At 47.8% G+C, this 72,089-nt stretch overlaps 1 protein-coding gene and 1 pseudogene across 2 annotated transcripts; one reads left to right on the top strand and one right to left on the bottom strand.

Moving 5' to 3' along the window:
* The first annotated feature begins 24,969 nt into the window (after positions 1-24,969).
* Positions 24,970-50,857, top strand: LOC147119457 (uncharacterized; annotated as a pseudogene). The gene is made up of 6 exons (XR_015078030.1): positions 24,970-25,059; positions 31,473-32,517; positions 33,180-33,184; positions 33,882-34,071; positions 34,219-34,461; positions 47,397-50,857. The product of XR_015078030.1 is annotated as an uncharacterized LOC147119457 (transcript).
* Positions 43,026-44,701, bottom strand: LOC147119458 (uncharacterized). Its single transcript, XM_085985044.1, has one exon. The coding sequence runs from the start codon at positions 43,700-43,702 to the stop codon at positions 43,028-43,030; it is 675 nt and encodes a 224-aa protein (XP_085841170.1). The 5' UTR covers positions 43,703-44,701; the 3' UTR covers positions 43,026-43,027.
* Positions 50,858-72,089: the final 21,232 nt, after the last annotated feature.

The raw sequence follows: 72,089 nt of genomic DNA, 5'->3' as shown, positions 1-72,089 counted from the left end.
GGTAACTACAGGCCGATCAGTCTAACATCAGTCCATTGTAAGACTGGGGAGAGGAACCAGGTAACTACAGGCCGATCAGTCTAACATCACTCCATTGTAAGAGTGCGGAGAGAAACCAGGTAACTACAGCCGATCAGTCTAACATCACTCCATTATACGAGTGTGGAGAGAAACCAGGTAACTGCAGGCCGATCAGTCTAACGTCACTACATTATAAGAGTGTGGAGAGAAACCAGGTAACTACAGGCCGATCAGTCTAACGTCACACCATTATAAGAGTGGGGAGAGAAACCAGGTAACTACAGGCCGATCAGTCTACCAACACTCCATTATAAGAGTGTGCAGATAAACCAGGTAACTACAGGCCAATCAGTCTATCATCACTCCATTATAAGAGTGGGGAGAGAAGCCAGGTAACGACAGGCCGATCAATCTAACATCACTCCATTATAAGAGTGTGGAGAGAAACCAGGTAACTACAAGCCGATCAGTTTAACGTCACTCCATTATAAGAGTGTGGAGGGAAACCAGGCAACTACAAGCTGATCAGTCTAACGTCACTACATTATAAGAGTGTAGAGAGAAACCAGGTAACTACAGGCCGATCAGTCTAACATCAGTCCATTGTAAGACTGGGGAGAGGAACCAGGTAACTACAGGCCGATCAGTCTAACATCACTCCATTATAAGAGTGGGGAGAGAAACCAGGTAACTACAAGCCGATCAGTCTAACGTCACTCCATTATAAGAGTGGGGAGAGAAACCAGGTAACTACAGGCCGATCAGTCTAACTTCACTCAATTATAAGAGTGGGGAGAGAAACCAGGTAACTACAGGCCGATCAGTCTAACATCACTCCATTATAAGAGTGTGGAGAGAAACCAGGTAACTGCAGGTGGATCAGTCTAACGTCACTCCATTTTAATTGTGGGGAGAGAAACCAGTTAACTACAGGTCAATCAGTCTAACATCACTCCATTATAAGAGTGTGGAGAGAAACCAGGTAACTACAGGCCGATAAGTCTAATGTCACTCAATTATAAGAGTGGGGAGAGAAACCAGGTAACTACAGGCCGATCAGTCTAACATCACTCCATTATAAGTGTGGGGATAGAGAGCAGGTAATGACAGGCCGATCAGTCTAACATCACTCCATTCTAAGAGTGGGGAGGGAAACCAGGTAACTACAGGCCGATCAGTCGAACATCACTCCATTATAACAGTGGGGAGAGAAACCATGTAACTACAGGCCGATCAGTCTAACGTCACTCCATTAAAAGTGTGGGGAGAGAAACCAGGTAACTACAGGCCGATCAATCTAACGTCACTTAATTATAAGAGTGGGGAGAGAAACCAAGTAACTACAGGCTGATCAGCCTACCGTCACTCAATTATAAGAGTGGGGAGAGAAAACAGGTAACTACAGGCCGATCAGTCTAATGTCACTCCATTATAAGAGTGGGGAGAGAAACCAGGTAACTACAGGCCGATCAGTCTAACGTCACTCCATTATAAGAGTGGGGAGAGAAACCAAGTAACTACAGGCTGATCAGTCTAACGTCACTCAACTATAAGAGTGGGGAGAGAAACCAGGTAACTACAGGCCGATCAGTCTAACGTCACTCCATTATAAGAGTGGGGAGAGAAACCAGGTAACCACAGGCCGGTCAGTCTAACGTCACTCCATTATAAGAGTGGGGAGAGAAACCAGGTAACTACAGGCCGATCAGTCTAACATCACTCCATTATAAGAGTGGGGAGAGAAACCAGGTAACTACAGGCTGATCAGTCTAACATCACTCCATTATAGGTGTGGGGAGAGAAACCAGGTAACTACAGTCCGATCAGTCTAACGTCACTCCATTATAAGAGTGTGGAGATAAACCAGGTAACGACAGGCCAATCAGTCTATCATCACTCCATTGTAAGAGTGGGGAGAGAAACCAGGTAACTACAGGCTGATCAGTCTAACGTCACTCCATTATAGGTGTGGGGAGAGAAACGGGTAACTACAGGCCGATCAGTCTAACATCACTCCATTATAAGATTGTGGAGAGAAACCAGGTAACTACAGGCCGATCAGTCTAACATCACTCCATTATAAGTGTGGGGAGAGAAACCAGGTAACTACAGGCCGATCAGTCTAACATCACTCCATTATAAGTGTGTCGAGAGAAACCAGGTAACTACAGGCCGATCAGTCTAACGTCACTCCATTATACGAGTGTGGAGAGAAACCAGGTAACTACAGGCCGATCAGTCTAACGTCACTCCATTATAACAGTGGGGAGAGAAACCATGTAACTACAGGCCGATCAGTCTAACGTCACTCCATTATAAGTGTTTGGAGAGAAAACAGGTAACTACAGGCCGATCAGTCTAACGTTACTCCATTATAAGAATGCGGAGAGAAACCAGGTAACGACAGGCCGATCAGTCTAACATCACTCCATTATAAGAGCGGGGAGAGAAACCAGGTAACTACAGGCCGATCAGTCTAACATCACTCCATTATAAGTGTTGGGAGAGAAACCAGGTAACTACAGGCCGATCAGTCTAACGTCACTCCATTATAAGACTGTGGAGAGAAACCAGGTAACTACAGGCTGATCAGTCTAACATCACTCCATTATAAGAGTGCGGAGAGAAACCAGGTAACTGCAGGTGGATCAGTCTAACGTCACACCATTTTAAGAGTGGGGAGAGAAACCAGGTAACTACAGGTCAATCAGTCTAACATCACTCCATTATAAGAGTGTGGAGAGAAACCAGGTAACTACAGGCCGATCAGTCTAACATCACTCCATTATAAGAGTGGGGAGAGAAACCAGGTAACTACAGGCCGATCAGTCTAACGTCACTCCATTATAAGTCTGGGGAGAGAAACCAGGTAACCACAGGCCAGTCAGTCTAACATCACTCCATTATAAGTGTGGGGAGAGAAACCAGGTAACTACAGGCCGATCAGTCTAACATCACTCCATTATAAGAGTGGGGAGAGAAACCAGGTAACTACAGGCCGATCAGTCTAACATCACTCCATTATAAGAGTGCGGAGAGAAACCAGGTAACTACAGGCCGATCAGTCTAACATCACTCCATTATAAGAGTGGGGAGAGAAACCAGGTAACTACAGGCCGACCAGTCTAACATCACTCCATTCTAAGAGTGGGGAGAGAAACCAGGTAACTACAGGCTGATCAGTCTAACATCACTCCATTATAACAGTGGGGAGAGAAACCATGTAACTACAGGCCGATCAGTCTAACGTCACTCCATTATAAGTGTGTGGAGAGAAACCAGGAAACTACAGGCCGATCAGTCTAACGTTACTCCATTATAAGAATGCGGAGAGAAACCAGGTAATGACAGGCCGATCAGTCTAACATCACTCCATTATAAGAGTGGGGAGAGAAACCAGGTAACTACAGGCCGATCAGTCTAACATCACTCCATTATAAGTGTGGGGAGAGAAACCAGGTAACTACAGGCCGATCAGTCTACCGTCACTTAATTATAAGAGTGGGGAGAGAAACCAGGTAACTGCAGGCCGATCAGTCTACCATCACTCAATTATAAGAGTGGGGAGAGAAACCGTGGCCTAGAAATTCAGTGGGCCTTGCGCCCACTTAGCGCCTAAAGAGGTCTTTTGCGCCGGCGGGGTGGTAGCGCTGAAATTGAGTGCAGCGGTATTGGCGGCGGTAGCCGTTAGCGCTGCGCCGGGACCGATGACGTCATCGGTGTGCGCGGTGGCCCGTAACGCCCCGAAACCGCGCCGATCCCCATATTTATTTGCGCCCGCCTCCTCCGAAGCGGGCGCAAACAGTGAACAGAAAACGGGGCCTTCCTGCTGCCATAGTGGGGCGCTTTAAAGCTGAAGGTGCGGCCGGCCGCTTTTTCGGCGGCCGCCTGCCCGCACCTCCTTCCCCGGCCTCCTCCACCCACCCCCCCGCGGCATTGCCGGCTGGTTTCCGTGGAGCCCGGCACTTCTCCGTTGTGCCGGGCTCTTTTGGCGGCACTCGCGATCGGGGCTCCGGCCGTTGCAGGCACCTCCCCCTTAAGAGAAGGGGGAGGCCTGCAGTACCGCAGCCTGCCGCACCGCATCGGGTGGCGCTGCGGCAACTAGCGCGCCGATATTCAGTTGCAGCGCCCCAAACGGAGGCGGGCACACCCTGGTATAGCGCCCGCTTCCGAACTGGGGCGCAGAAGACGAATATACGGCGTGCGCTAATGCCTCCCCGCCCAGCGCTAACTTTTGGGCGCGAGCGAGCTGCCCGCGCCCAAGTGAATTTCTAGGCCCAGGTAACTACAGGCCGATCAGTCTAATGTCACTCCATTATAAGAGTGGGGAGAGAAACCAGGTAACTACAGCCGATCAGTCTAACATCACTCCATTATAAGAGTGTGGAGAGAAACCAGGTAACTACAGGCCGATCAGTCTAACATCACTCCATTATAAGAGTGGGGAGAGAAACCAGGTAACTACAGGCCGATCAGTCTAACGTCACTCCATTATAAGAGTGGGGAGAGAAACCAGGTAACTGCAGGCTGATCAGTCTAACATCACTCCATTATAAGAGTGGGGAGAGAAACCAGGTAACTGCAGGCGGATCAGTCTAACGTCACTCAATTATAAGAGTGGGGCGAGAAACCAGGTAACTACAGGCCGATCAGTCTAACGTCACTACATTATAACAGTGGGGAGAGAAACCAGGTAACTACAGGCCGATCAGTCTAACGTCACTACATTATAAGAGTGTGGAGAGAAACCAGGTAACTTCAGGCCGATCAGTCTAACGTCACTACATTATAAGAGTGTGGAGAGAAACCAGGTAACTACAGGCCGATCAGTCTAACGTCACACCATTATAAGAGTGGGGAGAGAAACCAGGTAACTACAGGCCGATCAGTCTACCAACACTCCATTATAAGAGTGTGGAGATAAACCAGATAACTACAGGCCAATCAGTCTATCATCACTCCATTATAAGAGTGTGGAGAGAAACCAGGTAACTACAAGCCGATCAGTCTAACGTCACTCCATTATAAGAGTGTGGAGGGAAACCAGGTAACTACAAGCTGATCAGTCTAACGTCACTACATTATAAGAGTGTAGAGAGAAACCAGGTAACTACAGGCCGATCAGTCTAACATCAGTCCATTGTAAGACTGGGGAGAGGAACCAGGTAACTACAGGCCGATCAGTCTAACATCAGTCCATTGTAAGACTGGGGAGAGGAACCAGGTAACTACAGGCCGATCAGTCTAACATCACTCCATTATAAGAGTGGGGAGAGAAACCAGGTAACTACAGGCCGATCAGTCTAACATCACTCCATTGTAAGAGTGCGGAGAGAAACCAGGTAACTACAGCCGATCAGTCTAACGTCACTCCCTATAAGAGTGGGGTGAGAAACCAGGCAACTACAGGCCGATCAGTCTAACATCACTCCATTATAAGAGTGTGGAGAGAAACCAGGTAACTACAGGCCGATCAGTCTAACGTCACTCCATTATAAGAGTGTGGAGAGAAACCAGGTAACTGCAGGCCGATCAGTCTAACGTCACTACATTATAAGAGTGTGGAGAGAAACCAGGTAACTACAGGCCGATCAGTCTAACGTCACACCATTATAAGAGTGGGGAGAGAAACCAGGTAACTACAGGCCGATCAGTCTACCAACACTCCATTATAAGAGTGTGCAGATAAACCAGGTAACTACAGGCCAATCAGTCTATCATCACTCCATTATAAGAGTGGGGAGAGAAGCCAGGTAACGACAGGCCGATCAATCTAACATCACTCCATTATAAGAGTGTGGAGAGAAACCAGGTAACTACAAGCCGATCAGTTTAACGTCACTCCATTATAAGAGTGTGGAGGGAAACCAGGCAACTACAAGCTGATCAGTCTAACGTCACTACATTATAAGAGTGTAGAGAGAAACCAGGTAACTACAGGCCGATCAGTCTAACATCAGTCCATTGTAAGACTGGGGAGAGGAACCAGGTAACTACAGGCCGATCAGTCTAACATCACTCCATTATAAGAGTGGGGAGAGAAACCAGGTAACTACAGGCCGATCAGTCTAACTTCACTCAATTATAAGAGTGGGGAGAGAAACCAGGTAACTACAGGCCGATCAGTCTAACATCACTCCATTATAAGAGTGTGGAGAGAAACCAGGTAACTGCAGGTGGATCAGTCTAACGTCACTCCATTTTAATTGTGGGGAGAGAAACCAGTTAACTACAGGTCAATCAGTCTAACATCACTCCATTATAAGAGTGGGGAGAGAAACCAGGTAACTACAGGCCGATCAGTCTAACATCACTCCATTATAAGAGTGCGGAGAGAAACCAGGTAACTACAGGCCGATCAGTCTAACATCACTCCATTATAAGAGTGGGGAGAGAAACCAGGTAACTACAGGCCGACCAGTCTAACATCACTCCATTCTAAGAGTGGGGAGAGAAACCAGGTAACTACAGGCTGATCAGTCTAACATCACTCCATTATAACAGTGGGGAGAGAAACCATGTAACTACAGGCCGATCAGTCTAACGTCACTCCATTATAAGTGTGTGGAGAGAAACCAGGAAACTACAGGCCGATCAGTCTAACGTTACTCCATTATAAGAATGCGGAGAGAAACCAGGTAATGACAGGCCGATCAGTCTAACATCACTCCATTATAAGAGTGGGGAGAGAAACCAGGTAACTACAGGCCGATCAGTCTAACATCACTCCATTATAAGTGTGGGGAGAGAAACCAGGTAACTACAGGCCGATCAGTCTACCGTCACTTAATTATAAGAGTGGGGAGAGAAACCAGGTAACTGCAGGCCGATCAGTCTACCATCACTCAATTATAAGAGTGGGGAGAGAAACCGTGGCCTAGAAATTCAGTGGGCCTTGCGCCCACTTAGCGCCTAAAGAGGTCTTTTGCGCCGGCGGGGTGGTAGCGCTGAAATTGAGTGCAGCGGTATTGGCGGCGGTAGCCGTTAGCGCTGCGCCGGGACCGATGACGTCATCGGTGTGCGCGGTGGCCCGTAACGCCCCGAAACCGCGCCGATCCCCATATTTATTTGCGCCCGCCTCCTCCGAAGCGGGCGCAAACAGTGAACAGAAAACGGGGCCTTCCTGCTGCCATAGTGGGGCGCTTTAAAGCTGAAGGTGCGGCCGGCCGCTTTTTCGGCGGCCGCCTGCCCGCACCTCCTTCCCCGGCCTCCTCCACCCACCCCCCCGCGGCATTGCCGGCTGGTTTCCGTGGAGCCCGGCACTTCTCCGTTGTGCCGGGCTCTTTTGGCGGCACTCGCGATCGGGGCTCCGGCCGTTGCAGGCACCTCCCCCTTAAGAGAAGGGGGAGGCCTGCAGTACCGCAGCCTGCCGCACCGCATCGGGTGGCGCTGCGGCAACTAGCGCGCCGATATTCAGTTGCAGCGCCCCAAACGGAGGCGGGCACACCCTGGTATAGCGCCCGCTTCCGAACTGGGGCGCAGAAGACGAATATACGGCGTGCGCTAATGCCTCCCCGCCCAGCGCTAACTTTTGGGCGCGAGCGAGCTGCCCGCGCCCAAGTGAATTTCTAGGCCCAGGTAACTACAGGCCGATCAGTCTAATGTCACTCCATTATAAGAGTGGGGAGAGAAACCAGGTAACTACAGCCGATCAGTCTAACATCACTCCATTATAAGAGTGTGGAGAGAAACCAGGTAACTACAGGCCGATCAGTCTAACATCACTCCATTATAAGAGTGGGGAGAGAAACCAGGTAACTACAGGCCGATCAGTCTAACGTCACTCCATTATAAGAGTGGGGAGAGAAACCAGGTAACTGCAGGCTGATCAGTCTAACATCACTCCATTATAAGAGTGGGGAGAGAAACCAGGTAACTGCAGGCGGATCAGTCTAACGTCACTCAATTATAAGAGTGGGGCGAGAAACCAGGTAACTACAGGCCGATCAGTCTAACGTCACTACATTATAACAGTGGGGAGAGAAACCAGGTAACTACAGGCCGATCAGTCTAACGTCACTACATTATAAGAGTGTGGAGAGAAACCAGGTAACTTCAGGCCGATCAGTCTAACGTCACTACATTATAAGAGTGTGGAGAGAAACCAGGTAACTACAGGCCGATCAGTCTAACGTCACACCATTATAAGAGTGGGGAGAGAAACCAGGTAACTACAGGCCGATCAGTCTACCAACACTCCATTATAAGAGTGTGGAGATAAACCAGATAACTACAGGCCAATCAGTCTATCATCACTCCATTATAAGAGTGTGGAGAGAAACCAGGTAACTACAAGCCGATCAGTCTAACGTCACTCCATTATAAGAGTGTGGAGGGAAACCAGGTAACTACAAGCTGATCAGTCTAACGTCACTACATTATAAGAGTGTAGAGAGAAACCAGGTAACTACAGGCCGATCAGTCTAACATCAGTCCATTGTAAGACTGGGGAGAGGAACCAGGTAACTACAGGCCGATCAGTCTAACATCAGTCCATTGTAAGACTGGGGAGAGGAACCAGGTAACTACAGGCCGATCAGTCTAACATCACTCCATTATAAGAGTGGGGAGAGAAACCAGGTAACTACAGGCCGATCAGTCTAACATCACTCCATTGTAAGAGTGCGGAGAGAAACCAGGTAACTACAGCCGATCAGTCTAACGTCACTCCCTATAAGAGTGGGGTGAGAAACCAGGCAACTACAGGCCGATCAGTCTAACATCACTCCATTATAAGAGTGTGGAGAGAAACCAGGTAACTACAGGCCGATCAGTCTAACGTCACTCCATTATAAGAGTGTGGAGAGAAACCAGGTAACTGCAGGCCGATCAGTCTAACGTCACTACATTATAAGAGTGTGGAGAGAAACCAGGTAACTACAGGCCGATCAGTCTAACGTCACACCATTATAAGAGTGGGGAGAGAAACCAGGTAACTACAGGCCGATCAGTCTACCAACACTCCATTATAAGAGTGTGCAGATAAACCAGGTAACTACAGGCCAATCAGTCTATCATCACTCCATTATAAGAGTGGGGAGAGAAGCCAGGTAACGACAGGCCGATCAATCTAACATCACTCCATTATAAGAGTGTGGAGAGAAACCAGGTAACTACAAGCCGATCAGTTTAACGTCACTCCATTATAAGAGTGTGGAGGGAAACCAGGCAACTACAAGCTGATCAGTCTAACGTCACTACATTATAAGAGTGTAGAGAGAAACCAGGTAACTACAGGCCGATCAGTCTAACATCAGTCCATTGTAAGACTGGGGAGAGGAACCAGGTAACTACAGGCCGATCAGTCTAACATCACTCCATTATAAGAGTGGGGAGAGAAACCAGGTAACTACAGGCCGATCAGTCTAACTTCACTCAATTATAAGAGTGGGGAGAGAAACCAGGTAACTACAGGCCGATCAGTCTAACATCACTCCATTATAAGAGTGTGGAGAGAAACCAGGTAACTGCAGGTGGATCAGTCTAACGTCACTCCATTTTAATTGTGGGGAGAGAAACCAGTTAACTACAGGTCAATCAGTCTAACATCACTCCATTATAAGAGTGTGGAGAGAAACCAGGTAACTACAGGCCGATAAGTCTAATGTCACTCAATTATAAGAGTGGGGAGAGAAACCAGGTAACTACAGGCCGATCAGTCTAACATCACTCCATTATAAGTGTGGGGAGAGAGACCAGGTAATGACAGGCCGATCAGTCTAACATCACTCCATTGTAAGAGTGGGGAGAGAAACCAGGTAACTACAGGCCAATCAGTCTAACGTCACTCCATTATAAGAGTGGGGTGAGAAACCAGGTAACTACAGGACGATCAGTCTAATGTCACTCCATTATAAGAGTGTGGAGAGAAACCAGGTAACTACAGGCCGATCAGTCTAACGTCACTCCATTATAAGAGTGGGGAGAGAAACCAGGTAACTACAGGCCGATCAATCTAACATCACTCCATTATAAGAGTGGGGAGAGAAACGAGGTAACTACAGGCCGATCAGTCTAACATCACTGCATTATGAGTGTGGAGAGAAACCAGGTAACTACAGGCCGATCAGTCTAACATCACTCCATTATAAGAGTGTGGAGAGAAACCAGGTAACTACAGGCCGATCAGTCTAACATCACTCCATTATAAGAGTGTGGAGAGAAACCAGGTAACTACAGGCCGATCAGTCTAACATCACTCCATTATAAGTGTGGGGAGAGAAACCAGGTAACTACAGGCCGATCAGTCTAACATCACTCCATTATAAGTGTGTCGAGAGAAACCAGGTAACTACAGGCCGATCAGTCTAACGTCACTCCATTATAACAGTGGGGAGAGAAACCATGTAACTACAGGCCGATCAGTCTAACGTCACTCCATTATAAGTGTTTGGAGAGAAAACAGGTAACTACAGGCCGATCAGTCTAACGTTACTCCATTATAAGAATGCGGAGAGAAACCAGGTAACGACAGGCCGATCAGTCTAACATCACTCCATTATAAGAGCGGGGAGAGAAACCAGGTAACTACAGGCCGATCAGTCTAACATCACTCCATTATAAGTGTTGGGAGAGAAACCAGGTAACTACAGGCCGATCAGTCTAACGTCACTCCATTATAAGACTGTGGAGAGAAACCAGGTAACTACAGGCTGATCAGTCTAACATCACTCCATTATAAGAGTGCGGAGAGAAACCAGGTAACTGCAGGTGGATCAGTCTAACGTCACACCATTTTAAGAGTGGGGAGAGAAACCAGGTAACTACAGGTCAATCAGTCTAACATCACTCCATTATAAGAGTGTGGAGAGAAACCAGGTAACTACAGGCCGATCAGTCTAACATCACTCCATTATAAGAGTGGGGAGAGAAACCAGGTAACTACAGGCCGATCAGTCTAACGTCACTCCATTATAAGTCTGGGGAGAGAAACCAGGTAACCACAGGCCAGTCAGTCTAACATCACTCCATTATAAGTGTGGGGAGAGAAACCAGGTAACTACAGGCCGATCAGTCTAACATCACTCCATTATAAGAGTGGGGAGAGAAACCAGGTAACTACAGGCCGATCAGTCTAACATCACTCCATTATAAGAGTGCGGAGAGAAACCAGGTAACTACAGGCCGATCAGTCTAACATCACTCCATTATAAGAGTGGGGAGAGAAACCAGGTAACTACAGGCCGACCAGTCTAACATCACTCCATTCTAAGAGTGGGGAGAGAAACCAGGTAACTACAGGCTGATCAGTCTAACATCACTCCATTATAACAGTGGGGAGAGAAACCATGTAACTACAGGCCGATCAGTCTAACGTCACTCCATTATAAGTGTGTGGAGAGAAACCAGGAAACTACAGGCCGATCAGTCTAACGTTACTCCATTATAAGAATGCGGAGAGAAACCAGGTAATGACAGGCCGATCAGTCTAACATCACTCCATTATAAGAGTGGGGAGAGAAACCAGGTAACTACAGGCCGATCAGTCTAACATCACTCCATTATAAGTGTGGGGAGAGAAACCAGGTAACTACAGGCCGATCAGTCTACCGTCACTTAATTATAAGAGTGGGGAGAGAAACCAGGTAACTGCAGGCCGATCAGTCTACCATCACTCAATTATAAGAGTGGGGAGAGAAACCGTGGCCTAGAAATTCAGTGGGCCTTGCGCCCACTTAGCGCCTAAAGAGGTCTTTTGCGCCGGTGGGGTGGTAGCGCTGAAATTGAGTGCAGCGGTATTGGCGGCGGTAGCCGTTAGCGCTGCGCCGGGACCGATGACGTCATCGGTGTGCGCGGTGGCCCGTAACGCCCCGAAACCGCGCCGATCCCCATATTTATTTGCGCCCGCCTCCTCCGAAGCGGGCGCAAACAGTGAACAGAAAACGGGGCCTTCCTGCTGCCATAGTGGGGCGCTTTAAAGCTGAAGGTGCGGCCGGCCGCTTTTTCGGCGGCCGCCTGCCCGCACCTCCTTCCCCGGCCTCCTCCACCCACCCCCCCGCGGCATTGCCGGCTGGTTTCCGTGGAGCCCGGCACTTCTCCGTTGTGCCGGGCTCTTTTGGCGGCACTCGCGATCGGGGCTCCGGCCGTTGCAGGCACCTCCCCCTTAAGAGAAGGGGGAGGCCTGCAGTACCGCAGCCTGCCGCACCGCATCGGGTGGCGCTGCGGCAACTAGCGCGCCGATATTCAGTTGCAGCGCCCCAAACGGAGGCGGGCACACCCTGGTATAGCGCCCGCTTCCGAACTGGGGCGCAGAAGACGAATATACGGCGTGCGCTAATGCCTCCCCGCCCAGCGCTAACTTTTGGGCGCGAGCGAGCTGCCCGCGCCCAAGTGAATTTCTAGGCCCAGGTAACTACAGGCCGATCAGTCTAATGTCACTCCATTATAAGAGTGGGGAGAGAAACCAGGTAACTACAGCCGATCAGTCTAACATCACTCCATTATAAGAGTGTGGAGAGAAACCAGGTAACTACAGGCCGATCAGTCTAACATCACTCCATTATAAGAGTGGGGAGAGAAACCAGGTAACTACAGGCCGATCAGTCTAACGTCACTCCATTATAAGAGTGGGGAGAGAAACCAGGTAACTGCAGGCTGATCAGTCTAACATCACTCCATTATAAGAGTGGGGAGAGAAACCAGGTAACTGCAGGCGGATCAGTCTAACGTCACTCAATTATAAGAGTGGGGCGAGAAACCAGGTAACTACAGGCCGATCAGTCTAACGTCACTACATTATAACAGTGGGGAGAGAAACCAGGTAACTACAGGCCGATCAGTCTAACGTCACTACATTATAAGAGTGTGGAGAGAAACCAGGTAACTTCAGGCCGATCAGTCTAACGTCACTACATTATAAGAGTGTGGAGAGAAACCAGGTAACTACAGGCCGATCAGTCTAACGTCACACCATTATAAGAGTGGGGAGAGAAACCAGGTAACTACAGGCCGATCAGTCTACCAACACTCCATTATAAGAGTGTGGAGATAAACCAGATAACTACAGGCCAATCAGTCTATCATCACTCCATTATAAGAGTGTGGAGAGAAACCAGGTAACTACAAGCCGATCAGTCTAACGTCACTCCATTATAAGAGTGTGGAGGGAAACCAGGTAACTACAAGCTGATCAGTCTAACGTCACTACATTATAAGAGTGTAGAGAGAAACCAGGTAACTACAGGCCGATCAGTCTAACATCAGTCCATTGTAAGACTGGGGAGAGGAACCAGGTAACTACAGGCCGATCAGTCTAACATCAGTCCATTGTAAGACTGGGGAGAGGAACCAGGTAACTACAGGCCGATCAGTCTAACATCACTCCATTATAAGAGTGGGGAGAGAAACCAGGTAACTACAGGCCGATCAGTCTAACATCACTCCATTGTAAGAGTGCGGAGAGAAACCAGGTAACTACAGCCGATCAGTCTAACGTCACTCCCTATAAGAGTGGGGTGAGAAACCAGGCAACTACAGGCCGATCAGTCTAACATCACTCCATTATAAGAGTGTGGAGAGAAACCAGGTAACTACAGGCCGATCAGTCTAACGTCACTCCATTATAAGAGTGTGGAGAGAAACCAGGTAACTGCAGGCCGATCAGTCTAACGTCACTACATTATAAGAGTGTGGAGAGAAACCAGGTAACTACAGGCCGATCAGTCTAACGTCACACCATTATAAGAGTGGGGAGAGAAACCAGGTAACTACAGGCCGATCAGTCTACCAACACTCCATTATAAGAGTGTGCAGATAAACCAGGTAACTACAGGCCAATCAGTCTATCATCACTCCATTATAAGAGTGGGGAGAGAAGCCAGGTAACGACAGGCCGATCAATCTAACATCACTCCATTATAAGAGTGTGGAGAGAAACCAGGCAACTACAAGCTGATCAGTCTAACGTCACTACATTATAAGAGTGTAGAGAGAAACCAGGTAACTACAGGCCGATCAGTCTAACATCAGTCCATTGTAAGACTGGGGAGAGGAACCAGGTAACTACAGGCCGATCAGTCTAACATCACTCCATTATAAGAGTGGGGAGAGAAACCAGGTAACTACAGGCCGATCAGTCTAACTTCACTCAATTATAAGAGTGGGGAGAGAAACCAGGTAACTACAGGCCGATCAGTCTAACATCACTCCATTATAAGAGTGTGGAGAGAAACCAGGTAACTGCAGGTGGATCAGTCTAACGTCACTCCATTTTAATTGTGGGGAGAGAAACCAGTTAACTACAGGTCAATCAGTCTAACATCACTCCATTATAAGAGTGTGGAGAGAAACCAGGTAACTACAGGCCGATAAGTCTAATGTCACTCAATTATAAGAGTGGGGAGAGAAACCAGGTAACTACAGGCCGATCAGTCTAACATCACTCCATTATAAGTGTGGGGAGAGAGACCAGGTAATGACAGGCCGATCAGTCTAACATCACTCCATTGTAAGAGTGGGGAGAGAAACCAGGTAACTACAGGCCAATCAGTCTAACGTCACTCCATTATAAGAGTGGGGTGAGAAACCAGGTAACTACAGGACGATCAGTCTAATGTCACTCCATTATAAGAGTGTGGAGAGAAACCAGGTAACTACAGGCCGATCAGTCTAACGTCACTCCATTATAAGAGTGGGGAGAGAAACCAGGTAACTACAGGCCGATCAATCTAACATCACTCCATTATAAGAGTGGGGAGAGAAACGAGGTAACTACAGGCCGATCAGTCTAACATCACTGCATTATGAGTGTGGAGAGAAACCAGGTAACTACAGGCCGATCAGTCTAACATCACTCCATTATAAGAGTGGAGAGAGAAACCAGGTAGCTACAGGTCGATCAGTCGAACGTCACTCCATTATAAGAGTGTGGAGAGAAACCAGGTAACTACAGGCCGATCAGTCTAACGTTACTCCATTATAAGAGTGGGGAGAGAAACCAGGTAACTACAGGACGATCAGTCTAATGTCACTCCATTATAAGAGTGGGGAGAGAAACCAGGTAACTACAGGCCGATCAGTCTAACATCACTCCATTATAAGAGTGGGGAGAGAAACCAGGTAACTACAGGCCGATCAGTGTAACATCACTCCATTATAAGAGTGCGGAGAGAAACCAGGTAACTACAGGCCTATCAGTCTAACATCACTCCATTATAAGAGTGGGGAGAGAAACCAGGTAACTACAGGCCAATCAGTCTAACGTCACTCCATTATAAGAGTGGGGAGAGAAACCAGGTAACTACAGGCCGATCAGTCTCACATCACTCCATTATAAGAGTGTGGCGGGAAACCAGGCAACTACAGGCCGATCAGTCTAACATCACTCCATTATAAGAGTGTGGAGAGAAACCAGGTAACTACAGGCCGATCAGTCTAACGTCACTCCATTATAAGAGTGTGGAGAGAAACCAGGCAACTACAGGCCGATCAGTCTAACTTCACTCAATTATAAGAGTGGGGAGAGAAACCAGGTAACTGCAGGCCGATCAGTCTAACGTCACTACATTATAAGAGTGTGGAGAGAAACCAGGTAACTACAGGCCGATCAGTCTAACGTCACACCATTATAAGAGTGGGGAGAGAAACCAGGTAACTACAGGCCGATCAGTCTACCAACACTCCATTATAAGAGTGTGCAGATAAACCAGGTAACTACAGGCCAATCAGTCTATCATCACTCCATTATAAGAGTGGGGAGAGAAGCCAGGTAACGACAGGCCGATCAATCTAACATCACTCCATTATAAGAGTGTGGAGAGAAACCAGGCAACTACAAGCTGATCAGTCTAACGTCACTACATTATAAGAGTGTAGAGAGAAACCAGGTAACTACAGGCCGATCAGTCTAACATCAGTCCATTGTAAGACTGGGGAGAGGAACCAGGTAACTACAGGCCGATCAGTCTAACATCACTCCATTATAAGAGTGGGGAGAGAAACCAGGTAACTACAGGCCGATCAGTCTAACTTCACTCAATTATAAGAGTGGGGAGAGAAACCAGGTAACTACAGGCCGATCAGTCTAACATCACTCCATTATAAGAGTGTGGAGAGAAACCAGGTAACTGCAGGTGGATCAGTCTAACGTCACTCCATTTTAATTGTGGGGAGAGAAACCAGTTAACTACAGGTCAATCAGTCTAACATCACTCCATTATAAGAGTGTGGAGAGAAACCAGGTAACTACAGGCCGATAAGTCTAATGTCACTCAATTATAAGAGTGGGGAGAGAAACCAGGTAACTACAGGCCGATCAGTCTAACATCACTCCATTATAAGTGTGGGGAGAGAGACCAGGTAATGACAGGCCGATCAGTCTAACATCACTCCATTGTAAGAGTGGGGAGAGAAACCAGGTAACTACAGGCCAATCAGTCTAACGTCACTCCATTATAAGAGTGGGGTGAGAAACCAGGTAACTACAGGACGATCAGTCTAATGTCACTCCATTATAAGAGTGTGGAGAGAAACCAGGTAACTACAGGCCGATCAGTCTAACGTCACTCCATTATAAGAGTGGGGAGAGAAACCAGGTAACTACAGGCCGATCAATCTAACATCACTCCATTATAAGAGTGGGGAGAGAAACGAGGTAACTACAGGCCGATCAGTCTAACATCACTGCATTATGAGTGTGGAGAGAAACCAGGTAACTACAGGCCGATCAGTCTAACATCACTCCATTATAAGAGTGGAGAGAGAAACCAGGTAGCTACAGGTCGATCAGTCGAACGTCACTCCATTATAAGAGTGTGGAGAGAAACCAGGTAACTACAGGCCGATCAGTCTAACGTTACTCCATTATAAGAGTGGGGAGAGAAACCAGGTAACTACAGGACGATCAGTCTAATGTCACTCCATTATAAGAGTGGGGAGAGAAACCAGGTAACTACAGGCCGATCAGTCTAACATCACTGCATTATGAGTGTGGAGAGAAACCAGGTAACTACAGGCCTATCAGTCTAACATCACTCCATTATAAGAGTGGGGAGAGAAACCAGGTAACTACAGGCCAATCAGTCTAACGTCACTCCATTATAAGAGTGGGGAGAGAAACCAGGTAACTACAGGACGATCAGTCTAATGTCACTCCATTATAAGAGTGTGGAGAGAAACCAGGTAACTACAGGCCGATCAGTCTAACGTCACTCCATTATAAGAGTGGGGAGAGAAACCAGGTAACTACAGGCCGATCAATCTAACATCACTCCATTATAAGAGTGGGGAGAGAAACGAGGTAACTACAGGCCGATCAGTCTAACATCACTCCATTATAAGAGTGGGGAGAGAAACCAGGTAACTACAGGCCGATCAGTCTAACATCACTGCATTATGAGTGTGGAGAGAAACCAGGTAACTACAGGCCGATCAGTCTAACATCACTCCATTATAAGAGTGGAGAGAGAAACCAGGTAACTACAGGTCGATCAGTCGAACGTCACTCCATTATAAGAGTGTGGAGAGAAACCAGGTAACTACAGGCCGATCAGTCTAACGTTACTCCATTATAAGAGTGGGGAGAGAAACCAGGTAACTACAGGACGATCAGTCTAACATCACTGCATTATGAGTGTGGAGAGAAACCAGGTAACTACAGGCCTATCAGTCTAACATCACTCCATTATAAGAGTGGGGAGAGAAACCAGGTAACTACAGGCCAATCAGTCTAACGTCACTCCATTATAAGAGTGGGGAGAGAAACCAGGTAACTACAGGACGATCAGTCTAACATCACTCCATTATAAGAGTGTGGCGGGAAACCAGGTAACTACAGGCAGATCAGTCTAACGTTACTCCATTATAAGAGTGCGGAGAGAAACCAGGTAACTACAGGACGATCAGTCTAACATCACTCCATTATAAGAGTGTGGCGGGAAACCAGGTAACTACAGGCAGATCAGTCTAATGTCAGTTTGGGGAAGTTACTAGGATCTGTCATTGGGGATAGAGTGACTGGGCACTTGAAGAAATATGAGCTGAGCAGAGAGGGCCAACATGGCTTTGTTAAAAGTAAGTCATATCTGAGTAATCTAGTTGAATTTAGTGTGGAAGTAATTTAAGATAATTGGCAAAGAATCCAAGGGGCAAATGAGGAGCATTTTTTTTTTAGGCAACAAGGTGTGAAGACCTGGAATTCACTGCCTGAAAGGCTGGTGGAAGCAGATTCAATAGTAACTTTCAAAAGGGAATTGGATAAATACTTGAAAAGCAGAAATCTGTTGGGCTACCAATAGGATAGCTGTTACAAAGAGCTGGCACAGAAACGATGGGCTGAATGGCCTCTGCTGTATGATTCTATTATTCTAAGTCATTAATAACATATGTGCTGTCCTCCCTACGTGTATGTGTCTGTACGCAGTTAGACAGCCAGCCAAACTCCTTTCAATAATGACATGGGAGTCAGGATGTAGCATCCAAGCTCCGGTGTTTATTAATGCCACACTTGCATGAGGTCAATGAAACAATACAAATCAATTGCATTGGGTTGGAGTAAAACTGAGAAAGACAAAAGAAAGAAATGCAACTTGTTACATACATGAGATACAACTAACATCTAAACATGAATATGTAATGAAACCATTCAACTCACAGGCAATGCTTTCGAAGGCGTAACAATGTAAGATTACAGCAGATTAACTTGCAGCACGCTCCATGCTGATGTGACCTCTTTGGTTGCTATCACTATACTACTTCCTGTTGAGTGACCCTACTGGCCATTTCCATTTACTGCCACCTACTGGCGGCAACAAAACGAAACTCCTGCAATTATAAGGCAGAACACTCCCCGCCTGGCGTCTATTAGATGCCACGACTTATAAAACATTCAGAACTGTGGAATCAATAACACTCAGTCCTCCTTAGGTAAGAGGAGTACGACCTCTGAGATGGGTCTGAAGAACTTTTTGACCGTCCCTTGAACAGTGGCCTTCACATCTAGTTCTGGGCTGACGAGCTTGAATGGTTCTTGTGCCGTATGGTCAGCTTGGTCAGGTTTGTGTAAGAAAGCTGGCCCGGTAAACCACATTGTACTGGAGAGCTGGGCGGCAGGCACTGACCTGGTGGCAAGGTCAGCTGGATTCAGCTCTGTGGGCACATAGTGCCACTGGTCGGGGCATGTTGATTGTCTTATTCGCTGAACTCTGTTGTGTACATATATGAAGAACCTCTTTGACTCATTGGAGATGTAACCGAGCACAACTTTGCTGTCACAGTAGAATTTCACTGCATCAAGCTTGAAATCTATCTCATCCAGGATGAGATCCGCCATCTCCACCGCTAATACTGCAGCGCATAACTCCAGGCGTGGTATGGTGGGCTCTGGCCGGGGTGTCAACTTCGCCTTTCCCAGGACAAATCCTACATTGCTTTGGCCCTCATCATCCAGGGATCTCAGGTAGGCTACCGCGCCAATAGCTTTCTCAGACGCATCTGAGAATACACACAACTCGGTGCGTTTGGATTTGGAGAGTGTGTCTGGTGAGTAGGTGCGTGGGATATGAAGATTTTTTAGATTTTTGAGAGAATTTCTCCATGTCTCCCATTCTGTTAACCTGCCTTCGGGGAGTGGAGAGTCCCAGTCGCTCGTGTCTGTGCAGAGTTCTCGTAGTAGGGCTCTTCCCTGAATAGTCACAGGCGCCACCATGCCGAGAGGGTCAAAGAGCGAGTTGACCGTTGACAGCACTCCACGGCGTGTAAATGGCTTGTCACCTACAGACACTGCAAAGGTGAAGGTGTCAGATTCAATTTCCCAATGTAAACCAAGGCTTAGCTGGGCTGGCATTGTTTCGTCACTGAGGTCTAAGTCTTTAATGCCCTTGGCGAGATCCTCAGCTGGGAAGGTCTTCATCACTGCTACACTGTTTGAGGCAATTTTGTGCAGCCTCAGGTTGGACTGTGCTAATGAAGCTTGAGTTCGCTTCAGCAGGTTGATGGCTTCTGCTTCTGAAGGTAAGGATACGAGGCCGTCATCAACATAAAAATGTCTCTCCACAAACTGTCTTGTGTCTTTTCCATGCTCATGTTCTCCCTCTTTGGCTACACTTCTGAGCCCATAGATGGAGGCTGCAGAGAAGGGGCTGTTACCAAAAACGTGGACCCGCATCCTGTATTCAGTGATGTCCTTTGACATGTTGTTGTCGCGATACCAGAAGAACCTCAGATAGTTCCTATGGTCCTCTCTCACAAAGCAATAGAACATCTGTTGGATGTCTGCGGTTACTGCTACGAGCTCTTTCCTAAAGTGAATCAGCACGCCAAGGAGGGTGTTGTTTAGGTCTGGACCCGTGCGCAGAACGTTGTTGAGTGAGATGCCACAGTGCTGAGCGCTGGAGTCAAAAACTACTCTTATTTGACTAGGTTTCTGGGGGCGATAAACTCCAAAAATCGGGAGATACCAGCACTCTTCTCCTTCTTTGAGTGGAGGTGCTAATTCAGCATGGTTACTCTCGAAAACCTTTTCCATGAAGGCAATGAACTGTTCCTTAATTTCGGGCTTTCTATCTAATGTATGCCGCAGTGATGCGAGGTGTGACAGTGCCTGATCGTGATTGTTAGGCAGAAGAAGCCAGGGTACCTTGAAGGGGAGCGGCGCAACCCAGCTGTTCGCCTCATCTTTGTGAAATTCTTTCTCCATAATATTCATGAAAGCTTCGTCTTCGAAGGAGAGAGCACCTTTGTTGTCATCTTTTGTCTTTTCAAACACGGTGTGCCCCAGTTTGTCGACAGCTCTGGTGTTAGCCGAGCACCCCCATGCTGTGTGAGAGAAATCACCTTGTTGCTCCCCGCTGTAGCTCGCTCTCTCTTTCAGGTGGATGTGACTTGGGCAGGGAGTGAGGAAAGAGGGTCGTCTGCTTTCTAGCATGTTGGTCTTAAAGGTGCTTACGTTGGGCTTGTGAGCTTGGTCTAGGCACACTTCTCCCACGAGCACCCAGCCTAAGTCGAGTCTTTGGGCAAAGGGGGCATCGTGTGGTCCGTTAACTTGCTCTCTCACCTTATGCACCCTCACCACATCTCTCCCGAGCAGGAGGAGAATCTGGGACTTTGGATCCAATGCTGGGATGCGTGATGCTATGGGCTTTAGGTGGGCATGGTGAAGTGCTGTCTCAGGCGTTGGTATCTCCGATCGGTTGTTCGGGATTTCACTGCACTCTATCAGTGGCGGTAAGTCTATGCTCACCCCTTCACTCACTGCCTCGGCACAGAACCCATCTGCTTTCCTTCCTGCCATCTCCAAGAGTCCGGCACAGGTTCTCAGTGAGTAAGGGACTGGGCTACTCTCGACGCCAAATATGTCAAAAAAGTCTGACCGTGCGAGTGACCTGAGCGGTCGCGCTGTCCTTGTGGGTAGACTCTTACAAGGCATATTTTGGAACACGATCGTCCTGTGAGGCCTTGGCCACACACCTCAGTGCATATGGAGCTCACCGTTGGTGCAGTGGTAAGGGTTCCCTTTCTCTCGTCTCCGGGCTCAGAGTCTTTGATGGTCGGCTTTTCCGTTGTAGGGGTAGGACCTGGGTGCATAGCTGTGCTGTGGCGGTCACTCTCACACTCCCTGCATCTCAACGCCATCCTACAGTCTCTTGCAGTGTGGGAAACGGAGGCGCAACACCTAAAACATATCCCATTATCTTTGAGGTAGGCTCTGCGTTCATCTATGGTCTTGTTTCTGAAGCCGCTACATTTTGTGAGCAGATGAGGCTTATGATGGATGGGGCAGTGTTTTCCGGGATCGTCTTCATTCTTTGCTGCATCTATGCTGATGTCGGTCTTTGCAGTGACATCCGTCTTATGCACAGATATAGGCATTCTTGTGCCTACGTACTTTGACATGGGCTTCTCATACTTTGAGGGTCCACTACAGTAGCTGGACAGGGCAAAGCTTGGATCATTTCTAATTCTGGCCTCTCTGCAGATAAAGTTCACAAAGAAGGAAAATGGGGGAAACCACACGTGGTTGTCTTCTTTGAATTTTGAGCCTACGTTGATCCATTTTTCTTGGAGAGGGTGGGGCAACTTCTCCACTATTGGGTTGATGCCGCGAGCAGTATCTAAATAGGAGAGCCCAGGTAAGTATCCGTCTGTTTTGGCTGCCAGTAACTCCATTAAAAGGTCTCCGAGTTCTCTAATCTTAAGGTAGTCTCTGTTACCTATTTTAGGAAAGTTTTCCAGCTTACTGAAGAGGGCCTTCTCTATCACCTCAGGAGCGCAGTAACACTCCCTGAGTCTTGCCCAGACGATTCTAAGGGCTGTGCTTGGGTCATTTGTGTACACAAACCGGATCCTACGGGCATGTTCTGATGATTCTTTGCCCAGCCATGATGACAATAAATCCAACTCCTCACTAGCACTCAGGCTCAAGCCGCCAGTGGCATTAAGGAAGGATGACTGCCATGCTCTAAAACTCTCTGGCTTGTCGTCAAATTTTGTGAGACCTGTCCTTACAAGTTCTCTACGTGCCAAATATTGGGCAATGCCCATCATATTAGGAGTCTGTGCTTGGGTTGCCAGAGTATGATCGCATCGGAAGGGCTGCGATTGGATGGGAGACTGCCATGCCGGGTGACCTATTCTAACCTTTGAAAAGGGTTCTTTTTTGATGTGTGGAATTTTGGCATAAGTACCTTCCAAGTGGTTGGGAGCGGCGGATTGAGGCGCAGGTTTCTTCGGGAGCGCTGCAAACTCTCCTTCGTGTGACCAGTCGTCAATAACAAGGAAGGGGTCGTCATCAGTGAAGCGTGAATGATCCACCTGAGTGACCTCATGTTGGGCTGGTGATGGCGATTCCGTGTTCTCGTCCAATGGTTCAAAGTTTGGGAAGGAGGAGATGTCTGTGCGTGTCCTAGCCTGCTCCTGGACATAGTCGCTTGTCCGCCTCTCAGTGCTTTGAGGTGATGCAGGACGAGCAATGCTGCGGTGCTCTCCCACCTCTGCTTCTAGTGCCGCTTCCCATATCTCCACCTCAGCAGTAGCGGCAGCTGCTTCTTTCTCAATGTGTAGTGCCTCCAGCGTGGTGTCCAATGTAGCAGCCTCTGCTTGTAGTCGGACCTTCTCTTTCTCCAATGTAGCAGCCTCTGCTTGTAGTCGGACCTTCTCTTTCTTCACAGCCAGTTCATGTTTAGCAAAGGTCACGCGAGCCTGTGCCGCTTTAGCTTTAGCCCAGGCTCTAGCTGCTGCTACACTGGCTGTTGATGATCTAGATGAGCGTGTACTTCTTGAGCTGGTCACAGATCTCTGCTCGTCTTGGAAGCTCTTGCCATCCATGAATGCACCGTGCCGCACTGCGAATGTTGCTTGTTGCACCAGCTGATGACTTGCCTTTTTACCGTACTGTCCTCCCTACGTGTATGTGTCTGTACGCAGTTAGACAGCCAGCCAAACTCCTTTCAATAACGACATGGGAGTCAGGATGTAGCATCCAAGCTCCGGTGTTTATTAATGCCACACTTGCATGAGGTCAATGAAACAATACAAATCAGTTGCATTGGGTTGGAGTAAAACTGAGAAAGACAAAAGAAAGAAATGCACCTTGTTACATACATGAGATATAACTAACATCTAAACATGAATATGTAATGAAACCATTCAACTCACAGGCAATGCTTTCGAAGGCATAACAATGTAAGATTACAGTGGATTAACTTGCAGCACGCTCCATGCTGATGTGACCTCTTTGTTTGCTATCACTATACTACTTCCTGTTGAGTGACCCTACTGGCCATTTCCATTTACTGACACCGACTGGCGGCAACAAAACGAAACTCCTGCAATTATAAGACAGAACAACATAGATAAGGGAGTGTCAATGGGTGTAGTCTATAGGGACTTCCAGAAGGCTTTCTATAAGGTTTCACACAAAATATTATTGGCAAAAATGAGAGTGCTCATAATTGGAGGCAACCTTTTGATCGGTAAGAAGTTGGTCAGGAGGGAGGGGACAGAGAGTGGGATGAAAAGTACGTACTCAGGTTGGCTCGATGTGACAAGTGGTGTCCCCCAGGGATCTGTTGTAGAGCCTCAACTTATCACCATATTTATTAATGGCTTGGATGAAGAAACAGAGTTGTATATCCAAGTTTGCAGATGACACTAAATTAGGGGGGACAGTTAGTGCAGATGGAAGCATGAAGTTACAAAGACATATTAAGGACAGCATGACAAACACTGACCCTGAGGGACACCACTGTTTACATCCCTCCAGTCTGAACACCCATTAACCACTACTCTGTTTTCTGCCCTTTACCCAACTTCCTATCCACGCTGCCCCACTCCCTTTAACACTGTGAGCCTTAATTTGATCAACAAGCCTCCTGTCCGGCACCTTATCAAACACCTTTTGACAATCCATCGACACAACATCCACTGCACTTCCTCCCTCATTACACTGTGTTATTTCCTGAAATAATCCCTGCTGTCTCTCCTGAATGAATCCATTTCACTACTAAATGTTGCAATGTTTGCTCCACACCACAGGGTTTCATCTGTTTAAAGCCACAACAGAAAGATCCAGTTTTCTCCTGGAGTTTGAGAGAAATGAGCTTTGAAAATGATGCAGAGTTTCAGCCAATGAGGGAGCTCCGGGCCGAGCCCCGCCCACTGGGTGCCGCAAGCCCCGCCCCTCACACACTCTGATTGGTTGGAGGACCCGCCGCCCGCTGGGTCCTCCAGCCCCGCACCGCGCTTCGTCATTTTCTGGTGAATGAAACATTTTTAAAACCTGATCCAGTGTGTTGTGAGACAAAGAGCCTTGTGTCCAATAAGGGGAATAAAGGCCCACAGCCTCCCCTGACCCCGAGCCCTGAACAAGGGACTGGAGAAATTCGCTGCCCTGCGGATCAGACAATCAGCCGGCGCTAGTCCCGCCCCTCGGACTCTCCGATTGGTTGGAGGACCCGCCCCGCTCGCTCGCTATTGGTCAGAAGCTCCCGTCAATCAGGCCGTGGGCCCGGGTCACGTGCCCCTCACTGACTTTACCCAGAAAGCCTCGCGCGGTCGCCGGGCGGAGCTGCAGGTCGGCGGGACCGGAAAATTAATAAACTACGGGTAGGCCGCGCTGCAGGGTTTATAAAGTTAGAGAACGGTCTCAGGCCCTAATGAAATCCAGCGGCCCGGTTTGTGTTCAGCCGGACGGCAGCTGTGAGGCTTTTTCTTGGCGACAGTCTCGGGTTACGCGCCGCCATTTTGGCCGGGTCCGCCCCGGTAATCCCTTAACCATGACCTTTCCCCCACTTGGGGGACGATCTGCCGGGAGCTCTGCTTCCTCTTGCTCATCTCTACCTGCCTGTCGTTCTCTTACTTCCTCTCTCATATCCTTAAGTTGTTTGCTTAATTTCATTACATATCTTTTTATCTGATCCCGTAGTGGGCCCACATCGGACCCCCGGTGATTATACCTTGGGGCAGTCGCATCGCCCGACTGGTCATAAGTTCATACGGAGTTAAGCCTGTCGGCCGGTTAGGGGTTGCCCTTTGCTTCATTAGGATATAGCAGGTAATAGTTCAGCCCAAGCCTGCCCAGTTTCTTGCATAGCTTTTGACAGGGCTGTCTTTATTGTCCGATTCATCCGTTCTACCATTCCCGAACTCTGCCGGTGGTAGGGGATGTGAAATTTTTGTTTAATGCCCAATATAGTGCATAGTACTTTCATCACCTGCCCAGTGAAGTGGGTTCCCTGATCGGAGTCTATTTGAGTGGGGATGCCCCATCGGGGAATCACCACCTCAGCTAAAATTCGGGCTACTGTGTTTGCAGTGCAGTTTCAGGTGGCGAATGCTTCCACCCACCGGGTGAACAAATCTATTATCACTAAACAATATTTTCTTCCTCGAGAGCTTGGTAGTGGCCCCGTGAAATCAATTTGGATATTCTCCCATGGCCCTAGCGGCCGTGGTTGATGAGCCATTCTTATTTTAATGGCCTTTCCTGGATTATGTTGGTAACATGTAATGCATTGCTGACAATATTTAGCAATGTCCCATTCTTTCTTCTCCACGTCCCGTACATCCCTGTGCAATTTTACTATATTAATGTCCTCTTCGTTATTATACTACTCACTGCTTCTTCCCTGGCTTCTGTTTTATCAACATAATTAATCCCCAGTTGGGCTGAGAGAATCCTAGTGCATCTTGTATCTGCGTTTTAAATTGGTCATACGCAGTTTGTCGGGCATCCCGATCTGCATTATTGGCGGGACACCATGTCCCGTCCTTTGTCCCATCTGGCAGGGTATTCCATTTGTCTCGGGGACATTTAGCCCGTACCAGTTGGTGAACATCATTTTGATGCATGTCGTGGGTGTCATACATTTCCTGAAAATGTTTCCAAAATTCAATATTTTAACTCCGAGCCTTCAGGGTGCCCAGAGATTTCAAGATGTCTTGTTTTTCTAGGGGACTGAATGCTTTATATCTGTTTATTATTCCCTACCTGTGCTCCTTGTGTCACCGTCAAAGGTGCGGCGGCAAGGACTTCTTCCTCTCCACTATCATTATCATCCTCCCCTTCCTCTGTTCTATTATACGGGGGAGCGGTAGGTATACCTGATTGGGGGCCGAAGAGCCCCTTATCATTCCGACCCTTCTAAATTTCTCTCAACTTTTTATTTCTGCTCTGGCTGTTTTTAATTCCTCTATTTTTGGTTTCAAATTGAGGGTACACTGTAAAAGCTGTCGTACTATTATTACACTGGCCTTTTGGGTACGTTTAGTTTTCTCTTTTTGCCACCAAGTCTTTTGGACGGCGGGGCCCTAGAAACATAGAAGATAGGAGCAGGAGTAGGCCATTCGGCCCCTCGAGTCTGCTCCGCCATTCAATGAGATCATTGCTGATCGTCCGAATTCAGTACCTTGTTCCTGCCTTCTCTCCATATCCCTTGATCCCTTTAGCCTTAAGAAATATATCCAACTCCTTCTTGAATATATTTAATGAATTGGCCTCTACTGCCTTCTTTGGTAGAGAGTTCCACAGGTTCACCACTCTCTGGCTGAAGAAATTCCTCCTCATCCCTGTCCTAAATGGCTTACCCCTTATCCTTAGACTGTGACCCCTGGTTCTGGACTCCCCGACCATCGGGAACATCCTTCCAGCATCTAGTCTGTCTAGTCCTGTTAGAATTTTATAAGTTTCGATGAGATCCCCTCTCATTCTTCTAAACTCCAGCGAGTACAAGCCCAATCGACTCAATCTCTCCTCATACGTTATTCCTGCCATCCCAGGTATCAGCCTGGTGAATCTTCGCTGCACTCCTTTCATGGCAAGAACATATTTCCTCAGATAAGGTGACCAAAACTGCACACAATACTCCAGATGTGGTCTCACCAAGGCCCTGTCCAACTGCAACAAGACAGCCTTGTTCCTGTACTCAAACCCCCTCGCTACGAAGGCCAACATAACATTTGCCTTCTTAACTGCCTGCTGCACCTGCATGCTTACTTTCAGTGACTGGTGCACAAGGACGCCCAGGTATCGTTGCACTTCCCCTTCTCCCAATCTATTGCCATTCAGATAATAATCTGCCTTCCTGTTTTTGACACCAATGTGGATAACCTCACATTTATCCACATTATACTGCATCTGCCATGATTCTGCCCAATCACCCAACCTGTCCAAATCATACTGGAGTTTCTCGGTATCCTCCTCACAGCACACACGCCCACCCAGCTTTGTGTCATCTGCAGACTTGGAGATATTACATCTAGTTCCCTCATCCAGATCATTAATATATATTGTGAATAGCTGGGGTCCAAGGACTGATCCTTGCGGTACCCCACTAGTCACTGCCTGCCACTCGGAAAAAGAGCCGTTTATTCCAACTCTTTGATTTCTGTCTGCCAACCAGTTCTCTATCCAAGTCAATACCTTGCCCCCAATCCCATGTGCCTTAATTTTACATGCTAATCTCTTATGCGGGACCTTATCGAAAGCCTTTTGAAAATCCAAATACACCACATCCACTGGTTCTCCCTTATCTATTTTACCAGTTACATCCTCAAAAAATTCCAGTAGAATAGTCAAACACGATTTACCTTTTGTAAATCCATGTTGACTTTGTCCGATCCGGTCACTTTTTTCCCCAAGTGCTCTGCTATTCCATCCTTTATAATGGACTCTAGCATTTTCCCCACTACCGATGTCGGGCTTACCGGTCTGTAATTCCCTGTTTTCTCTCTACCACCCTTTTTGAACAGTGGGGTAACATTAGCTACCCACCCATCCATGGGTACTGTTCCAGAGTCTATCGAATTTTGGAAGATGACCAGCAATGCATCTACTATTTCTAGGGCCACTTCCTTAAGTACCCTAGGATGTAGATTATCAGGCCCTGGGGATTTATCGGCCCTCACTCCCATCAATTTCCCTAACACCATTTCCCTACAAATACTGATTTCTATCAGTTCCTGCCTGTCATTAGACCCTATGTTCCCCGACATCTTTGGGAGGTTATTTGTGTCCTCCTTTGTGAAGACAGAACCAAAGTATGTATTTAATTGGTCTGCCATTTCTTTGTTCCCCATTATAAATTCCCCTGATTCTGACTGCAAGGGACCTACGCTTGTCTTCACCAATCTTTTTCTCTTCACATATCTATAAAAGCTTTTACAGTCAGTTTTTATGTTCTGTGCAAGCTTATCTCATACTCTATTTTCCCCCTCTTAATTATCCCTTTGTCCTCCTTTGTTGAATCTTAAACTGCTCCCAATCCTCAGGTTTACTGCTTTTTCTGGCCAATTTATATGTCCTCTCCTTGGATCTTATGCTAGCCCTAATTTCCCTTGTTAGCCACGGTTGAGTCACCTTTTTTGTTTTATTTTTATGCCAAATTCGGATGAACAAATTCTGTAGTTCATCCATGCGATCTTTCAATGTTTGCCATTGCCCATCCACCGTCAACCCTTTGAGTGTCATTCCCCAATCAATCCTACCCAACTCGCGCCTCATACCATCGTAGTCCCCTTTATTTAAATTCAGCACCCTAGTCTCTGAGTCAACTATTTCACTCTCCATCTTAATGAATGTCCTGATTTGGATCCCATCCGTCTTTTAACATTTTGTCGATTAAGCCCTTCCGGTCGGCTGCATAGAATTTAGTAAGGGTTCCTTCTTCACCCCAGTCTAATTCTTTCCCCGATGCCATTCTGTGGTCTGACCTTTTCCGGCTTTACATACAACTTCTACTTGAGCTATGTCCGTTCGGCCTCTCCACGCGACTTATATCCTATCCCAAAATGTATCTACACAATACCTAACATAGAAGATAGGAGCAGGAGTAGGCCATTCGGCCCCTCGAGCCTGCTCCGCCATTCAATGAGATCATGGCTGATCATCCAAATTCAGTACCCTGTTCCTGCCTTCTCTCCATATCCCTTGATCCGTTTAGCCTTAAGAAATATATCCAACTCCTTCTTGAATACATTTAATGAATTGGCCTCCACTTCCTTCTGTGGTACAGAGTTCCACAGGTTCACCACTCTCTGGGTGAAAGAATTCCTCCTCATCTTTGTCCTAAATGGCTTACCCCTTATCCTTAGACTGTGACCCCTGGTTCTGGACTCCCCAACCATCGGGAACATCCTTCCAGCATCTAGTCTATCTAGTCCTAACGAAGACTTAATGTCAAAAATTCGCACAATTGATCTTAGTCTGACCGTCTTTTATCGCAACGACAATGTCCCTTCCAATACTAATATTTACGCGTAATATATCAAGATCATACTCACTACACGTCCGTTCTTTTACCGCTTTACAGACTTGTCACGATTCGAATACTCGATCCGCAGACAGACGGGTGACCGCCTGGATCACGTAATTTCCGGGTGGTATTCCAAATCTACTCACCCCCTTGTGTCCTCTTGGCCATCGTCCGTCTACGTTCCGACGTATCCTGCCGACTACGCCAAATTGTTTTGGTGAAATTAAATTAATTAAATCCGCACACTAGTCTGTAAATGGTAAATAGCCAAGCAGTTTATTTAAAACACAGAAAACACAAAATTATTCAACAGTACGATACAAACAGTCCGCGGAGGTACCTAAGGGCTGATCAGTGAGTACAGCTTAGAGTTCCTGCAACTCGTTTCTGGCTGACTCTCCGAACGCTTACAGCTTTCCGTATTTATGTCTTAAAACCACAATGATTCATACTTTCACGTGACATCACATGTTTTCGCGTCACTTGTTACTCAAGTTATTTCTTGCCACATTTTCCTAACAGTCTAGGTGGTGGTTGAACTGTCAGTTGCCCACCTGGTGACTTCCCTAATCTCCCAACGGCTAGTTTCAGTCAAGCGACTCCTTTTGACCTATTGTTGTCAAGTCGCTACCTCTTTTCTGTGTCTCAGCACGTATCCTTCTGCATTTTCTATTTTTGTCCCTTTTCGTGGTTGCGTGCTGGGCTGTGTGCAAAGCCTATATGTTTTTAACTTGCTGTTGTCAGGCGGAAATGCCTTGACTACTTATTCTTACCCATAATGCTATGCTTCTACTAAGTGTGATTTCTAAAAATCCACTTCAGATCCGTTTATCCCTACTCTCTGTCCGTTAACCAATCCTCTATCCATGCTACTATATTACCTCCAACCCCATGAGCCCTAATTTTGTGTAATAGCCTTTTATGTGGCACCTTATCGAATGCTTTTTGGAAATCCAAATAAACTACATCCACTGGTTCCCCTTTATCTACCCTGCTAGATACATCCTAAAAAAACTCTGATAAATTTGCCAAACACGATTTCCCTTTCATAAAACCATGTTGACTCTGCCTAATCATGTTATGATTTTCTAAGTGCTCTGATACCACTTCCTTAACAATGGATTCCAGCATTTTCCCGACGCCTGATGTCAGGCTAACTGGCCTGTAGTTCCCTGCTTTTTCTCCCTCCTTTCTTGAATAGCGGGGTTACATTTGCGACCTTACAATATGCTGGGACCATTCTAGAATATATTGCCAATAGCATATGTTGCCAATCCCCAGTTTCCCGTTGAGAAGGTGATGGTGGGCCTTCTTCTTGAACTGCTGCAGTCCGTGTGGTGAATGATTTACAGGATTTTCACCCAGTGATGATGAAGGAATGGCGATATATGTCCAAGTCAGGATGGTGTATTACCTAGAGGGGAACTTGGAGGTGGTGGTGTTCCCATGCACCTGCTACCCTGGTCCTTCTAGGTGGTGGAGGTCGTGGATTTGGGAGGTTCTGTCAAAGATCTTGTCGAGTTGCAGATGTATAAAATCCACCACCTCTCCTCCCATAGAGGCCAGATTCTTGCGTAGGCCCAGACCGAGTGGCAGATTCCCTTCCATGAAGGACCAGTGACCCAGTTGGGTTTTTCCGACAATCCAGCAGCTTTCATGGTCACTTTTTCTAGTGCCGGCCCCACAAATGACCAGATTCATTAACCTGCCTCTTTTTGTGGGTTCTCTCTCACGCTCCTTTTCTCCTGTTTTAAATTCATTTTACAGGGTGTTAGAAGGGGAGGATTTGAAGATGGGAAGCTCAAACCAAACATCACATCAAGGTCTGACAGTCACTCGATTGATCAGGACCTGAATATCATCGGCCTTTCAACATGGATTTAACAATTGGGGAGAAACCGTACACGTGTTCTGTGTGTGGTCGAAGCTTCAGCCGATCATCTGGCCTGTCGAGACACAAGCAGAGTCACACCGGGGAGAAACCGTGTAAATGTCGGGCCTGTGGGAAAGGATTCAGTTATCCGTTTGAGCTGGAAATTCATTGGCGCATTCACACCGGGGAGAGGCCATTCACGTGCTCCATGTGTGAGAAGGGTTTCACCGAATCTTCCAGCCTCCAGAAGCACCAGCGGATTCACACCGGGGAGAGGCCGTTCACCTGCTCCGTGTGTGGGAAGGGATTCACTCAGTCATCCCAGCTTCTGAGACATCAGCGAGTTCACACTGGGGAGAGGCGTTTCACCTGCACCGTGTGTGGAAAGGGCTTCGCTGAGTCATCCAGCCTGCGAACACACCAACAAGTTCACACCGGGGAGAGGCCGTTCACCTGCACTGTGTGTGGGAAGGGATTCATTAAGTCATCCCACCTCCTGACACACCAGCGTTTTCACACTGGGGAGAGACCATTCAGTTGCACTTACTGTGGGAAGAGTTTCAGACAGTCATCCCATCTCATTGCACACCAGCTAATTCACACTGGGGAGAGGCCGTTCACCTGTTCCGTGTGTGGGAAGGGATTCACTAAATCATCTGACCTTCTGAGACACCAGCGAGTTCACACTGGGGAGAGGCCGTTCACCTGCTCCGTGTGTGGGAAGGGATTTACTCGTGCATTCAGCCTCACTGCACATCAACTTGTTCACTCTGGTAAGAGACCGTTTAAATGCTCTGACTGTGAGAAGAGCTTTAAAAGCAGAAATTATCTGATGAGACACCAGCGAGTTCACACTGGGGAGAGACAGTTCACCCGCTCAGTGTGTGGGAAGGGATTCACTCAGTCATTCAACCTGCTGACACACCAGCGAGTTCACATGTGATGGCATTGGTTGGACTCTGTTGTTATCCTGGCCACTGTCTGAGGCGGAACCAGACTGTTCGCCACCTCGGCCTCCTATTGACCCTAAACTGAGCTTCTGACCCATATCCGCTCCATCACCTACATCGCCTCCTTCCACCTCTGTAACATCGCCCATCTCCTCTCCTGCTTCAGCCTATATGCTGTTGAAACCCTCACCAATGCCTTTGTTATCTCCAGAGGTGACGACTCAATAAGTTCCCCGGCTGGCCTCCCACCTTGCTCCCTCTGTAAACTTGAGCTCATCCAAAACGCTGCTGTCCGTTAAAGGGACCCCGCAGACCCCCCCCCCAAAAAAAATTAGGGGGAACATTGCCCACAACCCTCCGAGATCTCTCCACTCCTCCAATTCTGGCCTCTTGGGTGTCCCCGATTTTAATCACTCCACCAGTGCTTGCTGTATCTTCACCTGCCTAAGCTGGATTCCCTCCCTAAACATCTCCGTCTCTCTACTTCTCTCTCCTCCTTTTATAGGCACCTTAAAACAGGTGACCACGCGTTTGGTCACCTGTCCTAATAAGTATCTCCTCGTGTGGCTTGGTGTCAAAGTTTGTTCGTTAACACCCCTGTGAAGCACCGTGGGTTGTTTTACTACATTAAAGGTGCTATATAAATACAAGTGGTTGTTGCTGCTGTTACTCACATCCGGGACTGAACCATGTTCATTCTGTTGGGGTTTGTTTCAGCTGATGTTAATAACCCTATAACTGGGCTGCAGTTTAAAATTCTGGATATCTGTCAAATAAATCAGTTTTGTTTCAAACACATAGTGTGACGTATATTTGATTTCTTTAAGATAAGAGGAGGCTGCCTGATGTCCTGTTACCGACTGTTCCATTTTTGGGCCTTTTTTCCTTTCTAACTCAAGATTGATTCGGTTTTCATACCTTCGGTTACCCTCACGGACAAGTCGGTCCCAAAATCAGGCCCGGCCCGGAGAAAACACTCAACATTATCCACTTCACAAACACCCGTGGTGGGCCTCAGGTCCTGAACAAGAGCCTCCGGGCCGGGCGTTTGCCCCGAGCGGGGCGGCAGCTGCGGGGCTTTCTCCCGGTGACAGGCCCGGGGTAACGGCCGCCATCTTGAGAGGCTCAGGGGGCAGCAGGGTGCATGCGCAGCCCCCTTGGCCAGGATCCAGGAGGAGAGAATCTTGTCGATTTCTATCCTGGACTCAGTGATGGCTTTTGTAAACTCCTTTTACAGGCTGTGAGAAGGGCAGCATTTACAGACCGCAAACTCAAACCAAACATCACATCAAGATCTGACAGAGTCACTCCATTCATCAGGACCTGAATATCATCGGCCTCTGAATGTGGAAGGAGAAATGTTTGTCTGTTCTGTCTGTGGGAAAAGATTTCAAACATCAGTGTGACTGGAAAAGCACCGAGACACACACACCCGAGTGAGAGTGTTCCAGTGCACTGACTGTGGAAAGAGCTTTAACCAGTTACACAGCCTGAAAAAACATCGCACCATTCACAGCGGGGAGAAACCGTACACGTGTTCTGTGTGTGGACGAGGCATCAACTGATCGTCCAACCTGGAGAGACACAAGGACACCCGCATCACGGAGAAACCGTGGAAATGTGGGGACTGTGGGAAGGGATTCAATTACCTGTCTGAGCTGGAAACTCATCGCGCAGTCACACGGGTGAGAGGCTGTTCACCTGCCCCGTGTGGAAAGGGATTCACTCAGTTATCCAACCTCCTGACACACCAATGAGTTCACACTGGGGAGAGACCGTTTAAATGTTCTGACTGTGGTAAGAAGTATAAAAGAAAAAATGAGCTGCTGAACCACCAACACACTCACACTGGGGAGAGGCCGTTCACCTGCTCCGTGTGTCGGAAGGGATTCACTCAGTCATCTACCCTGCTGAAACACCAGCGAGTTTACAAGTGACTGCAGAGGTTGGATTCTGCTGTTATTGCTGCTGTTAATCACATCCAGGACTGAACCATGTTCACTCTGACAGTTGGAGTGTGTTTCTGCTGATGTTAGCAACCCCTATTACTGGGCAGGAGATTAATATTCTGTATAAATATTGAATAAATCAGCTTTGTTTCAAACACAGTGTGTCAAATACTTGATTTCTCCATAATAAGAGAAGACTGATGTTCTGTTACCGACGGATCCATTTTTGGTCCTTTTCTTACTCTGGATTATTTCAGTTCTCATCTAGTTCGCCTTCTACCACATCAAACCCCAAGCTTGTTCCATTTATGTACACAGCTTGTGGGTGTCATAGACTGAACTGCAATGTCTCACTTACACTCATCTGAAATTCCTTTGAACCACCCTTTATAGAAATATCTTACATAAGATTTGAAATCTGTTACTTGCTGTATCATTTGACACTTTTTGGAACCGATTCAGTAAAACTCCTCCACACATACTGCATGTGACAGCTTTTGAAATGTTCTGATCTTTGTCATTTTCATTGCTGATTTTGATGGTCTCGCTGATTTAATCTCTTGTTACTAACATAGCTTGCACTATTTGTTTAATCGAGATAATTGTTTCAAATACTTCCTTTATCAGGTCTTTAGCTTCTCCATTGATCCCTGTCAATAATCCTTGGTCAGGGGCTGGGGTTATGATGTAGGTTTAGGGGTTAGTGGTTGGGGCTAGTGGTTATTGGTTAGGATTGGGGTTAGTGGTTGGTGTAAAGTCTGTGGGTTGTTTAGTTAATTAATACACAGACTACCAGAGTAACTTAAAACAGGACTTTACTATTCGAAGGTCAGGGCGAATCTGCCAAATAAATCCTGACACAGCACTTATATACCGGTGTGGTCACCGTCGGTATTACAGTATACAGAAGCCAACAAAAAGTAGTGCCACACCTAAAATAGTTCTCTTAAAGGTGAACGGTTACATACAATGGTTTTCTTAAAGGTAGACGGATACATACACTACAATCCTCCCTTTTTAGCTTACAACATACTTAGTCCCCCATTAAACATAACATATATTCAACTTCATGTAAAACAATTCACAGGTATAATCTATGCGGGAAACAGTTTACAGATTCAGTCTCTGCGGGAACAGTTCACAGATTCAGTCTCTGGTCTTGACTCGGTCCGAACAACATCTCTGTGGTGTAGCCGGTTCACATTGCTAGCGTGACCCATCCAATAGTCTTTCCCTTGACTTAACAGCTTGAACTTCCGTCCTGCTGAACCAGCAGTGCTGACTTTTACAAACAGCTGGACTGCCTTGGTAATTTTTCCTACTTGCCAACTGATTTGGCTCCCTTCGTAGGGCCCACGTACATGATCTGGTAGAAGTGATAATGATTTAGATGGTTATCACCTTCTGCTTCATCTTTCTTTTCTGCTTCTTGGAGACTCTCGGGGCTCCCTTATCAGCTGCCAGCTGTAGCGCCACCATCTCCCTATGTTCCTTAGACTTTAAGTGCTTCATCCTGATTTCTGCACTTTGGGAGTTTTCATCACAAGCTGGGCAGACCAAGTCCTCGTAATATTCCGTGTCACTCAACAGGTCATGGTAATATTCGGTGTCGTCCTGAACTAGTCTAGCGAGAGGGCCTGCTACTTCTTCCTTACCCAACTGGACGTTAGCCGACTGTTGTTCCCTCCCTAGACATCTTTCCTGAAGAGACTTCTTCATGCGTTCATATTCATCCCGCTCTTCCTGGGTTTCCTGCAAATCCTTCACTAATGACCTCATTTGTGATTTCAACACTTCCCCTTCCATCGGGGATTGATTGATCGGGCTATTCAATCCTTCTACTGGAGCAGCTGTTTCAACATTCTGTTGTTCACATAGACGTGATTCAGCGTACTTTTGGCATCCCAGTAAAATCTGTGTTGCAACCTCAGCTATTTCCATAACTTTTGAGAGCTCCGAACTCCTTCCCTTTGAAGATTGAAGCTCGTGTTCAGATTGTTCCCATTGCAGAGTCTTGTCCCTCAGCATATGAAGGAGTTGGCTGACCGTTAACTCTTCCACAGGAACACTGTGGATCAGAGTCTTCTCCATTTCATCCACCTTTTCCTCCAATGCTTTCACCTTCTTTTCCTCTTGTACTTTGGCTTTCAGCACTCGGAGAAGTTGCGCCTTGATGCTCTCTAGCTCATGTTCAGGGGCCATTCTTACAGTCTCTGTGTTTCTTACAGTTTCCTTTTCTTCCACTGAAAGGATTCCCAGTTGAATCTGTTCTTCAAGTTGTTGAACCTCGGTCATTGCCGCCTCATATTTGTCTTGGGTTTCCTTCAATATTTTTATGAGTTCTTGGACATCTTGTCTTTCATGTTCTGCCATGTCTTTCACCTCTAATTTCTCATCTATGGATGGAACTTCTACCGATGAGTCTGTCTTGGCCTTGAGCTCATCAAGAATTTCCTGCAGCCTTTGGACTTCTTGCTCATGTTCAACCTTTAGTTGCTCATATGCTTCTACTGAAACTAGCTTTTCGGAGGTTGCCGAGTTAATCCCCTCCAGGATTGTAGCCTGGGCTTGTTCATACTGTTCCTTCAACTTCTCAAACTCTGCTTGTAAGGAGTCGTAGAGAAGAACGGGAATAAAATCCTGGCTTCCTGAAGATTCCTCTTCATTTGCTCCTTCCTGCAAATATTCTAACTCCTGAACAGCATAAGGGAGATGTGATCGGTAATTGGTCACAATGGCTCTATGGTCGCTCTCTGCTTGAGCTAGCTGCTTCTGTTGTCTTTCCAGATTCTCCCATTCGGTGTCATAGAACTTTTTCATTGTTTTCATCTCTTGTTCGAGACGGTAACTCACTTGTTCTACTTGCTGTCGTAATTTGAAATAAAGTTGAGTCCGAGCTCGGTGTTCGTCAGTCATGGATATGTCCGTAAACTGAACAGACTCAGAATTCTCTGTCAAACTATGTTGTCGTTGTTCGGTGGAGTTCTGTTCTGCAACTTTGTTCTTCTCTGGAGCATAAGCCTTTATGCATGCCTTCGTTCTTCCAATCTTAGTCGGCAAGTCCATTTTAGCCTTGTCTTTCATATTTGGGTTGGTCTTATCGTCATCCGTTTCAGAATCTGAGCTGATTGTCTGCACCGAGTCCTCACTCGTTATGGCTTTTAGATAGTGCCATTCCATGTCTATTTTCTTGATCCACTCCCGTCCCAGAAGTGGTGGTCCTCCCTCAGGTAGTACGTATAAGTTCATTCTTGGGTGTTCTTTACCCCCATCTCTCACCTTGACTCTTATCTTCCCCATGGGGTATACTTTATGCCCCGTGTATGTCTGCAATACGAACTTGGTATCTCTTAAGGGTATATGTGAGAATAGCCGGTGGTAATCCCTTCGATTTATGACTGATAGAGCTGATCCAGTGTCCAACTCCATTTTCACTTGGACTCCAGCTATTTTTAGCATGACCCAGATAGTTTGTAGGTCAGCTTCCTTACTCACATTGTGAATTCTCAGACTGCCCAGCTCCTGGCCGTTTGGGTCTGAGTCCGAATTCTGTTCGTCTGAACTCTTCTCAGCCACCTTGTGTACCTTGTTGTACTTTTCCTGTGATGGCTTCCTTTGGTTGTTGGTCTTCTTCCCTGACCGGCATACCTTAGCTATGTGACCCAGTTTGCCACATTTCCTACATTCCTGGTTCTTAAACCAGCATTGGTTCTGGTCGTGTGTTGTCTTCCCACAACGATAGCATTTTGTTGTACTCGAGGTAATTTGATCCACACTGAGTGCCGCTGCATTTCCGCAGTTCCCTTCGCTGCGGCTTCGTGCGATGCTGCAATAAGGACAGCCCTGCAAGTGTAAGGTCGTTCTCTTCGAGTAGTCGCTTTTGCGTTCCTTCCTTTGACAACCCGCACACGAACTTGTCTCGCAATGCCTCTGTCAGATTCCCTCCAAACTGGCAGTGTTTCGCTAGTCTATGCAGTTCGACCAAGTATTCTGCGTTGCTTTCGTCTTTCCTTTGCGTTCTCACATAGAATTTGAATCGTTCCGCCAACATCAACGGTGTGGGGTTCAAGTGATCCTTCAGAACAGTCACAATATCATCGAAAGTCTGATCCGCCGGTTTAGCTGGTGCTAGTAGATGCTTCAAGAGCCCGTATGTCTTCGCGCCCATCGAGTTTAGCAAGGTTATAGCTTTGTCATCTTCTATTTTATTGGCCTCACAATAGATCTCAATGCGTTCCACATACGTGGCCCAGTCTTCTACCTCGGAATTAAAATCGTTGATGTTACCACGCTTAGGCATCTTCCTCTCTTCCTGATAACACCACGAATTATTTCTTTAAATTTTCTTTTCTTTTTTTTTCCCAAGATGGCGGTTCCCGCAAAAATGGCGGTTTCCCGCGCTTATCTTCTCTCCCCGCCCACTTCAATGGCGGTTTCCCACTTCTGTCTTCTTCCCCGCCTAATGGCGGCTTCCCACGTTTCTTCCCTAGCGGGAGGGGTACACTTTCCCCACGGGCGACGGCCGCTGGCTTTCAGGTTCACAGCCTGCGCGTCGGCTTCAGGGCTTTCCCTTTTCTCGGCAGGGCAACCGGCGCTGGGTACACCCCGTTGACGGCGAACAGTTTCAGCCGCTGGGCTGGCTCTCGCTCGGTTCCCCTTGCTCGGGCTCTGTCTCTCTCCCGCTCGCTCGGCTCTACCGGCGCTGGGTACACCCTGTTGACGGAGAACAGTTTCAGCCGCTGGACTGGCTCTCGCTCAGTTCCCCCTTGGTCGGCTCTGCCTCTCCCGCTCACTCGGCTCCCAATTGCGCCTCCCAGCCCTCTCGCAGTCCGGTGCTTCCCTCCCCGGCTGCGGCTGAGTTTATCTCTTCCCGCGCCTACGCTCCCGGTCGCAGCGCTTCGTGGCTTCGGTCACTGCCCGGCCTTTTTCGCCGGTCGCGGTCTAGCTGTCTCACGACGCCGTTGCGTCCCCCAGCCTGTCTGTACCGCGGCTTCCTTGCTCCACGCTGCCCCAGTCTCAGCGCCTCTGGACCCGACTTCTGTCCGGCTCCTTTCCCCCTCGACCGTGGTCGAGTGCACCGCCCTTATCCTCCGGTTATTCTTTTTACTTTCCCTTACAGTCACCGTGGCCGCCTTGCTTCTCGTGCTGATCGGCTCACTCCTCACCGTGGCAGAAGGGACAGTCAGTGCCTGTTGCTGATGGAAGTCTTTGTCTCTAACTTCTTCTTCCTTTCTAGTTCTGCAGCCTCGAGTTTTCTCCCAGCAGAACGACGAGGGCGGTTGCCTCTTCTCGACGCTCGTTAACTGCTTCGGAAGTATTGTTGCCGCAGGGTACAATCGGACTCGTCGCCACTGTAAAGTCTGTGGGTTGTTTAGTTAATTAATACACAGACTACCAGAGTAACTTAAAACAGGACTTTACTATTCGAAGGCCAGGGCGAATCTGCCAAATAAATCCTGACACAGCACTTATATACCGGTGTGGTCACTGTCGGTATTACAGTATACAGAAGCCAACAAAGTAGTGCCACACCTAAAATAGTTCTCTTAAAGGTGAACGGTTACATACAATGGTTTTCTTAAAGGTAGACGGATACATACACTACAGTTGGGGCTCATGGTTATTGGTTAGGATTGGGGTTAGTGGTTGGGTCTAGTGGTTATTGATTAGGATTGGGGGTAGTGGTTATTGGTTAGGATTGGGGTTAGTGGTTGGGGCTCGTGGTTATTGGTTAGGATTGGGGTTAGTGGTTGGGGCTCGTGGTTATTGGTTAGGATTGGGGTTAGTGGTTGGGGCTAGTGGTTATTGATTAGGATTGGGGGTAGTGGTTATTGGTTAGGATTGGGGTTAGTGGTTGGGGCTCGTGGTTATTGGTTAGGATTGGGGTTAGTGGTTGGGGCTAGTGGTTATTGATTAGGATTGGGGGTAGTGGTTATTGGTTAGGATTGGGGTTAGTGGTTGGGTCTAGTGGTTATTGATTAGGATTGGGGGTAGTGGTTATTGGTTAGGATTGGGGTTAGTGGTTGGGGCTAGTGGTTATTGGTTAGGAGTGGGGTTAGTGGTTGGGGCTAGTGGTTATTGGTTAGGAGTGGGGTTAGTGGTTGGGGTTTGTGGTTATTGGTTAGGATTGGGGTTAGTGGTTGGGGCTAGTGGTTATTGGTTAGGAGTGGGGTTAGTGGGGGTAGTCGATGGGATATTAGGCTTAGGAGACAGTGATTAAGATTAGAAACCACTATTGACAACACCAGTGTCACGAGATGCGTCCTTTTTCATTTCGTGTTTTTGAACCTCACACAGACAAGTCACAAAACAGCCTCATGAATTGTTCATTCAAGGAACCTTCTTTCTGGCCTGAGCCTGATTTCCTCCCTTCTTTCACATCTCGACATTTCCCACAGAAAAAGACATCAGGGATATTAGACTTTGTGACTTGGGACAAGAACAGGCGGATCCAGGTATAGTGCAGATTACATCCAATCATCAGTCTGCCTGAAAAGTGTTTCTGTCAATAACCTGTCACCAGGCCCCACCAGTTGCTATCTGATTCCACCATCACATCTTCATCCATTACCCGCCTTTCACTCTCACTAGAGCAGGTTTCACCACCATGACCATTCCCCATACTGAGGCTCTCTGATTCCCATTTATAGTCTCTGTGTAAGTGGTCACTGGATTTGGTGTCTCAGTGTAAGTGGTCACTGGATTTGGTGTCTCAGTGTAAATGGTCCCTGGATTTGGTGTCTCAGTGTAAGTGGTCCCTGGATTTGGTGTCTCAGTGTAAGTGGTCCATGGATTTGGTGTCTCAGTGTAAGTGGTCCATGGATTTGGTGTCTCAGTGTAAGTGGTCCCTGGATTTGGTGTCTCAGTGTAAGTGGTCCCTGGATTTGGTGTCACACTATAAGTGCTTCCTGGATTTGGTGTCACAGTGTAAGTGGTCCCTGGATTTGGTGTCTCAGTGTAAGTGGTCCCTGGATTTGGTGTCACACTATAAGTGCTTCCTGGATTTGGTGTCACAGTGTAAGTGCTCCCTTGATTTGGTCTCAAACTGCAAGTGTTCACTGGATTTGGTGTCTACTTCAGTCACCTCTTCAAAAAATTCAATCAGGTTCAGCAGGTATGACCTACCCGTTACAAATCCATGCTGGCTCTCTCTGATCAACTGAAAATTTTCAAGGTGTTCAGTCACCCTATCTTTAATTACAGACTCCAGTAATTTCCCGACAACTGGTCTCGGTTTCCCTCTCTCACCATTCTGAAATAGCGGAGTGACGTGCATTTTCAAATCTGACAAAATGGTTACCTAATCGAGAGAACTTTGGAAGATTATAGTTTGAGCATCTGCAATGTTCTCACCTACTTCCTTTAAAACCTTGGCTTGGAAACCATCTGGTCCTGGGGATTTGTTACTCTTTAGTGCCATTATTTTCTTCATTACTGTTATTTTGGTGAGTCCCCGTCCCTGATTCAATATTAGTTTCCTTGGGATGTCCGGCCTGCTATCCTCTTCCACTCTGTCAATACTGACGCAAAATAATTATTCAACATGTCCACCTTTTTATTATCATTTACAATGTCACCATTATCAGTTTTCAAGGGGCCCACATTGCTCCTGACCACCCTCTTTTTCTAATATAATTGTAATAAAAATGGTGTTGATTTTGATAATCCTTACAAGTTTCTTTTCATACTCCCTTTTTGTAGCTCTTGCTGTCTGTTTTGTCACCCTTTGTTGTTCTTTGTATTTCTCCCAATCACCATGATTTGTGCTATTTATTGTATTTCTGTGTACTTGTTCTTTTAGTTTGATGTTGTCCCTTCTCTCTTTAGTCGTCCATGGCTGGGGTTTTTTGGTAAGTAGAGCTCTTGCCCCTCGGGGGTAGAAGCTGCTTCTGTATCACCGTAAATTATTTTTTGAACATCTCCCTCTGATCATCTGTTGTTTTACCCATTAACAGATTTCCCCAGTTTACTGTGGACAGTCTCTGTCTCATCCTGTTGAAGTTGCCCTGAACTAACACTAGAATCTTAGTAGCTGTTTCGCGTTTCTCCCTTTCAAACATAATGTGGAACTCGATCATGTTATGATCGCTGTTAGATAAATGTTCACACACCGTGAGGCTGTTCACTAAATCTGGCTCATTACTAAATCTAATATGGCCTGCCCCCTTGTTGGTTCTAGGACATATTGTTGTAAAAAATTATTCTAAACACGCGAGAAATTCACCCAAGAAGACGATAGAGACCAAAGTGCCGTTTGTCCCTCTCAGTGTGGCCCTGAAGGACTGTGTCCAGGCTGGAGTTCTGTTCCCACCGTACGATCCTCCCCCAGATTGTCCTTTCTGAGCTCCAGCCAGGTGATGCTAAACACTCAGGTGGGAAAGAGAAAAATCTACAACAATGTGATTGAAACAAAGCTGATTTATTTGACAGATATCCAGAATATTAAACTCCAGCCCAGTTACAGGAATTACTGACATCAGCAGAAACAACTGTCAGAATGAACATGGTTCAGTCCTGGATGTGATTAACAGCAGAATCCAACCCCTGCAATCATTTGTGAACTCGCTGGTGTGCCAGCAGGTTGGATGACTGAGTGAATCCCTTTCCACACAAGGAGCAGGTGAATGGCCTCTCCCCAGTGTGGAGTCGCTGGTGTGTCAGCAGGCTGGAGTGCTGAGTGTATCCCTTTCCACACACAGAGCAGATGAACGGCCTCTCCCCAGTGTGAACTCGCTGATGTCTCAGCAGGTTGCCTACCAGAGTGAATCCCTTCTCACATACAGAGCAAGTGAACGGCCTCTCCCCAGTGTGAACACGGTGGTGTGTCAAAAGGTCGGATGACTGAGTGAATCCCTTCCCACACACGAAGCAGGTGAACGGCCTCTCCCCAGTGTGAATTCGCTGGTGTCTCATAAGCTCTGCAGAACTTTTAAAGCTGTCCCCACAGTCAGAACATTTAAAAGGTCTCTCCCCAGTATGAATGAGCTGGTGTGTTCGGAGCGGGGATGAGTGAGTGAATCCCTTCCCACACACAGAGCAGGTGAACGGTCTCTCCCCAGTGTGAACTCGCTGGTGTGTCAGCAAGTGGGATGACTGAGTGAATCCCTTCCCACATACGGAGCAGGTGAATGGCCTCTCCCCAGTGTGACTGCGTCGATGAGTTTCCAGCTGGTATGGGTAATTGAATCCCTTCTCACAGTCCCCACATTTCCACGGTTTCTCCATGGTGCGGGTGTCCTTGTGTCTCTCCAGTTTGGACAATCAGTTGAAGCATCGTCCACACACAGAACACATGTACAATTTCTTCCCGCTGCGAATGTTGCGATGTTTTTTCAGGCTGTGTAACTGGTTAAAGCTCTTTCCACAATCAGTGCACTGGAACACTCTCACTCGGGTGTGTGTCTCGGTGCTTTTCCAGTCATACTGGTGTTTGAAATCTTTTCCCACAGACAGAACAAACATTTTTCCTTCCACATTCAAGGGCCGATGATATTCAGGTCCTGATGAATGGAGTGACTCTGTCAGATCTTGATGTGATGTTTGGTTTGAGTTTGCGGTGTGTAAATGCTGCCCTTCTCACAGCCTGTAAAAGGAGTTTACAAAAGCCATCACTGTGAGTCCAGGATAGAAATTGACAAGATTCTCTCCTCCTGGTTCCTGACCAAGGGGGCCGCGCATGCACCCTGCTGCCCCCTGAGGCTCTCAAGATGGCGGCCGTTACCCCGGGCCTGTCACCGGGAGAAAACCCCGCAGCTGCCGCCCCGCTCGGGGCAAACGCCCGGCCCGGAGGCTCTTGTTCGGGGCCTGAGGCCCACCCCAGGTGTTTGTGAAGCGGATAATGTTGAGTGTTTTAATAATGGAGCCTGGGGCCGCACTCGGGGTGTGAGCGGCCCGCGTCCCCCCGGGGTTGATGAACCCGCTCCCTGAACTCGGGGTGTGAGTGGCCCGCGTCCCCCCGGGGTTCATGAACCCGCTCCCTGAGCTCGGGGTGTGAGCGGCCCGCGTCCCCCCGGGGTTCATGAACCCGCTCCCTGAGCTCGGGGTGTGAGCGGCCCGCGTCCCCCCGGGGTTCATGAACCCGCTCCCTGAGCTCGGGGTGTGAGCAGCCCGCGTCCCCCCGGGGTTCATGAACCCGCTCCCTGAGCTCGGGGTGTGAGCAGCCCGCGTCCCCCCGGGGTTCATGAACCCGCTCCCTGAGCTCGGGGTGTGAGCAGCCCGCGTCCCCCCGGGGTTCATGAACCCACTCCCTGAGCTCGGGGTGTGAGCAGCCCGCGTCCTCCCGGGGTTCATGAACCCGCTCCCTGAGCTCTCTCACCTGATGTGTCAGCGGCTGCTGCCAAGGCCCGCGCATGCTCAGCTCACACTGCCCGGGTGATTGACGGGATCTCCGACCAATAGGAAGAGCGGGGCGGGACTGGAGGACCGAGCGGGCGGCAGGTCCTCCAACAATCGGAGTGTGTGAGGGGCGGGGATTCACCTTTCAACCTGAACAGAAGATGAGCTGCTCACCAGGTTCCGCCCCCTTACTGCGCCACTGTTGCTTGGAGGACCCGCCCCGCTCTTCCTATTGGTCCGAGCTCCCGTCAATCACTCGGGCAGTGTGAACTGAGCATGCGCGGGCCTTGGCAGAAGCTGCTGACAAATCAGGTGAGAGAGCTCAGGGAGCGGGTTCATGAACCCCGGGGGGACGCGGGCTGCTCACACCCCGAGTGTGGCCCCAGGCCCCGTTATTATAACGCTCAACATTATCCGCCCGCCGCTTCCCGGTTTTTCCCGATTTGCTCAGCAAAGGGACCCCGCGCCAAACTCCGGGACAGACAGGAAGTCAGGGAGCGTCTGTAAATGGAGGAGAAATGGTGATTAGTCAGGGAGTTTCTGTAAATGAAGGCGAAATGACTCAGTATTTTTGGGAGTTGGTTTGTGTGAACAAATATATCAGTGATTTTAATGAGACTCTTTCTGTGTCCCAGCTCCTGTAAATACTGGCTGTAAAGGGGACGGACTCTCAGGAGGCTCCACACCACTGGCTGCTCATGTGTCAGTGATCTCCCATCAGATTAATGTGCTTCTGCTGTGGGTGTGTTTAATAAAGTGCCCGAAGCCCTCACTGTAACACTCTCACATATCCCACCTGCAGTGTAATGTCCGTGCTGTGTGCTTCCTGTCCAACATCCCCCTGATCCCTGGCTCTCCTGTTGCACCAACTCGGTGTAATGGGACAAGAAGTGCCAGCTCAAGAGATGCCCAAATCAGGGACGGAATGAAAGGTTCACACATGTGGAATGTTAATCTTACACAATGTGTGAGATGCTGAGCACCGCCCAACATTTCACCACCACACCTTCTTTCAAATAGCTTTATCAATCTCTCCTCCCTGAAACCTTTGATTTGGGCCGGGGGTTCTGTCCCCAGAGGGACTGCGCATTCGGTCTAATTCCCAGAGAGTTGGTACGTAGATGGGGCACACAGGTCACACATTGGACAGCAACTGATGAGTGCAGAACAACCCAGCCAGAGTCAGCACCTTCAGGGGAGGAGAGGGAGAGGAACCAGTGAGCGTAGAACTGAACCCAGCCAGAATCAGCACCTTCAGGGGAGGAGAGGGAGGGCAACCAGTGAGTGTAGAACTGAACCCAGCCAGAGTCAGCATCTTCAGTGGAGGAGAGGGAGGGAAACCAGTGAGTGTAGACCTAAACCCATCAGAAACAGCATTTTGAAGGATGTGATTGCATTGGAGAGGGTGCAGAGGAGATTCACCAGGATGTTACCTGGGCTGGAGTGTGTCGGCTATGAAGAGAGACTGGACAGGCCGGGGTTGTTTTCCTTAGAGCAGAGAAGGCTGAGGGGGGACCTGATTGAGGTGTACAAAATTATGTGGGGCATAGATAGGGTAGATAGAAAGGAACTTTTCCCCTTAGTAGAGGGATCAATAACCAGGGGGCATAGTTTCAAGATAAGGGGCGGGAGATTTAGAGGGGATTTGGGGAAAAACTTTTTCACCCAGAGGGTGGTTGGAATCTGGAACTCACTGCCTGAAAGGGTGGTAGAGGCAGGAACCCTCACAACATTCAAGAAGCATTTAGATGAGCACTTGAAACGCCATAGCATACAAGGCTACGGACCAAGTGCTGGAAAATGGGATTAGAATAGATAGGGCTTGATGGCCGGTGCGGACATAATGGGCTGAAGGGCCTCTTTCTGTGCTGTATAAATCTATGACTTTATGACTATGAGAGGGAGGGGAACCAGTGAGTATAGAACTGAACCCAGCCAGAGTCAGCACCTTCAGGGGAGGAGAGAGAGAGGAACCAGTGAGTGTAGATCTGAACCCAACCAGAGCCAGCACCTTCAGGGGAGGAGAGGGAGAGGAACCAGTGAGTGTAGAACTGAACCCAACCAGAGTCAGCACCTTCAGGGGAGGAGAGGGAGGGGAACCAGTGAGTATAGAACTGAACCCAGCCAGAGTCAGCACCTTCAGGGGAGGAGAGAGAGAGGAACCAGTGAGTGTAGAACTGAACCCAGCCAGAGTCAACACCTTCAGGGGAGGGAGAAAATTTGACTGACAGGAAAAATGTTGGAGGTGGTGCAATGGGTTTGGATTTCTGTGCAGGAAGGAGCGAGCGTCTGGGGGACAGGGATTTACAGCTTTGGGTAGAAGAGAGGAAATAATGTTCCACAGCAACTAGAATTGTCTGTTCTGAATTTTGATCATGTACTTACAGTGATAACTTTTGTAAATTTCCTTTACAGGGTATTAGAAGGGAAGCATTTGCAGGCGGGAAACTTAAACCAAACATCACATCAAGATCTGACAGTCACTCAATTCATCAGTACCTAAATATAATTGGCCTTTGAATGTGGAAAGAGAAATGTTTGTCTGAATCTTTACACAGCCTGAAAAACTTCGTACCATTCACAGCTGGGAGAAACTGTACACGTGTTCTGTGTGTGGACGAGGCTTCAACTGATCGTCCAACCTGGAGAGACACAAGGACACCCGCACCACGGAGAAACCGTGGAAATGTGGAGACTGTGGGAAGGGGTTCAGTTACCCGTCTGAGCTGGAAATGCATCGTCGTACTCACACTGGGGAGAGGCCGTTCACCTGCTCCGTGTGTGGGAAGGGATTCACTCAGTCATCCTACCTGCTGACACACCAGCGAGTTCACACTGGGGCGAGACCATTCGCGTGCATTGAATGTGGGAAGCGATTCAGTCAGTCATCCCATCTTCTGAGGCACCATCGTATTCACACAGAGGAGAGGACTTTTAAATGTTCTGACTGTGATAAGAAATATAAAAGCAAAAATGACCTGCAGAACCACCAACGCATTCACACTGGGGAGAGGCCTTTCATCTGCTCCGTGTGTGGAAAGAGATTCACTCAGTCATCCACCCTGCTGAGACACCAGCGAGTTCACACTGGGGAGAGGCCATTCACCTGCTCTGAGTGTGGGAAGGGATTCACTTTGTCATCCAACCTGTTTAATCATCAGCGAGTTCACACTGGGGAGAGGCCGTTCACCTGCTCCGTGTGTGGGAAGGGATTCACTCAGTCATCCAACCTGCTGAGACACCAGCAAGTTCACCAGTGATTGCAGGGGTTGGATTCTGCTGTTATTGCTGCTGTTAACCACATCCAGGACTGAATTATTTTCACCCTGACAGCTGGGGTTTGTTTCTGCTTATATGTTAATAAACCCTATAACTGGAGCTTAATATTTAATACATCATCTTAGTTTCAAACACTGTGTCGAATATTTGATTTCTGCATGATAAGAGGAGACTAATTGATGTTCTGATACCGAGTGTTCCATTTTTGGGCCTTACTCTGGATTATTTCAGTTCTCATCTAGTTCGCCTTCTACCACATCAAATCCCAAGCTTGTTCCATTTGTGTACATGGCTTGTGGGTGTCATAGGCTGAGCTGTAGTGTCTCACTTTACACACATCTGAAATTCCTTTGAACCACCCCTTTATAGAACTAGCTTGCATGAGAGTTGAAATCTGTTATTTGCTGTATTAATTATCACTTTTTTGGATCCGATTTAGTAAACCTCCTCCTCACATACTGCATGTGATAGTCTTTGAAATGTTCTGATCTTTGTAATTGTCATTGCTGATTTTGATGGTCTTGTTGATTTAATCTCTTGTTACTAACATACCTTGCACTATTTCTTTAATCGAGATAATTGTTTCAAATACTTCCTTTATCAGGTCTTTAGCTCCTCCATTGATCTCTGTCAATAATCCTTGGTTAGGGGCTGGGGTTAAGGTGCAGGTTTAGGGGTTAGTGGTTGAGGCTAGTGGTTATTGGTTAGGATTGGGGTTAGTGGTTGGGGCTAGTGGTTATTGGTTAGGATTGGGGTTAGCGGTTATTGGTTAGGATTGGGGTTAGTGGTTATTGGTTAGGATTGGGGTTAGTGGTTTGGGGTGAGTCGATAGGATATTAGGCTTCGGAGATAGTGATTAAGGTTAGTAACCACTATTGACCACGCCTGTGTGACTAGATGCGTCCTTTTTCATTCATTTTTTTAACCTCACGCAGACGAGTAACAAAACAGCCTCATGAATTGTTCATTCAAGGAACCTTCTTTCTGGCCCGAGCCTGATTTCCTCTCTTCTTTCACATCTCGACATTTCCCACAGAAAAAACATCAGGGACATTAGACTTTGTGACTTGGGACAAGAATAGGCAGATCCAGTTGGTTACATCCAATCATCGGCCTGCCTGAAAAGGGTTTCTGACAATAACCTGTCACCAGGCCCCACCAGTCGCCATCTGATTCCACCGTCATATCTTCACCCGCCTTTCACCCTCACTAGAGCTGGTTTCACCACCATGACCATTCCCCATACTGAGGCTCTCTGATTCCCATTTATAGTCTCAGTGTAAGTGGTCCCTGGATTTGGTGTCTCAGTGTAAGTGGTCCCTGGATTTGGTGTCTCAGTGTAAGTGGTCCCTGGATTTGGTGTCTCAGTGTAAGTGGTCCCTGGATTTGGTGTCTCAGTGTAAGTGGTCCCTGGATTTGGTGTCTCAGTGTAAGTGGTCCCTGGATTTGGTGTCTCAGTGTATCTGGTCCCTGGATTTGGTGTCTCAGTGTAATTGGTCCCTGGATTTGGTGTCTCAGTGTAAGTGGTCCCTGGATTTGGTGTCTCAGTGTAAGTGGTCCCTGGATTTGGTGTCTCAGTGTAAGTGGTCCCTGGATTTGGTGTCTCAGTGTAAGTAGTCCCTGGATTTGGTCTCAAAGTTTGTGGTCACCGGATTTGGTGTCACAGACAACAACAGAAATTTGCATTTATATAGTGCCTTTAATGTAGTAAAGCATCCCCTGTTGCTTCACATGAATGTTTTCAAACAATATTTGACAGAGTCATATAAGGAGATATTAGGGCAGGTAACCAAAATCTTGGTCAAAGTGGTAGGTTTTAAGGAGCATCTTAAAGGAGGAAAGAGAGGAGGAGAGGTTTAGGGAGGGAATTCCAGAGCTTGACAACATAGGAACAGGAGTGGACCATTTAGCCCCTCGAGCCTGTTCCACCATTCAATGAGATCATGGCTGATCTGCGACCTAACTCCATACACCCGCCATTGCCCCATATCCCTTAATACCTTTGGTTACAAAAATCTATCAATCAGAGATTTAAAATTAACAATTGATCTCGCATCAACTGCCGTTTGTGGGAAAGCGTTCCAAACTTCTACCGCCTTTTGTGTGTAGAAGTATTTCCTAACTTCACTCCTGAAAGGTCTGGCTCTAATTTTTACACTCTACCCCCTAGTCCTAGACTCCCCAGCCAGCAGAAATAGATTCTCTCTATCAGTTCCCCTTAATATCTTGAAAACTTCAATCAAATCACCCCTTAACCTTCTAAATTCCAGGAAATACAACCCTAATTTGTTTAATCTCTCCTTGTAATTTAACCCCTGAAGTCCTGGTATCATTCTGGTAAACCTACGCTGCACTCCTCCCAAGGCCAACATATCCGTCCCAAGGTGTGGTGCCCAGAACTGCTCTCAGTACTCCAGGTGTGGTCTAACCAGGGCTTTGTATAGCTGTAGTGTAACTTCTACCCACTTGTACTCTAGTCCTCGAGATATAAAGGCTAGCATTCTATTAGCCTTTTTGATTATTTTCTGTACCTGTTCATGACATTTAATGATCTACGTACATGGATCCCCAAGTCTCGTTGGACCGCCACTGTTTCTACCTTTTCACCATTTAGAAAGTACTCTGTGTTGTGTATGTACCTTTAAGAGAATAACTGGTCTCAGACTGCAGTACCGGCAGTGACCACCCCTGTATAAAAGGAGCTAGTGAGCCTCTGTGTTTTCAGTTTCACTATGGACTACCACCAGTAAAGACTTATTTTGTTCACTCCTGCTGTCCGTGTCTCAATTATTCACGGACGTAACACTGGTGACGAGTAAGAAACGAACTTACCTGCAACTCGGCAGCACCTCAGACGACGTTATTGAAGGTCGAAGCCAGAAGAAAGAAAAATAAATAAATAAATAAAATCCAAAGAAACTCGAGAAACGGGCGTCGACCGTGGGCAACCGCCCTCCAAATCGTCGGATTGAAAACTTGCAGGAGAGACTGTCCAGAGCCAGGCTTGGTTCCTCGGTCTGTGGTTTCCCAGCTAATCGGGCTGGTGGCAGGTAGTGCACTGATCCTTCCTGGGCTGCGGCGGGCTAGAGCTCGATCGGGTGGCTTTTCAACAGGGCCGGGCAGCGAGTCGGGAAGCAAAGAGAGAGAGAGAGGGTGGAACACACAGGGCGCAGCCGGTGCTTCGAAGCTGGGCAGCGTTCGGACCTAAGAAGAGGGAGGGAAGTGTCCCAGAGGGTCCGCTCCACGACGGGAAAATAATAAAAGAAAAAAAATCAATATTAAACGCGCAAGAAACCGTGGAAAGCAGCGCTAACAACAGCGGGGAAGAAGGCAAAGCGCGGGAGGCACCATTTTGTTAAATCGGGGAAGAAGGCAAAGCGCGGGAGGCGCCATTTTAGATTTGCAAGATGCCGAAGACTGGCTGCATCACTGCTTTTGATAATACAATAGAGGACTGGACCACGTATGTATATTTCGAGGCAAACGAAATAGCGGAGGGGAAAAAGGCATCGATATTGCTAAACTTAATGGGCGCTAGAACGTACGGCCTATTGCAGGACCTGATTACTCCAGCCAAACCGAAGGTGAAGAGTTTTAACGAAATTGTTGCTGTCCTGCAGGAACACTTAAACCCTGCACCGCTGTTGATAGCAGAAAGATTTAAATTCCACAGGAGAACTCAGCACAAAGATGAGAGCAATGCTGAGTATCTTACGGAACTACGCAAGCTATCAAAGCACTGCCAGTTTGGAGCAGGACTGGCAGATACCCTACGGGACAAATTTGTCTGTGGACTCCTGAGTGAAGGAACACAGAAGAAGTTACTCTCAGAGAAAGAGCTGACGCTAGATAAGGCTTTCAGCATGGCAGTATCATATGAAGCAGCAGCCAGGGGAGCTGCAGAAATTCAACAAAAACCACAGGAATACGGCACCCACGAAATGACACGGGGATTTGCAAAATGTTATCGCTGCAGCAGAACTAACCATGACCAGAAGGACTGCTGGTCCAAAGACAAAATATGCAGGCAATGCGGGAAGATGGGACACATTGCACGAGTTTGCAGGTCTGGGAAGAAGACCAGCGACAACAAAAAGGCTACTAAGGAACCGTACAAGAAAGTACAAAAGATGACGGACAGTAGTTCCGAAGACCAGATGAGCGATAGTGAATCCGGGAACAGGAGACTAAGCTGTCTCAAACTTCACAATGTAATCGCAAAAGAGGATCACCGAACCATTTGGGTCACCCTCACGATAGCAGGGTCCCAAGTTAAAATGGAATTGGATACAGGTTCAGCGCTAACCGTCATGAATCGACGAGACTACGAGTGGCTATTTTCACACATACCCTTGAGAGAGACATCCATCGTCTTGACGATGTATACGGGGCAAAAAGTATACCCCAGAGGAAAAATAAGGGTGCCTGTCGAATACAATGGCAAGAAAATACGGAAATTGTATCTCCACCACCGTTATTGGGATGGGAATGGATCAGGAAGATAAACTTAGATTGGCATTCCATTCATGCAATGACGGTGGACGGTAAAAAAGATGAAGACATCACTCCTGGACGATTGTCAACAATCTTAGCTAACGCCAAAGAGGTATTTCAACAAGAACTGGGCACGCTTAAAGGTGTAACCGCCTCGATAAAAATAGAAGAGAATGCAGTTCCCAAGTTTTTCAAAGCAAGACCGGTACCATATGCAATTCGCCCAGCCGTCGAGGCAGAGCTGGAGAATCTGGAGAAGGCGGGCGTGTTGTCTAAGGTCGACTGGAGCGAGTGGGCGACACCCATCATTTCTGTCATGAAGAAAACGTTAAGCAATAAGTCCGGGGAGCCAAGGAAGATTCGCATCTGTGGGGATTTCAAGGTGACGGTGAACCCAGTCCTTCACACAGTACAATATCCTCTTCCAAGGATAGAAGACATCTTCGCCTCACTGTCTGGAGGGAAGCGTTTTACAAAAATTGACCTAGCACAAGCATATTTGCAGATGGAGGTTGAAGAGTCCTCTAGGAAGTATCTCACGATAAACACTCACAAAGGTCTTTACCAGTATCATCGATTGGTATTCGGAGTAGCATCGGCTCCGGCGATATGGCAAAGAGCGATGGAACAAGTCCTGCAAGGGATTCCGGGGACTCAGTGTTACTTGGACGACATCCTTGTAACAGGTGAAGACGACAATGAACACCTTTACAACCTAGAACAGGTGCTCACTAGACTACGGGAACATGGGCTGCGAGCCAACCGCCCCAAGTGCGAATTTTTTAAGAAACAGATATCGTATTGTGGCCACGTGATTGATGAAGAGGGGTTACATAAGTCCCCTGACAAAATTGAAGCGGTTGTTAAGGCCCCAGCGCCTGAAAATGTGTCGCAACTGAGGTAATTCCTAGGATTGGTGAATTACTATCATAGGTTTTTGCCAAATTTGTCGACAATTCTGCACCCACTGAACGCCCTGCTACGAACGGGGGTAGCATGGAAATGGAGCGATGATTGTAAGCGTGCTTTTCAGAAGAGTAAGGACTTAATCACTTCAAGGGAAGTTTTGGCTCACTACAACCCAGCACTGCCAATCAGGCTGGCCTGTGATGCGTCTCCCTACGGCATTGGGGCGCTCCTGTCACATAAATTCCTTGATGGTTTAGAGAGGCCGATACCTTTTGCGTCACGCTCGTTAACTTCTGCCGAGCGTAACTACGCCCAGATTGACAGAGAGGCCCTCAGCCTAGTGTGGGGGGTGAAGAAGTTCAATCACTACCTGCACGGTCAAAAATTTACTCTACTAACCGATCATCAACCTCTTGTCTCCATTTTCAACCCTCAGAAGGGCGTACCGATAATGACAGCACAACGGCTGCAGAGATGGTCCCTTTTCCTAGGGGCACACCAATATGACATCGAGTACAAAGGAACTAAACAGCATGGAAATGCTGATGGATTGTCACGTCTACCGTTGCCGACGGTGGAAGAAGAAGACGTTGCAGTGGATCCAATGGAGTTATTCCACTCAACCATAGTCGAATGTCTCCCTGTGACGAATGCAAACATAGAAAAGGAAACACGGAATGACCCGACACTATCACGGGTCTATGATTTAACGGTGAAGGGATGGCCAGCACATGGCGAACCTCTGCTGCCAGCATTCTCGCCGAGAAGAGAACAGCTGTCAGTGTGCAGAGGAACCTTGATGTGTGGATCCAGAGTAGTAATTCCACCTAAGTTGACAGATAGAGTGCTCAATGAGCTTCATGAGGGTCATCTGGGTGGGGTAAAAATGAAGAACTTAGCCAGAGCGTTTGTGTGGTGGCCGGGAATCGATAGAGAAATCGAAGAGATGACCAAGAGCTGTGCAGGATGCCAGAAGGTCCAAAACGCCCCACCACAAGCTCCTCTGCATCCATGGGAGTGGCCCTCATCTCCATGGCAAAGGGTGCACATTGATTTTGCTGGTCCCTTCATGGACTCGATGTTTTTAATTGCAGTGGATGCACATTCAAAGTGGCCAGAGGTAATAAAAATGTCCTCAACCACCACGGAAAAAACTATCACAGTTTTACGAACCATATTCGCCAGGAATGGGCTGCCTGAACAGATTTGCTCTGACAATGGACCTCAGTTTGTGTCTGAAGAGTTCCGGAGGTTCTTAAAGAACAATGGTGTTAAGCATTGCACATCTGCCCCATATCACCCAGCCACTAATGGATTGGCCGAGAGGTTTGTCCAAACATTCAAGAAGGCTATCAAGGCAATGTGGAATGAAGATATACCCCTACAACACAAGGTGGACAACTTCTTGTTTGCCTACCAGAATGCGACACATGCGGTTACCAACCAAACTCCAGCCATGATGTTCTTCAATCGAAGACTACGATGCCGCTTGGATTTGGTTAAGCCAAACGTCCGAAGAGATGTGGAGAACAGGCAGTTTCAGAATATGAATGAAAGGCCGACCAGGAGTTTTAAGATAGGTCAACCAGTTTTGGCCCGGGACTACCACACTGAGAAATGGCAGCCAGGAACGATTTGTACATGACAAGGACCTCTCATGTATACCGTGGACGTTGGGGAGAGCATTGTAAGATGCCATGCTGACCAGATTCTAGAGTCACTGGAAAACGTCAACTCCACACCACGATCTGATACACCTGGTAATGAAATCGACGTTCCAATTACAGCTACCGCAGAACCGGTAATATTGGAAGCAGATGAACCAAACAACGACATTGATCCCAACTCAACATTGCCTGAAGAACCTGATACCCCAAAGAGGCGTTATCCAGACAGAATCAGGAAGCCTCCTCAAAGACTGAACTTATAATTGCTTAAACTTAACCAATGTATCTAGCAACAGTAATTGTGATTGTAATTAGTTATCATTTAGTTGTTAAATGAATGTTATGTACTGTTTATCTAAAAGGGGAGGAATTGTTGTGTATGTACCTTTAAGAGAATAACTGGTCTCAGACTGCAGTACCGGCAGTGACCACCCCTGTATAAAAGGCACTAGTGAGCCTCTGTGTTTTTAGTTTCACTATGGACTTCCACCAGTAAAGACTTATTTTGTTCACTCCTGCTGTCCGTGTCTCAATTATTCACGGACGTAACACTCTGTTCTATCCTTTTTAGGTCCAAAGTGGATGACCTCACATTTGCCTACATTGAAATCCATTTGCCACAGTTTTGCCCATTCACTTAATGTATTAATTTCTCTTTGTAATTTTATGCTTCCATCTACACTGCTTACAATGCCACCTATCATTGTGTCATCAGCAACTTGGATATGTGACTTTCTATCCCATCATCTAAGTCATTAATAAATACGATGAATAGTTGAGGCCCCAACACAGATCCCTGTGGGACAGCACTAGTCACATCCTGCCAATTAGAGTCCCTGCCCATTATCCCCACTCTCTGTCTCCCGCTACTCAGCCAATTTCCTAACCAGGTCAATAATTTGCCTTCAATTCCATGGGCTTCAACTTTAGCTAACAGACTCTTATAAGGGACTTTATTAAATGCCTTCCGGAAGTCCATATAAATAACATCCATAGACATTCCCCTGTCCACTACTTCAGTCACCTCTTCAAAAAATTCAATCAGTTTTGTCAGGTATAACAAATCCATGCTGGCTCTCTCTGATCAACTGAAAATTTTCAAGGTGTTCAGTCACCCTATCCTTAATTATAGACATAGAAACATAGAAACATAGAAGATAGGAGCAGGAGTAGGCCATTCGGCCCCTCAAGCCTGCTCTGCCATTCAATGCAATCATGGCTGATCATCCAATTTCAGGACCCTGTCCATGCCTTCTCCTCATATCCCTTGATCCCTTTAGCCTTAAGAAATATATCCAACTCCTTCTTGAATATATTTAATGAATTGGCCTCAACTGCCGTCTGTGGTAGAGAATTCCACAGGTTCACCACTCTCTGGGTGAAGAAATTCCTCCTCATTCCTGTCCTAAATGGCCTACCCCTTATCCTTAGACTGTGACCCCTGGTTCTGGACTCCCCAGCCATCAGGAACATTCTTCCTGCATCTAGTCTGTCCAGTCCTGTCAGAATTTTATAAGTTTCAATGAGATCCCCTCTCATTCTTCTAAACTCCAGCGAGTATAACCCCAATTGATCCAATCTCTCCTCATACGTCATTCCTGCCATCCCAGGTATCAGTCTGGTGAATCTTCGCTGCACTCCCTCCATGGCAAGAACATCCTTCCTCAGATAAGGCGATCAAAACTGCACACAACACTCAAGATGTGGTCTCACCAAGGCCCTGTACAACAGCAGCAAGACATCTTTGTTCCTGTACTCGAACCTTCTTGCTACGAAGGCCAACATACCATTTGCCTTCTTAACTGCCTGCTGCAACTGCATGCTTATCTTCAGCGACTGATGCACAAGGACGCCCAGGTCTCGTTGCACTTCCCCTTCTCCCAATCTATTGCCGTTCAGATAATAATCTGCCTTCCAATTTGCCACCAAAGTGGATAACGTCGCATTTATCCACGCTATACTGCATCTGCCATGCATCTGCCCATTCACCCAACCTGTCCAAATCATACTGGAATTTCTCGGCATCCTCCTCACAGCACACACGCCCACCCAGCTTTGTGTCGCCTGCAAACTTGGAGATATTACATCTAGTTCCTTCATCTAGATCATTAATATATATTGTGAATAGCTGGGGTCCAAGGACCGAACCCTGCGGTACCCCACTAGTCACTGCCTGCCACTCGGAAAAAGACCCGTTTATTGCAACTCTTTGCTTCCTGTCTGCCAACCAGTTCTCTATCCAAGTCAGTACCTTGCCCCCAATCCCATGTGCCTTAACTTTACACGCTAATCTCTTATGCGGGACCTTATCAAAAGCCTTCTGAAAGTCCAAATACACCACATCCATTGGTTCTCCCTTATCTATTCTACCAGTTACATCCTCAAAAACATCCAGTAGATTAGTCAAGCACGATTTACCTTTTGTAAATCCATGTTGACTTTGTCCGATCCTGTCACTGTTTTCCAAGTGCTCAGCTGTTACATCTTTTATAATGGACTCTAGCATTGTCCCCACTACCGATGTCAGGCTTACTGGTCTGTAATTCCCCGTTTTCTCCCTACCACCTTTTTTGAATAGTGGGGTAACATTAGCTATCCTCCAATCCATGGGAACTGTTCCAGAGTCTATAGAATTTTGGAAGATGACTAGCAATGCATCTACGATTTCTAGGGCCACTTCCTTAAGTACCCTAGGATGTAGGTTATCAGGCCCTGGGGATTTATCGGCCTTCAATCCCGTCAATTTCCCTAACACGATTTCCTTACAAATACTGATTTCATTCAGTTCCTCCCTCTCATTAGATCCTATGTTCCCCGACATCTCTGGGAGGTTATTTGTGTCCTCCTTTGTGAAGACAGAACCAAAGTATGTATTTAATTGGTCAGCCATTTCTTTGTTCCCCATTATAAATTCCCCTAATTCTGACTGCAAGAGACCTACGCTTGACTTCACCAATTTTTTTCTCTTCACACATATCTATAAAAGCTTTTACAGTCAGTTTTTATGTTCCCTGCAAGCTTACTCTCATACTCTATTTTCCCCCTCTTAATTAATCCCTTTGTCCTCCTTTGCTGAATCCTTAATTGCCCCCAATCCTCAGGTTTACTGCTTTTTCTGGCCAATTTATGTCATCTCCTTGGATCTTATGCTAGCCCTAATTTCCCTTGTTGGCCACGGTTGAGTCACCTTTTTTGTTTTATTTTTATGCCAAACAGGGATGAACAAATTCTATAGTTCATCCATGCGATCTTTAAATGTTTGCCATTGCCTATCCACCGTCAACCCTTTGAGTGACATTCCCCAATCAATCCTAACCAACTCGTACCTCATACCATCGTAGTTTCCTTTATTTAAATTCAGGACCCTAGTCTCTGAGTCAACTACTTCACTCTCCATCTTAATGAAGAATTCTATCATATTATGATCGCTCCACCCCAAGGGGCCTCGCACAAGATTGCTAATTAATCCTTTCTCATTACATAATACCCAGCCTAAGATGGCCTGATCTCTAGTTGGTTCCTTGACGTATTGGTCCAGGAAACCATCCTGTATACATTCTAGGAATTCCTCCTCCACAGTACTGTTACTAATTTGGTTAGCCCAATCTATATGTAGATTAAAGTTACCCATGATAACTGCTGTACCCTTATTGCACGTGTTGGTGAAAAATAGATTCACTCGAGTCGGTCTCAAAGTAGAAGCTCACAGTTTATTGTTCAGAGCGCTCTGGGAGAAGAGCCATAGACCCTGCAGTTTAGTGATCACCTTCTGACCATTACAGTGATATCGAAACTTCTTTTATACAGTCAAAACACTACACACAAATGTGTTCACCCAATCATGTTCCCCCAGCAACAAGGTATTGAAACTTTACACACAAATGTGTTCATCCAATTATGTTCCCCCAGCAACAATTCTCTTGTCCTCATCCAATCATGTTCCCCCAGCAACAAGGTATTGAAACTTCTTTTATACATTATAGCAAAATATTACACACAGGTGTCTTCAACCAATCATGCTCCCCCAGTAACAACTCCCCTGTCCTCACAGGAATGATATGGAACCTTCCAGAACTTTGTGTGCTTTTTAATAGTTAATTACAAAATGGGCAGTTTTGCAGCTACCAATTACTGTAACTCATCAATACACACAATTTTGATTCATCGACTTTGCATTATAGAATAGTAGAATTACATTAATACATCCAAAGGGCTTCCAGCAAATAGTTTGCAGAAGGCTGCACCACTGAATAAATGTGAAATATTTAGTGTTTCCCACATTCAATAACTGTTCAACAATTATGACAAGCACAATGGTTTTAATGGGAGCAGACACAAACAGTTAATTCCTGCCCTGTCTTAAGCTGAGTTTGTTTTGTCTTGTGCCCATGTTTCTTATTTACAAGTTCACTTCTTACAATACATTCTTTAACTCTTTATGTTGCTGCTTTAAGCGATATAATTTTCACCCTAACAGTCCCTCCTGTTGGTCCCTGATCAAAACTCCTTTTGTAACAGGGAACCATCATAAGGATTTCAGGCAATGTAAGTAGGTCTTTGATACAGCCTTTGGCAATACTTCTTGTAGGGACTTATAGCCACACACCTCGCTCTTCGGGTCTCACTCAGTTAATTACCATGACACTTACAGCAGGCCGTGCCATTTGAGCGCAACAACATTTTAACAATAGGACCAAGCCATACATCACTAATATTATGACAAGGAACAAAATCAATCCTTGTACTATTGATGTCCCGAGTGACCCTAACCATCCAGTTGCCCAGCCCCAAAGGGTGGATGCTGGAGGTTGTTTTAACTTTTTTACTTCTTCCTGTATATGTTCTGCCAAATTAGTTATTTCTTCCGAGCTGTCTGGTATGTAGGTACAACATTCTGCACCTATGAGGGCACAGGTGCCTCCTTTTTCTGCCAACACATAGTCAAGGGCCATCCGATTTTGTAGAGCTACTGTGCGGAGGGCTACCATCTCTGTGTTAATCTTAACTAGGGCTTCAGCTGTATCGTTGGCCACCTGTTCCAGGATGGAGGCCATGTTAATGGATTCCCTTGCCAATTTACCCGCCCCATACCAGGGAAACGCAATGGCCCAGAATCTTTCAGTCTCCGTGATGGCTCGTCTGGCTCTCCAGTGGAGGTCCTTCAGAGAACCCAGGTGATAAGCCAGATAACAAGAACCCATCCATTCTCGGGGCAACCAGGGGTAGGCCCTGCGACCACACACAAAATGAGTCTCATTGTAGGGCGTATACTCATTTATCGCTGGAGGGTCCCATTGTACTGAAAAGTCACCGTTTTCATTTAATGACCGGAGTTTCACACTACCCCCTCTGACAGGCAAGATAATGTTATATGTGCAGTTACTGTAGCCCACAATAGGATCTGCCGGTCGTCCCTTCTTTGTGAGACATAGCCCCCCTCCTTGTCCCTTCTTACTCCTCGTTCTCAGGAACGATGGTTGATAGGAATCATTATAGGTTATTCGTGTCCACCCACTACAATGTTCTGGGTCGTACCCATGACTTTGGAGCTTTGTTATGGTGCTGCCGTCTGCCTTGGTGGCATAACAGCCCATGCTTGTGCATCCTGTTCTAACTCCAAACATCCAACTGACCGTCTCATCATCACTAAGTGGGATTGGTTGTAGGGGAATTCCTTCCATCGAGTGCATTGGGGCATGGGCGCAGACCCAACAGCTGGCAATGTTAACTCTCTTGGCATAGGTGTATGACATGTATAAAAAGGTGTTCACATGTAACTCTCTTTTGGCCCATGGGGGTACTCTGGCCTGAGTCCTCCTGAGGCTACATATTATAATTACACAAACAAGCAAACTACACATGATATCGCGCCATCTTATCACTTTATGTTAACAACGTTCCAAAGGCTATATCGCCAACCTAACTGTTTGTTGCTTGTAGATTCTATTCTCCTGTGGGGGTGGATAGAATACCGTCATTAGGTTGGTTCCTCAATCATAACCATTTGGATTTCCTCCTCCTGCTCGACCGGTTGGGGTCGATGGGATTGTTCCCATACATACTTCAGGATACATCCCAAGGTGTATCCCATTAAGATAATACATATTGTCCATACAAACATTCGTACTAGCATCCACTCCCACTCTTTATATTGTCTAGCATATTCTTTACTTTTCTACAAAAGGTATTTGTTCTGGTGTAGCCATCTTTAGGCTGACGAAGGGTCATAGACTTTCAACTGTGTCCAATGCTTCCATCGTCCCATGCCCTTCATATCAATGCAAGCACACGTATCTCCACTAATTAGAACTTGAAGTGGTCCTGACCATTTTGGGGCAAACCCGGGTTTCCCTGGTAAATTTTTAACCATTACCTTAGTCCCTGCTGGAGGGATATATGGGAACACGGTCAATTCTAAATCTTTACCTTTTTCTTCCTGTCTATCCCGAGTTTGCTGCCTCATTTCTTTTAATTGATTGCTTAATTCCAGGACATATCTGCGGAGTTTATCCTTTACAGGGCCGACATCCTCTCCTCCAGTTATTATGCCATGGGGGAGTTGCATTGCCCTCCCCATCATTAGCTCATATGGTGATAAGCCCGTTGTTCAGTTTGGGGTGGCTCTTAGTTTCATTAATACTGCTGGTAACACATCCACCCACCATTGATGTTTTTCCCCTAATGCCTTGGCTAAGGCTGTTTTCAAGGTTCAGTTCATTCGTTCCACCGTTCCAGAACTTTGGGGATGGTACGGAATGTGGAATTTTTGATTTATGCCCATCCAATTGCATATATTCTTTACTACTGCTCCTGTAAAGTGAGTTCCCTGATCAGAGTCAATTTGGATCGGTATTCCCCATCTGGGAATTATTTCCTCTGCCATTATTCATGCCACAGTGGTGGCAGTACAGTTCCGGGTGGGGAATGCCTCGACCCACCTGGTAAACTGGTCTATTATTACCAGGCAATACTTCTTACACCTTGATGTGGGGAGGGGTCCAGTGAAGTCTATTTGTATATTTTCCCATGGGCCCCTTGGCCGTGGTTAATGGGCCATCCGTATCTTAACAGGTCGTCCTGGGTTGTGCTGTGCACACACGATACAGCATTGGCAATGTTTTGCCACATCTCTTCCTAGCCCAGGCCACCACCATTCTTTATTTATTAGTTCAATCATTGGCCCCCTTCCCGTATGGGCGCTTCCATGGTGTAGTTCTAAGAGCGTTTGTCTGATACATGCGGGGGCTATCGCCTTCCCATCTTTCCGCCATATGGCCTCTCTGTCTGGTCTACCTTCTACTCGGTACCATTCCTGTCTTTCTCCTTCTGAGGTATCTTTATGTAATTTACTAATATCTATCTCTTCCACCTGTGCACTGGCTACGTTTTCTTCAACCATTTCTTGTTCAAGAGCTTGCTGTGCTGCAAAATCAGTAGCATGGTTCCCTATTTGTTCCTGATTCTGTATTTTCTGGTGCGCCTTTAATTTTATTACTGCTGCTTGTGCTAGGGCCTTTGCAGCTTCCAAGAGGGCCTCTATTCGTGGCTGGTGTTTTATACGATCCCCTCCTGTTGTTACAAACCCCCTTCTTCCCCAGGCTGTCATATAATCGGCACAACTCCGAACGCATACCTACTATCAGTGTAGATATTTGCCGTTTTTCCCTTTGCTAATTCTAGCGCCTTCGTCAGCACCACTATCTCGGCTACTTGGGCTGACAGTCCTCCGTCCAGCCTTCCAGTCCCAGGCCACGAGTTTTGCACTTCCTACTGTTGCCAAATAGCAGAGTGGTTTTCCCCATTTTGACTTATTTCCATCTTCCTGTACCCAGGTTAACTTTCCTTGTCTTGAATTTACTAGCAAATTAAATTCTTTTAACAAATCTATTCCTAAGATAGTCCCTTCACTATTTGGACATAAATAAAATTGTGCGGGTAGTAATCGTCCCGCTAACTCCAATACTTGTGCCTCACTTCTAAATGCATGTAAACGTTCCCCTCCCAACCCCACTATATCTATCCTGTGTTTGGTGAGGGGAAGGGGTAAATCGGGGATGGATACAGAAGCTCCCATGTCTATTAACATATCACACTGCCGGCCCCCTAACAGTGCCAGTACATAGACTCTGGGATCTTCCTTTTTGTCCAAAACCTATCGGTCGGGTGTCCTAGTTTTCCACAGTTACCGCACACCGGTCGGTTTTGTTTGGGACCTCTACATTCTTTAGCCATATGACCCAGTTTTCCACAATTAAAACAAGCCCCCCTCTTCTTTGGGACAGTTCCCGAGTTAGTGTTGGCAGCCCCCATTCTTTCTTGTTTTATTGCCGGGGCTCGTTCCGCCTCTTTGGCATCTACCTGGCATGCCCATTGGACTACTGCATCATATGTATTAGCGGCCACCACTCCCATTTTTAATATTGCTTGGTGGGATTGGGATAGCCCGTCCTTAAACATTTGGATAAATGGCTGATCGGTCATTTGTGGGTTTGCCTGCCCCGATGATTCCCGATATGCGACAAACAATCGTTCGCCGTAATCACTACTGCTTTCCCCCTTTCTCTGTTTTATCATCATTATGCATCCCCAATTTGGTGAGGATCCCCCCAGGGCTGCCTGGACTGCCGCTTTGAAGGGGTTGTAACCCACGAGTTGGGCTGCCCTGTCTGCGGTTAGGGCTATGCGATCGGTCCAACCACCGTCTCAGTGCCCTTGTTGATTGTCCACCTCCCTCCATTTGTCAGCTGGGCATTTAGCCCGTACTAACTGGTGGATGTCCCGAGGGTGGAGATCGTGGATGTCCCACATCTCCTCAAGATTTCTCCAAAATTCCCCATTTATACTATGGGGCTTCAATGTTCCCAAATCTTTTAATATTGTTTGTTTTTCTAAGGGGCTGAAAGCCTGATATTTTGCTGTGGGTGCTAGTACTGTCCCCCCTCTTTTCAAGGGGGTGGCCTTTACTACCTTTGGTTTTTCCTGTGTTTTACCTAAATCATCATCATCACTATCTTCTAGGTCCAGCGGCGGTGCTAGAGAGATGGTTTTTCACCTTTTGATTCAGGGCCTGATATCCCTACAGGGGCGCAAAGGTGCGCCTGTTGTTCATTCCAATATTCGGATTTATCCATTCGATATCCATCGATAACTGTTTTTCCTGTTCTTAAAAACTCTACTTCCTGTTCTAGCTCAAGGATCCTTTCATTTTTACTTGCAAGTCTAGTGTGGAGTCGCTGTACCTTATTAGTTAATGCGACTAACTGGTGCACTAGTATCACCCCCGCCTTTTTTTGTCTTTTTCTGTTTCTGACCTTCCCACCACTCTCGTTGTGCCTTCAGATTCTGGAGTGGGTCCCACCCCTCCTTTCTCATCTTATCAACTAAACCCTTCTGGTCGTCTGCATAGAACCTAGTAAGGGACCCCGCTGGTCCCCATTCTATTTCTTTCCCTGATGCCATTTTGTAGTCCAACTTACAGTCTTACCAAATGCTGAGTTCCTCTACTCGGGTTTGTTCTTGATACCTTAAAAAGACTTTAAGTGGTTAATTAGTCACAACACACACATATATATATTTATTGACTTCACGATCCCAGGGTGCTTTGGAGCCTCTACGCCTATTTGATCCTGGCCATCACGTGGGGCCCAATCACCCTCTTAATTCCGGCTCAGGCTAGGTGCATGAGACAGGCGCTCTCCTTGTCTGTGTCGATCAGTCAATCACTCATTCCTTCGCGACCTTTATCGCTACACAGTGTTCCCTTAGCACTCATGATCCACACTCTCAAAAATGTGTTCCCCTACCTCTCACAGACTTTCCTTGATTCGTGATGCTACAGCACTGTCACTCCGCCTTCCCAGGTGACTCAATTTCTGGATGGCCAAAATTGACTTCTCGTCCGGGTTCACTGGTACGGGCAGTCTTTCAGTTCCAGAGCATCCTGCTGACTACACCAATTGTTGGTGAAACATAGATTCACTCGAGTCTGTCTCAAAGTAAAAGCTCACAGTTTATTGTTCAGAGCGCTCTGGGAGAAGAGCCATAGACCCCATGGTCTAGTGATCACCTTCTCACTGTTCAGTGGTATCGAAACTTCTTTTATACAGGCAAAACACTACACACAAATGTGTTCACTCAATCATGTTCCCCCAGCAACAAGGTATTGAAACTTTACACACAAATGTGTTCTTCTAATCACGTTCCCCCAGCAACAATTCTCTTGTCCTCATCCAATCACGTTCCCCCAGCAACAAGGTATTGAAACTTCTTTTATACATTATAGCAAAATATTACACACAGGTGTCTTCAACCAATCATGCTCCCCCAGCAACAACTCCCCTGACCTCACAGTTTATTAGTTTGGCAACATAAAATAATATGGAACCTTCCAAAACATTGGGCACTTTTTAATAGTTAATTACAAAATAGGCAGTTTTGCAGCTACCAATTACTGTAACTCATCACGACACACAATTTTGATTCATCGACTTTGCATTATAGAATAGTAGAATTACATTAATACATCCAAAGGGCTTCCAGCAAATAGTTTGCAGAAGGCTGCACCACTGAATAAATGTGAAATATTTAGTGTTTCCCACGTTCAATAACTGTTATTGGAGGCCTTCTATCAATTATCTTGCCTACCCTCAATCTGGCAAGAAACTACTTAAAAAGGTCCACTATTCCTCAATTCAATTAATGTCAAGCACAATGGTTTTAATGGGAGCAGACACAGACAGTTAGTTCCTGCCCCGTCTTAAACTGAGTTTGTTTTGTCTTGTGCTCATGTTTCTTATTTGCAAGTTCACTTCTTACAATACATTCTTTAACTCATTATGTTGCTGCTTTAAGCTATATAATTTTCACCCTAACAGACCCCACTGACCATTTTTATTTGATGGACACCAATGAGCATTATTATTTGATGGACACTAATCACCATTGTTATTTGCTGGACACTAATCACCATTGTTATTTGCTGGACACTAATCACCATTGTTATTTGATGGACACTAATCACCATTGTTATTTGATGGACACTAATCACCATTGTTATTTGCTGGACACTAATCATCATTGTTATTTGATGGACATCACTGTCCTTTTTTTATATCTGTATTTTTATATTGAGATCTTCAGTTATGTCCCGCGTGTGCCTTTCTTCCTCTGCTTTAGCTGCTGATTCTCCCTTCAAACGTTTCCGGGACTTCCAGCCGCATTGGGTACCTCTGCGAGACTCGATGGTGAGGTTGGACCATATAGCTGATCAAAGGCGAGTCAAACTTCTCCTCACTCCTGATTCACACCTCGAGTGATAGTAAGATAGCGATCTGGAGCTGGACCTCCGGCTGATTGATCCCTGATCTAACGTGGGACCGGAGGGTTGACACCCACTGTAACCGCTCCATCGCTCACTCAGTACCGACCGGCAACTTTAAATAGAACTTTCCTGGCTGCATTTCGCAGTACCAGTTGGAACATTTACTCACTGATTCATGGGGTCTTTATCTCTTTACAGTATACTATTTGTTCCCAGCTTGAAATACTTGTAATATTTTTCACAAAGTAAATTATCAAAGGTATTGCCAGTCGCACTGATGCTTTTTGTATTATCGTTACCAAACAGAATCTTCGCCTGTCTGAGCGCTGTTACTTCCCACAGTTTGCATTTTTATGTATCTTTACGCTGCATTTTGATTTAAGCTATAACTTGTCTGTTCATCCAGCTATAATCTGATAGAACTGAACTGGAAACAACTAACCCAGAGCAGAGGTAAATAGAAAGGGAGAGTTCGTATAATCTGATGTAAGAAGTCACACAACACCAGGTTACAGTCCAACAGTTTTATTTGAAATCACAAGCTTTCGGAGCGCTGCTTCTTCGTCAGGTGAAGTCAGCAGCGCTCCGAAAGCTTGTGATTTCAAATAAAACTGTTGGACTATAACCTGGTGTTGTGTGACTTCTTACATTTGGCCACCCCAGTCCAACACCGGCATCTCCACACCACGTATAATCTGATAGAACTGAACGGGAAACGGCCAACCCAGAGCACAGGGAAGTGGACACGGAGCACCACAATAACTAAACTTGAGTCAATCTTTGCTGTACAAATATAACTGTTACTATTTTAGTCAAGCATTGTTGCAATAATGATAAATGGTAGGAAATGCAATACAGCAAACCGTATCAATCTCATTACAGTAACACGCTGCCATCTAGTGGCTAGCAGCTGAAATTGACGCAGACATTCCGAATAATTGAGCAACGGTATATAGGGAAGTGGACCGAAAATGGGATTAGCAGCAGTCCCGTGGAACATTGGGGATATTGAGAGTGTTGATACTAACAGCCGTGGGTACTTCAGAAAGCTGTGCTAGAAAAAGAAGACATTTTCACAGGTCGCAATTAAAGTGCCGAGAACGGGCACACCCAAGTTTTACAAAAATACAAGGATAAAGTGCTGGAAATACTCAGCAGGTCAGGCAGCATCTGTGGAGAGAGAAACAGAGTTAACGTTTCAGGTCGATGACCCTTCGTCGGATGTTTTACAAGGTTGAATGAAGGAATGTTGAGTGACCAAGATAGGAAGTATCTGGGATAAGAAATGGAAAGTGGTGCTTTAGATCTAATGTCTTGTTGCCTTAACTTTATGTGAGAGGAAGTCAAAGGCGTTTCACAGCTTATGAGCAAGTCTGGCTCAATATAAATTCTTGACATATGATTAGCGATTGACAAAAAACTATCTCACCATACAATGAATCACTTTCGTTGGGCAGATATGGGAATAGACGGGAAAGGGATCGTTCTTTGTAAAATTTAATATTGTGGCGGATCGCCACCTAAACGGGCGCAATCCACTTTTCCGTCCGTGGACAATAAATCGGGCACCTTGCCTTTAAGAAGCATGCTGCCTTTAAGGCATGACAAAGGAGCGGGCGTCGCCCTCAGTGTGTACACAAAAGCGCGGGCGTCGCCCTCATTCTGTTTTCAGGTTTAGCAGAGAGAAGAGCTGGGGCAGCCATCTCTCAAGAGAATGTAATAAAAAGCCATGTGTTCCTCAGATCGGTTCGGCCTCCATTCGTGTTCCGCGGCAGCCTCAACATTGGTGACCCCGACGCTCAGAACGTATTCCGAGCACTGCAATGGTGGACACGAACGCAGTTTCTGTGAAACTGCTGGAGTTTTGGGAAAACCAGCCCGAAGCCTGGTTCCTCCAAGCTGAGTCCCGATTCCGGCTGCGACACATCACCACAGATGGGACGAAGTATGACTACCTCGTCGCATCACTCGGTAGCTCCACAGTCACGAAGGTCTGGATAGCGCTGCAGAACTCACCAGAGGAGGGCAAGTATGCACATCTTAAGGCCGCGCTCCTTAAAAAATTTACGACCTCGACATACCAGCGAAACTGCCGCCTCCTCGACCTTCCAGGCCTCGGTGATGCCTCACCGTCAGACCTCCTCTCCCACATGCTCTCACTCACTGACGAGAGCCCACCCGGGTCCCTCTTCCGCACGCTGTTCATCCGCCAGCTACCTCCCAGCATCCGCCCAGCGATCGTGGCGTCCGGCCTCACGGACCTAGAAGCCCCGGCCGACGAGGCCGACAAGCTACTGTCCGCTCACTCCAGCCGCGACGTCGCTCCGGACCTGGCAGCCACAGCCTGGGCGCGCCCCTCACCGGCCACCACGTGGCCACAAGGCCCAGCCATGGGGCCCACGGGGCCTTCGCGCCCCACAAACCCGGGCTACTGTTACTACCACGCACGGTTTGGCGCCAGGGCACAACGGTGCACACCTCCCTGCTCCTTCAAGTCCGCCCCCATACCAGCCCCCGTGATGGCCGTGGGCCACGCGGGCTCCTTGCTGTACGTCACGGATGACAAAACCGGCCGCCGGTTCCTGTGCGACACTGGAGCTCAGCACAGCATCATCCCAGCCTCCGCCCTCGACATCCAAAAGGGTGAACGAGGACAGGCGCTGGCTGCCGCTAATGGCTCGGACATCCGGACGTATGGCACCCGCACAGTCACCCTCGATCTCGCTGGTCGCCGCTACCGATGGGAGTTCATCACTGCCAAGGTACTCTCCCCTCTCATCGGCGCAGATTTCCTGTGCGCCCACGGCCTACTGGTAGACATCCCTCGACACTGCCTCGTGGACATGAACACCATGTCCCCCATCCTGGGCGCCATGGCCCCCCGTCAACCCGCTGACATGGCGTCACAGTGCCACGCCCGGGCCACGGATGACTACTCGGCACTCCTGGCCGAATTCCCGGCCCTCACCAACCCGACCTTCTCCGCGGAGGTCACCAAACACGGAGTGGAACACTTCATCCCCACCACAGGCCCCCCAGTGTACGCCCACGCCCGCAGGCTTGACCCGGCCAAACTGGAGATCGCGCGGACCGAGTTTGCCACTATGGAACAGCTCGGCATCATCCGCCGCTCCAACAGTCCCTGGGCCTCCCCACTCCACATCGCCCCCAAACCAGATGGGGGTTGGCGCCCCTGTGGGGATTACCGCCGCCTCAACGACGCCACCACCCCTGATCGGTACCCCGTGCCGCACATTCAGGACTTCTCGGCTAGACTGGCCGGCCGCTCAGTCTTTTCCAAAGTCGACCTGGTGCGCGGCTACCACCAAGTCCACGTTCACCCCGCGGACATCCCCAAGACGGCCGTAATCACCCCCTTCGGGCTTTTCGAGTTCCTGCGGATGCCCTTCGGCCTCAAAAACGCGGCCCAGGTATTCCAACGGCTCATGGACTCGGTCCTTCGGGACCTGAAGTTCTTGTTCGTCTACCTGGACGACATCCTGGTAGCCAGTTCCTCCAAGCAGGAACACCTCGAACACCTTCGCATCCTGTTCGGGCGCCTCAGCGACCACGGGCTCATCCTCAGCCCAGCCAAGTGCCAGTTCGGCCTGGACAAGATCGATTTCCTCAGCCACCACATCACCCATGCTGGGGCCATTCCCCTGCCCACCAAGGTGCAGGCCGTCCAGCAATTTCCCCGCCCCCACCACCATCAAAGGACTCCAGGAGTTCCTCGGGATGGTGAATTTCTACAACCACTTCATCCCCAAAGCGGCGTCCCTCATGAGGCCCCTGTATGAAGCCCTCTGGGGCAGGAGCGGCAAGATGGCGGTCGAATGGACGGCAGACATATCAGCTGCCTTCAACTCCACCAAGACCGCGCTCGCCGACGCCACCCTGCTCGCGCACCCACGGCCCAATGCCAGAGTAGTGCTTACCACGGACGCCTCCGACCACGCGGTCGGCGCCATGTACGAACAGTGGGTCGACGGCGCCTGGCAACCACTTGCCTTCTTCAGCCACCAACTACGCCCCCCGGAGGTCAAGTACAGCACCTTCGACCGCGAGCTCCTCGCGCTGTACCTGGCGGTCCGCCATTTTCGTTTTTTGCTGGAGGGCCACCCCTTCACTGCATTTGTCGACCACAAACTCCTGACATTCGCAATGGCAAAGACAACTGACCCCTGGTCCGCCAGGCAGCAGCGCCAGCTCGCGGCAGTGTCCGAGTTCACCACGGACATCCAACATGTCTCCGGCCGAGACAACGTGGTAGCCGACTGCCTCTCCCGCCCCGCCACCCATGCCGCACACCTGGCAGTCGACTACGCTCAACTCGCAGCAGACCAGCTCACGGACCCTGATCTGCTCTCCGCACCTACCAACCTACCAGGGCTACGCCTGGCCGACGTCGCCTGCGACCCGACCGCAGTCACGGTCAAGTGCGACATATCCCTATCTCAACCTCGGCCCGTCGTCCCAGCGTCCTGGCGCCGCCGGGTATTCGAGATTCTCCACAACCTCTCCCATCCCGGCGCCCGCGCATCCATCAAATTGGTAGCCAACCGCTTTGTCTGGCACGGCCTTCGCAAGGATGTGCGTACTTGGGCCAACTCCTGCCTAGCCTGCCAACGGGCCAAGGTGCAGCAACACACGAAAGTACCCCTCGAGGAGTTCACCGTCCCTTCACGTAGATTCGACCACATCCACGTGGACATCGTCGGGCCCCTGCCGCCGTCGCAAGGCCACACGCAGTTGCTGATGATCGTCGACGCACCACGCGCTGGCCCGAGGCAATTCCACTGACCTCTACCACCACCGCCGACATCGCCAGAGCCTTCGTCAGCACCTGGGTCGCACAGTTCGGCGTCCCCTCCGACATGACGTCGGACAGAGGTCCGCAATTTACCTCTGAACTCTGGACCGCCATCGCACGCAATCTTGGGGTGACCATTCACCGCACCACAGCGTACCACCCCCAAGCCAACGGGCTGTGTGAGTGGTTCCACAGATCCTTGAAGGCATCTCTTCGAGCCTGCCTCCAGGACGGCGCCTGGACCGACCGACTCCCGTGGGTCCTCCTCGGCCTGCGCTCCACAGTTTAAGAAGACCTCCACGCATCGGCAGCAGAGCTCGTGTACGGCCAGCCGCTGCGCATACCCAGCGAGTTCCTGCCCACCGCCACAACACCCTGGTCAGCCGACCAGCAACGCCATGACTTCGCCTCACCGGCGCTACAGTTCGTCCCGGTGCCCATTGCCCGGCACGGCGAATCCACCTCACACATCCCGCTAAGCCTGCACCAGGCACGGTTCATTTTCGTCCGGCATGACGCCCACCGCGGACCCCTTCAACCCCCGTACGACGGGCCCTACAAAGTGCTACAGGCTGGGGACAAATTTTTCGCCCTACAAGTGGGCGACAGGACTGAAAAAGTGTCGGTTGATCGACTCAAGCCAGCACACTCGGAGCCCGGTGAGCAGGTCCCAGTAGCTCGTCCACCGCCATGCGGCCGACCTGCCCTCAAGCCAGTACACCCGGCTGCTCCACGCCCGGCCGTTCCACGTCCACCGGCATCCTACAAGAGCTGCTCCAGCCGGCCCATCAGACC

This window comes from Somniosus microcephalus, chromosome 4 (assembly GCF_052327205.1).
Source record: "Somniosus microcephalus isolate GS21.2 chromosome 4, FLI_Smic_1.0, whole genome shotgun sequence".
Taxonomy (NCBI): domain Eukaryota; kingdom Metazoa; phylum Chordata; class Chondrichthyes; order Squaliformes; family Somniosidae; genus Somniosus; species Somniosus microcephalus.
The sequence above is the reverse complement of the archived record's forward strand: the minus strand, read 5'-3'. Positions and strand labels throughout refer to the sequence as shown.

Excerpts from the sequence above, each read along its gene's own strand:
- LOC147119458 (XM_085985044.1), bottom strand. The coding sequence starts at position 43,702 with ATGGAGAAACCGTGGAAATGTGGGGACTGTGAGAAGGGATTCAATTAC.